This window comes from Chiloscyllium plagiosum, chromosome 45 (genome assembly GCF_004010195.1).
Source record: "Chiloscyllium plagiosum isolate BGI_BamShark_2017 chromosome 45, ASM401019v2, whole genome shotgun sequence".
In the NCBI taxonomy this organism is placed as follows: Eukaryota; Metazoa; Chordata; class Chondrichthyes; order Orectolobiformes; family Hemiscylliidae; genus Chiloscyllium; species Chiloscyllium plagiosum.
The window spans coordinates 9,717,993-9,771,232 of NC_057754.1; the positions used below are offsets into that span (position 1 = coordinate 9,717,993).

The window sequence follows — 53,240 nt, forward strand, 5'->3', positions numbered from 1 at the left end:
TCTGGACAGATGCATGAGTAGGTGGGGAGCAGAGGGATACAGATCCTTAGGAATTGGGCGATAGGTTTAGACAGTGGATTTGGATCAGCTCAGGCTTGGAGGACCGAAGGGCCTGTTCCTGGGCTGTACATTTTCTTTGTTCTTTTTCTTCTTTGAAACTATTCACCTCAACCCTTCGGAGTGGGAGTGGATTTCACTCCTCACCACCCTCCGAAGGAAGATGTTTCTCCCAAATTCCGGACCAGATTTCCTGGTGACCACCTTGTGTTGAAGATCTCTCTTTGTCTGCATCCCCACGAATGAAGATATTCTCTCTCTCTCTCTCTCTATCCCCCGTGTCAATACCTTACATTATTTCAAAGAACTCTAACAGGTCACTCCCTCAGCCTTCGATTTACAAGCAGAAAGGAGACCCAGATTGTTAACCACTTCCACATAAAGTTAAAAATCACACAACACTGGGTTATAGACCAACAGGTTCATTTGGAAGTACCAGCTTTCGGAGCTCTGCTCCTTCATCAGGTAGCTAGTGGGACAGGATCATAGGACACAGAATTTATAGAAAAAGATTAAAGTGGCGTACAACTGAGGCAATGTATTGAACTAATCTAGATGGCTGCTCAGTCTTTAATCACTTAGAATGGGACTGCAGGTTTCGATTAATTAATATGTAAATCTCAGAACTTCTTTGAATTCACATTCCTGAGATAATTTAAGGGTTTTTTTTAAAAGAAAAGGTGACATTACCACTCAGACAATGCATTCCAAGTATAAGGTTAGACTCTATCTGTATTCCAACCTTGAGTCAGACTGGTTCTATTTCCTAAGTAGGAATTTATAAAATGTCACGTGGACTGACTGCCTGCAGATTGTGTGCTTTTTGAACAAAATAGAATGTTTCTGCAAACACAAATCTGCAAATGCAAATTTATCCCACAGACTTGTATGTGTGTGTGTACGTGTGTGTGTTGTGTGTGTGTATGTGTGTGTGTGTGTGAGTGTGAGAGAGAGGGAGGGAGGGAGAGAGAGAGTGTGAGTCAGTGAGTGAGTGTGAAAAAGAGAGAGAGAGAGAGAAAAAAAAGGTGGTATCATGGGATGATACTGAGAGACATTACATATATGAAATGCAACCAGAACTTCTAACAAAACCTTCTAAATCCCAAACTTCCACCATTTGAACAGAATAAGGTATTGGGCTGTTGTGTGCACTATCGCATTCAAGTTCCCCTCCATTGTTCACTTTCCACTGTACTCCCGTTACTTTGGTTTAATCTGAGTACACATGACAATAAATCTGATTCTAATGTGAAATTGTTCTTGCTGATTTGGACTCATTATTATTCCTTCATTCTTTACTGTGTGAAACTCCTCACCTGACAGGCCTGTGGGAGTCCCTTCATTACATGGACTGCAATTCAAGATAGTCTCCATAGGCAGCTGGGGATTGAGGATATTTGCAAGATACCGAAGGGGGAATGGGAAGAGGACAAGCTGATTTGCCTCTTTTAGGGAACCAACACAGGCAAAACTGGCTAAATGACTTCCTTCTCTGTCAATCTGACATAGCACTGGGACACAGACAGACTTACACACCTATTGTTCAAAAACCACTGCTGTGTTGGGAATGTAATGTAAAAGTAGTTCTGGGATTTACATACCAAAGAACAGAAACCAGCATATCCTGTTTTAAAAGATGGAAGTTTAAATCTAAGATTGTTTACTGTATCACATCTCCCTGACACTGGGACTCCTTTGGCTATAAATTCTGTGAGTGTGATCTTAACCTCCACAACCACCTGATGAAGGAGCGACACTCCGAAAGCTAGTGTTTCCAAATAAACCTGTTGGACTATGACCTGGTGGTGTGTGTGATTTGTAACTCCTTCAGTCTTGGAATTACGCAATGATTTCACAAAAAGGGTTAATGAAGACAAACCTCTGTGAGTAACACCCACCTTGTCTCTAGACTCAGGCTTGGGAGCAACGCCTGCAAGAAAGTAACAGTAAGATATCTGCTACAAAATGAATAAACTCTGAAAATGTTCAGCAGGTCAAGCTGTATCTATGAAGAGAGAAACAGTTAATGTTAGCATGTATGCACAAGAATTTGAAAATTAAAAATTATGCCGATACTGAAGATCAATGTACAGTAATAGAAGATAAAATGGACTGGAGCACAGAAAAAAAATCAGTTGCTGACTATGGAAGGGTCTCTAGGGAGATAAAAGTTGATCAGTGAGTAGCACATGGTTGGGAATGGTTCAGACACATTAAGACATGGTCAGTGGAAGTTAACAGTGAAACAATGAACAGAAGTAAATATACCACTATCATTTATGGAGGCAGTTAGACAAATCGCAAAGAGGTGATTTTGGAGTATAGAGGCGAAACACACGAGTGGATACGGACAGAGTCAAGGACTCTCCCACAGATACGCGATCACAGCACCAAAGGTTCAAACTGTAGATGTATTGTCAAAAATACTCACCTTGGAAGCAACTTTTGTTTTCAAGTTAAAAATCTCCTGCTGGAACCCGAGGCTGGAACGTTATCATAAGAACTACTCAGTTCGGATGGTGAGGTTCCAGAACATGCTAAGATTAGTAAGTAGCAGCTTTAGCAGGCATAAAGATGCATAAACCCCCAGCAGCTGATGAGATTAATCCCAGGCTGCTTTGAGAGGCAAAGGAGGAGATTGCTGAGGTCCATGTGGAAACATTTATGTTGCTAGCCACAAATGAAGTCCCAGATAACTGGAAGATAGTTAACATGGTTCTTTGCTTGAGAACGACAGCAGGGATAGGCCAGGTTAGTCTGACTTCAGTGGTAGGGAAATTACCGGAAAAAATTCTGAGGGACAGGATTAATCAACATTAGCAAAGGTGGGATTGATCAGAGAAAGTGAGCATGGATTTGTTAGAGGGAGATCCTGCATGACTAATTTAATTACATTTTTTGAAAAGGTGACTAAATATAATGATGAGGTAGTTCAGTCAGTGTGGTTCACATGCACATCAGTAAGGTTTTGGCAAGGCCCCAAATGGAAGGATTGTCCAAAAGGTAAAGGCCCATTGGATCCAAGGTGAGTTAGCAAACTAGATCCAAGATTGGCCTGCAAATAGGAGGCAAAGGGTGAAGGGAGGTTTTTGTGATTGGAAGCCTGTGACGAGTGTTGTACCATAAGGATTGCTGCTGGGACCCTTGCTGTTTGCAACCTATATTAATGACTTGGATGTGAACACAGAAGGTATAAGTTTGTAAGTTTGCAGATTGCACAAAAATTAGTGTTGTTGACAGTGAGCAGGATGATCGCAGGCGACAATCTGATATTGAGCAACTGGTAAATTGAGCAGAGCAACAGCAGGTGGAATTTAATCCTGGTAAGTGCAAGGTGATGCATTGTGGAAGGTCTAATAAGGGAAGGATATGCACAAGGAATGGTAGGTCCCTGGGGAGTATTGAGGAACAAAGGGAATCTTAGCGTACAAGTCTGTAGATCCCTGAAAGTGTCAGTACAGGTAGGCAGGTTGGTGAAGGCGGCATACAGGATGCTTCCCTTCATGAGAAGAACCCCTCATCTTTTACCTCAGAACCCTCCAACCCCAGGGCATCAATGTGGATTTCACCAGTTTCCTCATTTCCCTTCCCCCACCTTACCCCAGTTTCCTCATTTCCCTTCCCCCACCTTACCCCAGTTCCAACCTTCCAGCTCAGCATTGCCCTCATGACCTGTCCCACCTGTCAATCCTCCTTCCCACCTATCCGCTCCACCCTCCTCTCCGACCTATCACCTTTACCCCTTCCTCCATCCACCTATTGCAGTCTCAACTACCTTCTCCCCAGCCCCCTCCCCCCATGTATCTCTCCACTCCCGAGGCTTCCAGTCTCATTCCTGATGAAGGGCTCCTGCCCGAAATGTCGATTCTCCTGCTCCTCAGGTGCTGCCTGACCTGCTGTACTTTTCCAGCGACTCACTCTAATCTTGACTCCCTTCATTAGCTCGAACGTAGAACATAAGAAAAAGAAAATCTGTTACAACTTGATAAAATATTGCTTAGACCACAGATGGAATTCTAGTTGCCACACTATCGGAAGGACATGATTGCACTGGAGAGGGTGCAGAGGAGATTCACCAGGATCTGGTTTGGGATGGAAAGTCTCAGTTACAGGGCAGCCTATATAGGCTGGGTTTGTTTTCCTTGTAGCAGAGGAGGCTGAGAGGGGATCTGATTGAGGTATAAAATTGTGAGACATATAGACAGGGTACATTGTGAGGTTCTCCCAATGGCAGACATGTCGAAGACCAAGGGGTACAATATTAAGCTGAGGCGTAAATGGCTAGAGGAGATCTGAGGAAAGAGTTTTTTTCACCCAGAAGATGTCGAAACATAGAACGTGTTGCCTGAGGTGGCAGAAACAATATTTAAGAAGAATCTGGATAAGCAGCTAAAATTCCAGAGCATGGTAAGCAATGGATTAAGTGCAGGGAAATGGAATTTGGTCTTTTTGGTCAGCATATACATGGTGGGGCAAAGGGCATGTTTTTATGCTGTATGACTGACTGGAGTCAGAAAAATAAAGTTGCACAATGGAGGCAGGTCATGACACCGTGCAATTCTGAAGGACTGAGGAGGGGTGTGGGGCTTCAAGTGCATGATTTCCATGGCAACACTAAGATTGTCTTCATCACAGCAAAGGAGACTGAGGGGCGATTTGATTGAGGTATACAACCTCATGGTATTTTAGACAAGATACAGGAAGCAAGTCTGGTCCCATTAGCTGCTGTAAAAAACACAATGGGCAAGAGATGGAAGGAGATGAGAACAGAGGGGAAAGACTGAAATCTGACTTCCAACAAAAAGTATCTTGCACCACTTAAACTCCAAGGCTGGTAACATCCAGGTTCTGGTAATTTGGGTCAGCTCAAAATCTGATATTTTACCTCATATTTCAAGTGAGTGGCATTGGTTAGCACTGCTGCCTCACTGCGCCAAGGACTGGGGTTTGATTTCAGCCTCGGGCGACTGCCTGTGTAAAGTATGCACATTCTCCCACTGTCTCTGTGGGTTTCTGCCTGGTGCTGTGGCTCCTCCCACTATCAAAAATGATGTGCAGGCTAGGTGGATTATCCATGCTAAATGCTGGGTAACGGGGACAGGATGAGCCATGGGTCTAGCTGGGATACCCTCCACTTGATGGGCTGAATGGCCTCTGACTGCACTGTAGGGATCCTATACTACATTTCCACCTGCAAAACCTCACATCATAGCCACTTGAAAAGAAGCTTCCAAAATGAACAAAAGCAAATAGTGTTATGGAGAATCCAAAGGGTTTTTTTCAAATACATGAAGGACAAAAGGGTAACATGGGAGAGAATAGGGCTCCTTAAAGATCAGCAAGGCTGCCTAATGTGCAGAACTGCAGGAGATTGGGGAGATGCTGAACAAATATTTTGTGTCAGTTCTTACTATGCAGAAGGAATGGAAGCTAGCGAACTCGGGAAGATAAATAGCAATATTTTGAAAAGTGCCCAAAATACAAACGAGGAGGTGCTGGATGGTTCAAAATACATAAGGATGGATAAGTTCCCAGGACTGGATCAGGTGTACCCTCGAACCTTATGGAAAGTTAGGGCCTCTGGCTGAGATATTTGTATCATCGATAGCAATGGATGAGGTGCCAGAAGAACGGAGGTCGTGTAATGTGGTGCCACTATTTAAGAAAGGTGGTATGGAAAAGCCAGGGAACTAAAGACTGCTGAGCCTGATATCATTGGTGGGCATGTTGTTGGAGCTGTTTCGGAGGGTCAGGATTTACATGCATTTGGAAAGGCAAGGGCTGATTAGGAATAGTCAGCATGGCTTTGAGTGTGGGAAATCATGCCTCATTGATCTGACTGAAGTTTTTGAAGTGACAAAGAGGGCTGATGAAGGCAGCGCCTTGAACATTGTCTAAATAAATTTCATTAAGGTGTATGACAAGGTTCCGCATGGTAGACTGGTTAACAAGGTTAGGTCACACGGAATTAAAGGGAGAACTAGCCATTTGGATACAAAATTAGCTAAAAGGTAGGAGACAGAGAGTGGTGGTGGAGGGCTGCTTTTTGGATTGGAGGCCTGTGACCAGCAGTGTGCCGCAAGCATCAGTGCTGGGTCCACTGCTTTTTGTCATTTATATAAATGATTTGGATATGAATGTAGGAGTTATGGTTGGTAAGTTTGCAGAAGACATCAAAATTGATAGAATAGTGATAACCAAGAAGGTTACCTCAGAGTACAATGGGACCTTGATCAGACGGGCAGAGGAGTGGCAGATGTTGTTTCATTTAGATAAACGTGAGCTGCTACATTTTGATCAGGCAAATCAGGGCAGGACATGCACTTAGTGGCAAGGTCTGGGGAGTGCAGGTTCATAGTTCCTTGAAAGTGGCTTTGCAGGTAGATAGGGTAATGAAGAAGTCATTTGGTATGCTTGCTTTTATTGGTCAGTGCATTTCAGTATAGGAGTTGGGAGGTCATGTTGCAGCTGTACAGGACATTGGTTTGGCTAATTTTGGAATACTGCATTCAGCTTTGGTCTCCCTGCTATAGGAAGGATGTTGTGAAATTTGAAAGTGTTCAGAAAAGATTTACAAAGATGTTGCCACAGTTGGACGGTTTGAGCTATAGCTGAGAACATGTATAGAGTATAAGCAGGTTGGGAAAGAGTCAAGTTCTGAGTTTTGTAAAACAAGAGGTTCAGCTGGGCACGGCCCAGATCAGATACGAACTTACAGTTAACAATGGGGCACTGGAGACAAGGGTTAACAAGGTGGAAAAGCATTCATTATGTACAGCCATTTAACAATATGGAAGCATTCAGTATGTAACGTCAGTTTAACAAGGTGATAAGTATTCATTATGTGAAGCCAGTTAAGATTAATTGTGTAATAGCAAATGACGTGATCTTTGCTATTGACACTCGCTGATTGTAACAATCACCCATTCAATCTGTATGTTGCCTTATCTGGATGCTCCTTCCTGTAAAATGACTATATAGTTCCAGTGTACATGGGTGATTGTTCTCTCTCCCTCCAGGGCCCAGAATAAAGGTGAAGGAGGTAAAACTTCCGGGGGGGGGGGGGGGGGGATGGGATGACAATATTGGAGTAGTCAGCAGGATCCAAACAGACAGTTATGGTCAGGGTGGCTAGGCCCACAAGGGAAGATTTTAAACCTTGGTACCTCTTGCTGTTCCTGTGCGCTGGAGACGGTTCCCTTGCTCCATCATTCTCTATTCTATGGATTCCTCGAATGGTAATAAGTTCAATCGAGAGACAAAATTTCGCAAGTGCACTGGCAGGCAGAGGTTCGAGTCCTCTGTGCTGCTTTGGGGGAAGGGGGGTATGATTGAGGTTCCGGTCCTCTGCACGGTATTGAGATTCAAGTCCCCTGGGGTGGGTGTAATTGAGGTTCGAGTCCCCTGGGGTGGGTGTGATTGAGGTTCGAGTCCCCTGGGGTGGGTGTGATTGAGGTTCGAGTCCTCTGCGCAGTACTGGTGTTTGATTTCCCTGGGGTGGGTGTAATTGAGGTTAGAGTCCTCTGCACGGTACTGGGGTTTGATTCCCCTGGGGTGGCTATAATTGAAGTTTGAGCCCCCAGGGTGGGTAATTGAGGGTTGAGTCCTCTGCACAGTATGGGGTGCGAGTCCCCTGGGGTGGCTGTAATTGAGGGTCAAGTCCTCTGCGCGGTACTGGGTTTTGATTTCCCCTGGGGTGGTTAATGAGGGTAGAGTCCTCTGAGCAGTACTGGGGTTCGAGTCCCCTGGGGTAGGTAATTGAGTTTCGAGTCTCCGCTCTGTGGTAAGGTTCGAGCCCTCTGCACGGCACTGGGGTTCAAGTCCCCCAGGGGTGGGTGTGATTGACGGTTGTGTCCTCTGCGCGGTACTTGGTTTTGCTCTCACCTGGGGTGGGTGTAATTTAGGTTTGAGTCCCTCGCTCTGTGGTAAGGTTCGAGCCCTCTGCATTTGAGCGAGGTTCGAGCCCCCGTGGGGAGTAAAGCGAGAAAGGGGTTAAAGTCCCCTAGTGGTGAAATTTGAGGCTCTGAGAGTCTTTGTTCTGGGGGCAAGAGTGAGGCTTGGATTGGTGCACCATGTGGTCCGTTGTGAGGGCTCTGGTTTTATAAATGTAATTTTAATGAGAGAATGCAAAACAAAATGAGAAATGCTGAAATTAAGGCTGTACTAATACCTGGGTTGAAAAGGAAAGTTTCAATGTGAATTTTGCCATGCTGTGTGTGTGTGATGTTTAAAAATTTTGGTTTGTTAAAAGCCTGGTTCAGAAAATCCTTTTAAGTAATTGTTTTGCCTTGTTTGAATTAGGATCTCAATTGAATGTGTTTTGTGGGTTATATAATGGGGCAGATTTTGTTTTTACATTAAAATTGTACAATTTTATGTCCTTTTTTAAAATAATCAAACTTGCAACCTTTAAAACAATTTGACTGAGTGCCTTGAGCCACTGATGTGTTTGAAATTCTACAATCACTGTTTAAAAAGGAACAGTTGGGTCAGTGGTCATGCTTTAGCCAGATGAGAGTACAGTGTATTGTATTAAAATATCTTCAATGACTAAAGCACAGGAAACATTTTGTTTTCTTGCTGTTCCAGACTTTTGAAATACTTATCCTGACAGCTTTCACATTAGCCAAGTATCAATTTGTTAAAGGAAAATTAGTTTTGAATAACCCTAGAGAATTTGATTTTAGGACCATTGATTGTTGTTTATAAATGACTGACTTGTTTAGGCAGGACAATTTACAAGTTTATGGATTGTATAAAACTTGATGATGTCATAACTAGTGAACAGAGTAACAGATTTCAAGAATTCAAAGAATGATGAAATAGGCAGACACAATTTAGCGTAGTTAAAACCACCTTAGCAAGGAAGGAATGAGAGAGGAAATGCAAAGATACTTTCAGCAGCTAACATTGTCTCTAGAGTTTCTCCATTCGCAGGTAAAACATGCCTTCTGCCCACCGCCCACCCTTCCACAGCCTGATCCAATGGATTCAATCAGCTCCCCAGTCATGGGCACAAAAAGTGAAGAAATTAACAACAATGAAGAAGAGGCTTTTTGTCAGTGGCCTTCCTATGGACATTAAACCATGTGCAATTACAACATTTAAAAGGCATCCAGAGGGTCATACGAATATGAAGGGCTTAGATATGAGCCAAATACTAGCAATGGGACTAGGTTCATTTAGGATGTCTAGTCGGCATGGACAAGTTGGATCAAAGGGGCTGATTCTCTGCTGTCCATCTCTATGACCCTGTGGGAATATATGAATTCGGTGCCACAATGGGCATGACCCTGCATTGTCTGATCCATCATTCGGTAAGATTGCAGCTGATCTGACTGTAACCTCAACTTCACATTCCCAGCTACTCTCCGTAACATTTCACTGCTTTGCTTATCAAAAGTCCATCTACCGCTACCTTAAAAATATTCAATTAATCGGCTTGCACTTCCATGTTTGATTCATGCATGGGATGTGGGTGCCACTGGTTCAGGCTGCTTTTGATTTGGAAGACCACTTGCAGTTGGCGGTGTTCGCATGCGTCTGCATCCATGGCGTTTTTAGGTTGCAGATGTTGCTGGTTTGGAAGGTTCTGTAAAAAGAATTTTGGTGAGATACTGTAGTGCATCTTGTAGATGGCAGTCATTATCACCACCATGTGCAAAGTTGCAGGGAGTGAACTTTGAAGATGGTGCATAGGTTGCTAATTGAGTGGACTGTGTTTTACTGGGTGATGCTTGTAGGTGATTATTAGCACTGGTGATAGGCATTTAAGAGTCCTACAGCACGGAGACAGGCCCTTTGGCCCAAACTGGTCCATGCTGACCAAAATGTCCATCCACGCTAACCCCATTTACCTGCATTTGGCCCATATTCATCTAAACCTTTCCTATCCATGGATTTGTCCAAATGCGTTTTGAATGTTGTTAATGTACCTGCCTCAACCACTTCCACTGGCAGCTCATTCCACCCTCTGTTTAAAAAAAGTTGCCCCTCAGGTTCCTTTTTATTCTTTCCCCTCTCACCTTAAACTGAGTTCAACCCTGTCAAGTGTGAGGTTGTCCATTTTGGAAGGTCAAATAAGAATGCGGAATACAGGGTTAACGGTAGGGTTCTTAGTAAGGTGGAGGAGCAGAGGGATCTTGGGGTCTATGTTCATAGCTCTTTGAAAGTTGCCACTCAGGTGGATAGAGCTTGTAAGAAGGCCTATGGTGTATTAGCGTTCATTAGCAGAGGGATTGAATTCAAGAGTCGTGAGGTGATGTGGCAACTGTACAGGACCTTGGTAAGGCCACATTTGGAGTACTGTGTGCAGTTCTGGTCACCTCATTTTAGGAAAGATGTGGTGGCTTTGGAGAGGGTACAGAGGAGATTTACCAGGATGTTGCCTGGAATGGAGAATAGGTCGTACGAGGATAGGTTGAGAGTGCTAGGCCTTTTCTCATTGGAACGGCGAAGGATGAGGGGTGACTTGATAGAGGTTTATAAGACGATCAGGGGAATAGATAGAGTGGACAGTCAGAGACTTTTTCCCCAGGTACAACAGAGTGTTACAAGGGGACATAAATTTAAGGTGAAGGGTGGAAGGTATGGGGGGGATGTCAGGGGTAGGTTCTTTACCCAGAGAGTGGTGGAATGCGCTGCCTGTGGGAGTGGCAGAGTCAGAATCATTGGTGACCTTTAAGCGGCAATTGGATAGGTACATGGATAGGTGCTTAAGCTAGATCAAATGTTCGGCACATCGTGGGCCGAAGGGCCTGTTCTGTGCTGTATTGTTCTATGTTCTGTGATGCCCTCCAGTCCTCGATTCCCCAACCCTGGGAAAACGACTGAGTGCATTCACCCTGTCCATGCCTCTCATGATCTTATACACTTCTATAAGATCCCACCTCAGCCTCCGCCACTCTAAAGAAAAGGTCCTAGTTTGTCCAATCTCTCCCTATAACTCAAACCTTTCAGTCCTGTCAACATCCTTGCAAATTTCTTCTGCGCTCTTTCGAGTTTAATAACATCCTTCCTGTAGCAAGGTGACCAAAACTGAACACAATATTCCAAATGAGGCCTCACCAACGTCCTGTACAACTGCAACATAGCTTCCCAACTTCTATACTCAATGCCCTGACTGATGATGGCCACTGTCTAGATTAGAGTGGTGCTGGAAAAGCACAGCAGGTCAGGCAGCATCCAAGGAGCAGGAAAATCGACGTTTCGGGCAAACGCCCTTCATCGGGAATGAAGGCCAGTGTGCCAAAAGCCGCCTTCACTGTCTACTTGAGAGTCCATTTTCAGACAACGGTGCACATGAACTCCCAGGTCCCTCTACTCTCCTTAAGGCCCTGCCATTCACCATGAAACTCCTATTTTGATTTGACTTCACAGGCCTCACAATTATCTACATTAAATTTCATTTACCATTTCTCAGCCCACTTCCCCGGCTGATCAAGGTCCCGCTGCAGTTTCTGATAATCTTCCTCACTGTCCATGATACTGCCTACGTTAGTGTCACCTGCAAACTCACTAATCATTGATATAGATAACAAACAGCAATGGACCCTGCACCGACCCCTGAGGCACTCCTTTAAGTCACAGGCCTCCAGTCCGACAAGCATCCTTCCACTATTACCCTCTGCTTCCTACCATCAAGCCAACTGTGTATCTAATTTGACAGCTCCCCCTGGATTCCATGCGACCTAACCTTCCAGAGCAGCCTACCATGTGGAAGCTTATCAAAGGACTTACTGATTTTACGTCTACCATCCTGCCCTCATCAACCTTCCTGGGCACTTCATCAAAGAACTCTAATAAATTTGTGAGACATGACCCCTCATGCATAAAGCCCTGCTGACTACTCCTAATCAAACACTGTCTTTCCAAATGCATGTGCATCATACCTCAATCTTCTCAAGCAACTTCCCCACCACAGATATTAAGCTTATTGGTCAATAGATCCCAGGCTTTTCTTTGCAGCTCTTCTTGAATAAAGGCACAATATTTGCTGTCCTCCAGTCTTCTGGGACCTCATCCTTGGCTAACGATGATGCAAAAATATCAGCCAGGGCATGTGCAATTTTTCTCTAGCCTCTTGGATATAGAGGAACTTACATTATCTAAAATGAGCTGGGCGGGCACTATTTTGTTCAGATAATTGATTATTCAATTAATTGAGCCCCAGAGGAAATCACAGCTTTCTGTGAAGTCTGCTCCCCATTCAAGAGACAAGGCAAAAGCACACTGTGTGCGAGACCCCGCACCCCACAACCCCATCCAACACCGCCCGACCCCCATCCACCCCCCCAACTCCAGTGCAGCCAGACTGTACACCAACAGTTAGACTGCTGCTGCCGCTTTTGTGGGATAAGTCTCCAAATAGCGCGCGCGTGCACACACACACACACAACTTTTTGACAAGTTCCCACTCTGCCCTGTAGAGGACAATGTTAGAGAGATTATCTAGGGAAGAGGGGGGGGGGGTGGTTAGGGTACATCCCTGTGTAGAACTCCAGGGAAAGTGTGGGGGGGGGGAAGAGAGAGAGGGCAGGAGATCAGTCATTTAGGGACGGTTCTTTGATGTAATATTTCTATCAGGACCTTGAGATCACCTTCGGATAATCTGATATTCAGATGATTGATATTCGGATAGTCGAGCTTTCTCTGTATCTGGTCAGGACTAGGAGATTTATTGACCTCTATACATTCTAATAAGTCCAACATCTCCTCTACTGTGATATGGACGGTCCCCAAGATAGGATCACTAACTTCCCCAAGTTACAAGTCTTCATGTCTTTCTCCTCCATGGTAAACAGAGGAGAAATATTCATTGAGGATCGCTTCCATCTCCTGTGATTCTACACATACATGTCCACTTTGATCCTTGAGGGGTCCTATACTCTCTCTAGTTATTTGTTTTTCTTTAATATACTTAAAGAACCTCTTTGGGTTCACCCTAATCTTCTCAGTCACAGAAGATGGCTATCTGGTGTCCCCCTTTTCACCATCCTGATTTCCTTCGTCTGTAAACTCTTCTACCCCCTATATACCTCCAACAGATTCCCTTGATCCCAGCTACCTGTACCTGAGCCATGCCTCCTCTTTTCTAGTCAAAGCCTCAATATCTCTTGTCATCCAGGGTTCCCTATTCCTGTCAACCTTGCCTTTCACCCTCACAGGAATATATAGACCTTGAACTCTAGCTATCTCACTTTTAAAGGCCTCCCATTTGCCGGAGGTCCCTTTGCCTGCAAACAAACTATTCCAATCAACTCCTGTAAGTTCCTTTCTAATTTCATCAAATTTCACCTTGCCCCAATTTAGAACTTGAACTTGCTGTGAACACACTTAAATTCCACCTCATCGAAGTCCTTAATGCTGTGGCAGTCCCAGTCTATGTTCAGAACATTTAAATCTTCTACTATATCAATCCTATTCCTCCTGCCCGTCTCTCTATTTCCAGCATATTTGTCCCTCTAATTCTTGTTGACTATTTGGGGGCCTATAGTACATCCCCAATAACTATCACCATCCCCTTATTTCTTAGCTCCATGCACAAAGCCATAAGCAAACAGTACAGAAACAGATGCTTCAGACTAACTAGTCCGTGCTGAATATAATCCCAAATCTAAACTAGTCTCACCTGCCTGCTCCTGGTTTATATCCTTCCAAACCTTTTCTATTCATGTACTTATCCAAATGTCTTTTAAATATTGTAATTTTACCCACATCCACCACTTCCTTAGGAAGTTGATTCCACACACAAATCCCCCTACGTGGGTTTAAAAAAAAAGTCCCCTTGGTGCTTTTCAAAAAAAATCTTTAACAATGTGTCCCAGAGTCTTGAAATCCCCCATTCGAAGGGAAGAAATCTACCACTAACTATCTATATCGTTCATTATTTTATAAACTTCAAGAAAGTCTCCCCCCCAACCTCCTGCACTCCAGTGCAAAGAAAATCCCAGCCTTTCTCTGTAACCGATATTTTCCAGATCTTGTTGCATTTGGATAAGGGCATGTTCCAATTCGTTTGTGCTGCTTTTATTGTGTCACCAACATTCAAAACAGACCAACTAACTCTCCTGATTCGAGTTGTGCGTGTGAAGACTCCCTCTCAAAGCTCATTGCAAAGGAGTTTGCAAAATTCAGACCAGTCTCCTTGCTGCTTCCTGCGCCAGGCTGGCTGCATTTGTGCCCTGGGGCATAGTGCCCCTATTAAACATGGCGGCCATGAATTGGGTCCAAGGCAGAGAGGATACCTCGCAGTTACCTTTCCTATTCGCTGCAATTGTGGAAGCAGCCGGTCCTTATTTGGTGATTGGAAGCCGCACGGAATATTTAGGAAGCTGTCTTACCTACCCAGCCCGTCCGCCCGAAAAGCCGCTCGTTGTCTTGATTGTAAATCTTACCGCGGGCAGGTCCGAGAGCTGACCGTCACACCGGCCCGTCGTCCAGAGTGCGCATGCGCCGGAACGTGGTCGCAGCGCGATTGACAGCGACGCAAGATAAAGAGGGGCGGGTCCGGAGGACGGGGCGGGTCCTCCAACCAATCGGATTGGAAGAAGCGCGGGATCGGGTGTTTTGTCCTCGCGCCCTCCTGCCCCTTCGGGAATTCCATTGTGAATTTCGTACCAAAGTTCGACTTTAGTAAACTTTGAGTTGCTGCTGAGAGTTCTCGAATTGCGAACAGAGATCATTGATGCTTTCAAATGGGTTCAGCACCGAATGTCCAACTCTAGCCCATAACCAGTATGACAAGCAGAATCAAATATTGTTACACTATTAACCCTCAGTGACGGAATGAAATGTTAAAGGATTGATTTGTTGTGCTGACATGTAAGAAACTGGATGTCTGGGGAGGCGGGGTGGGGTTCTGTTTTGCAGACAGGATGTGACAATCTAATCATACTGTTTTGAGAAATAACCTAATCTCACACTTGTTTCTGGAAATAATCTAATCACTTTGTTCGGGGTGGGGTTCTGTTTTGCAGACAGGATGTGACAATCTAATCATACTGTTTTGAGAAATAACCTAATCTCACACTTGTTTCTGGAAATAATCTAATCACTTTGTTTTTGGGCGGCTGGGTCTTGCGTGCACGACTGACTGTGATGTAAAACCCTGTATGATGGGAGGATGGTTCCCTTGCTCAGAGAGTCTCACTTGACAAGCTCTACAAGCATCACAAAGTGTTAAGTGATCCTCCAAAAGCTTGTACATGATGAAATAAATTGTGGCTGTGCACTGAAAAAAAACATTAATACTACATGTTAAGAAATATAATAGTAGTTCACGATTCCAGTTTCTGGAACCGTGCAAGTTCACTTCAGAGGCACTCACCTTCCTGACTTGGAAATGCATTGCCAATGTTGCTGGGTCAACAATCCCAGAATTACTTCTTCCAGCAGATGGACTACAGCGGTTCAAGAGGCAGCTAGAGACAGGCAATAAATGGGTCTGCATCCCATGATGAATAACAAAACAAAAACCTGAACTTGTTAAGGAGTGTAACAGGCAAAGCAGATGAGCTTAGAGCCTGGATTAGTCATAGAGTCATACAGAACAGTCCAACTCAGTTATGTTGGCCAGGATTCTCAAACTGAATTAGTCAAATTTTCCTCAAATCCCTCTAAATCTTGCAGATGCTGGAAATCAGATACAAAAACAGAAATTGCTGAAAAATCTCAGCAGGTCTGCCAGCATCTGTGGAGAGAAATCTAACGTTTTGGGTATAGTAACCCTTCAGAACTGATGGTAGCTAGGAAAAAGTTGAAAATGAAACAACACCAGGTTATAGCCCAACAGGTTTATTTGGAAGCACAAGCTTTCAGAGCACTGCTCCTTCATCTGGTGGTTGTGGAATATCAGATCGTAAGACAGCATTTATATCAAAAGTTTACAGTGTGATGTAACTCAAATGATATATTGAAAAAGACCTGGATTGTTAAGAAATCACCACATTCCACAACCACCTGACAAAGAAGCAGCGCTTTGAAAGCTAGTGCTTCCAAATAAACCTGTTGGACTATAACTTAGTGTTGTGTGATTTTTAAACTTTGTCCATCCCAGTCCAACACCGGCTCCTCTACATAAGGAAAAAGTTGTTTTTTATGCAGAAGGTAGGGTGGGGGTGGGGCAGGGGTCAGGAGGACATAAAGCCCAAAGAGAGAGAAGAACAGTTGGACAGACAAAGGAGTGGATTATGATCGGAATAGCTGCTAATGGGGACTATTAGTGGCTAACAATGTACCCATTGTGTAATAGCAAGCCATGGTGGTGTGGGGTTTGGGGTAAGGACATGGGAACGGTGCCTCAAGCCTTAAGTGTTGAACTTGAATGCAGAAGGCTGTAGAATTCCCAGGTGGAAAATGAATGCTGTTAGAATCATAGAATCCTTGCAGTGTTGAAACAGACCATTGGCCCAACAAGTCCACACCAACTCTTCGAGTATCCCACCCAGACCCATTCCCCTAACCTATTACTCGACATTTCCCATGACTAATGCATCTAACTTACACATCCCTGAACACTATGGGCAATTTAGCATGACCAATTCACCAAACCTGCACATCTTTGGATTGTAGGAGGAAACCGGAGCACTTGGAGGAAACCCACGCAGACATGGGGAGTTTGCACAAACTCCATACAGACAGTCGCCCGAGGCTGGAGTCAAACCTGGGTCCCTGACACTGAGGCAACAGGGCTAACTACTGAGCCACCATGTCGTTCAACTTGTGGCGAACTTTGCTGGAACACTGCAACAAGCCTGATATCCTACAGGTTCACATTATGTGACAAAGCAAAAGCACTCTGGAAGCTTGTGATTTCAAATAAACCTGTTGGACTATAACCTGGTGTTGTGTGACTTCCGACTATGTCCACCCCCGTCCTATACCATCACATCCACAACATTGTAGCAAGCTTGAGGCAGAGATATTGGCCAAGGAACAAGATGGTGTTGAAATGGCAGTCAACTGGAAGCTCAGTCTGCTTTATGGACAGAACATAGTGGTCACCCAGTCTATATTTAGTTTCCCCAATGTAGAGGAGGTGAAAGGGAGGACTGCAGATGCTGGAGATCTGAGTAAAGTCGAGACCTGAAATCTGCTGGAAAAGCACAGCAGGTCAGACAGCATCCAAGGAGCTGGAGAATCAATGTTTCAAGCGTAATCCCTTCATCAGGAATGAGGCCTGTGGGTCAGAGGGGCTGAGAGATAAATGGGAGGGGGATGGGTTTGGGGCTAAGATAGTTGAGAATGCGATAGGTAGATGAAGGTGAGGGAGAAGATGATAGGTCGGAGAGGGGGTGGGGCGGATAGATGGGAAAGGTGATCGACAGAGCAGGAGGGCGATGCCAAGTTGGAGGCTTGTGACTGGATAATGTGGGGAGAGAGGAAATGAGGAAGCTGTTGAAATCCACATTTATCCCGTGTGGTTGCACGGTCGCAAGGCGGAATATGAGGCGTTCCTCCTCCAGGCATTGGGTGGTTAGGGTTTGGCGATGGAGGAGGCCCAGGACCTGCATGTCCTTGATGGAGTGAGAGGGGGAGTTGAAGTGTTCAGCCATGGGGCAGTGGGATTGGTTAGTGTGGGTGTCCCAGAGATGTTCTCTGAAACGATCTGCAAGTTGCCGTCCTGTCTTCCGGACATAGAGGAGAACACACTGGGTGCAACAGATACAGTAGATGACATCGGTGGGAGAGGGGGATAGGACGGAGAGAGGGGTGGGGCGGAAAGATGGGAAAGGTGATCGACAGGGCAGGAGGGCGGTGCCGAGTTGGAGGCTTGTGACTGGATAATGTGGGGAGAGAGGAAATGAGGAAGCTGTTGAAATCCACATTTATCCCGTGTGGTTGCACGGTCGCAAGGTGGAATATGAGGCGTTCCTCCTCCAGGCATTGGGTGGTTAGGGTTTGGCGATGGAGGAGGCCCAGGACCTGCATGTCCTTGATGGAGTGAGAGGGGGAGTTGAAGTGTTCAGCCATGGGGCAGTGGGATTGGTTAGTGTGGGTGTCCCAGAGATGTTCTCTGAAACGATCTGCAAGTTGCCGTCCTGTCTTCCGGACATAGAGGAGAACACACTGGGTGCAACAGATACAGTAGATGACATCGGTGGAGGTACAGGTAAATTTCTGTCGAATGTGGAAGGATTCCATGGATCCTTGGACGGAGGTGAGGGGAATGATATGGATGCAGATTTTGGGTTGAGGGCTGGTGGGGGTCATGGACCTGATGAGGGAGTTGTGGAGGGAATGGTCTCTCCAGAACACTGATAGAGATGGGGAGTGATGAAAATCTCTGGTGGTGGGATCTGTTTGTAGGTGGCGGAAGTAGCAGAGGATGATGTGGAGGTTGGTGAGGTGGAAGGTGAAGACTGGGGGGGTTCTGTCCTTGTTGTGTTGGGAGGTTGGGGTTCAAGGGCAGTGGTGCAGCAAGTGGAGAGATGCGCTGGAGGGAAATTGTGATGTTGGAAGAAGGAGGCCATCTGCGATTTTCTAAGCTGGAATTGGTCATCCTGGGAATGATGCGGCAGAGGCGGAGGAATTGGGAAGAAGGGATGGCTTTTTATCGGAGGCAGGGTGGGATGAGGTGTAGCTGAAGTAGGTATGGGAGTCAGTGGGCTTGTAGTGGATGTCCGTGGTTAGTCGGTCGTCGGAGATGGAAATGGAGAGCTCCAGGAAGTGGAGGGAAATGCCTGAGATGGTCCAGGTGAATTTGAGGTCAGGGTGAAAGGTGTTTGTCAAACTGATGAACTGTTCAACCTCCTCATGGGAGCATGAGGTAGCACCAATATAGTCATTGATATAGCGGAGGAACAGGCAGGGGTTGGTGCCGGTGTAGCTGTGGAAGATGGACTGTTCCACTTCCTCCAGCGCATCTCCTCCACTTCCTGTACCACTGCCCATGAACCCCACCCCTCCCAACGACAGAACCCCCCGGTCCTCACCTTCCACCCCACCAACCTCTGCATACATCACATTATCCTCCGCCACTTCCGCCACCTACAAACAGACCCCACCACCAGAGATATACATCACTCCCCATCCCTATCAGTGTTCTGGAGAGACCATTCCCTCCGCAACTCTCTCGTCAGGTCCACGACACCCACCAGACCATACCCCACTCCCGGGCATCTTGCCCTGCCACCGCAGGAAGTACAAAACCTGCACCCACACCACTCCCCTCACCTCTATCCAAGGCTCCAAGGGATCCTTCCATATCCATCAGAAATTTACCTGTACCTCTACCAATGCTATCTACTGTATCAGTTGCACCCAATGTGGTGTCATCTACATCGGGGAGACAGGACGCCTACTTGCAGATCATTTCAGAGAACATCTCTAGGACAACTGCACAAACCAACCCCACCACTGAACACTTAAATTCCCCCTCCCACTCTGACAAGGACATGCAGGTCCTGGGCCTCCTCCATTCCCAAACTGTTACCAACCAATGCCTGGAGGAAGAAAGCCTCCTATTCTGCCTTAGGACCCAGGAACCACATGGGATAAATGTGGATTTTAACAGCTTTTTCATTTCCGCTCCCCCCACATTATCCCAGTCACAGGCCTCCAACTTAGCATCGCCCTCCTGCCCTGTCCATCACCTTTCCCATCTATCTGCTCCACCCTCTCTCCGATCTATCACCTTCTCCCTCACCTTCACCTACTTATCATATTCTCAGCTACCTTCATCCCATATTCACCGTCCCCCCTCCCATTTATCTCTCAACACCCCGGCCCACAAGCCTCATTCCTGGTGAAGGACTTATGCCCAAAATGTTGATTCTCCTGCTCCTCGGATGCTGCCTGACCTACTGTGCATTTCCAGCACCAATGTAGAGAAGACTATATTGCGAGCAGTGAATGCAGTCGATGAGATTGGATAAGGTACAGGTGTTTCACCTGGAAGCTGTGTTTGTGCCCTTGGATGGTGAGGAGGGAGGAAGTAAACGGGCAGGTGTTACACGGGGGATGTGCTGTGGGAGTGAAGGGGGAATGTACCAGGGAGCCCTGGAGGGAATGGCCCTTGTGGAAAGCTGACAAGAGAGAGGAGGGGAATATATGTGTCAGGTGGTAGCATCCCACTAAAGGTGGCAGAAATGGCAGCTATGATCCTCTAGATGTGGATGTTGGTGGGATGATAGGTGAGGACAATGGGGACCCTATCACTATTGTGGGAGGGAAGAGAGGTGTGAGGGCTGAAGTGTGGGAAATGGCCCTGTCAAATAAGATGCTGTGGAATCCTGGATTGAGGAAGGTGGTGGACATTTTGGAGGACTCCTTTTCAAAGTTGGCATCACAACAGATGCAATGGAGATGGGGGAACTGGAACAATAGAATAGAGTTTTTACAGGAATCATAGAATCCCTACAGTGTGGAAACAGGCCCTTTGGCCCAACATGTCCACACTGATCCCCCGAAGAGTAACCCACCCAGACCTATTCCTCTACCACTCTACATTTACCCCTGACTCAGACATCTAACCTACACATCCCTGAACACTATGGACAATTTAGCATGACCAATTCACTTCGCCTGCAGATCTTTGGAGGAACCCACCCGGAGGAACCCACACAGACACAGGAAATTGTGCAAACTCCACACAGACAGTTGCCCAAGGCGGGAATCGACCCCAGATCCCTGGTGCTGTGAGACAGCAGTGCTAACCACTGAGCCACCATGCCAAAATATGGTGTGAGGATGTATAATCAAGGTGACTGTTTAAACCTTACTTATCCATGTACCTGACCAAATGTCTTTTCAATGTACTACCTCTTAAACATTTCCTTCGGCACCTCGTTCCATACACACACCACCCTCTGTGTGAAAAAGCTACCCCTCAGGTTCCTTTTAAGTCTTTCCCCTTTCACCTTAAACCTACGCCCTCTAGTTTTGGACTCCCCTAAAGGGAAAAAACCTTGGCTATTCACTTAAGCTATGCCCCTCATGACTTTATAAACCTCTATAAGGTCTTCTATGCTCCAGGGAAAAAAGTCTAAAAATATGCAGGTGGCCCTCTACAATTCAAATCCTCTAGTCTCAGTAAAATTCTTGTAACTTTTTTTTGCACCCTTTCCAGTTTTATAACAATTTTTGCATAGGAGGGTGACCAGAATTGTATGCAGTACTCCAAATGTGGCCTTATCTTGGTACAGCAGTAATAATGATATCCTAACTCCTGTATTCAATGCTCTGACCAATGAAGAATTTGTCTTCATTATCTTGTCTACCTGACATGCCACTTTCAAGAAACTATGGACTTGCAACCCAAGGTCTCTCAGTTTGGACAACACTATCCAGGGCACTACCATTAACACCATGTCCAGCCCTGGTTTGACTTACTAAAATGCATCTACTCATATTTATCTAAATTAAACTCCGTCTGCCATTCCTTGGCCCACTGGCCCAATTGATCAAGATCCCAATAGACGTTTAAATAACCTTCTTCATTGTCCACTATAAACCAATTTGGTGTCACCTGCACACTTACTAACCATGCCTCCTTTCTGCTTATGGCAATTGTTTGTATAAATAATGAACAGCAGATTCAGCATCAATCCTGTGGTGGACCGCTGGTCACAGGCCTCCATTTCGAACAACAACCCTCTACCACTATCCTCTAGCTCCTACCATCAAGCCAATTTTGTATACAGTTGGCTAGCTGTCCCTGGATCCCATATGATCTAACCTTACTAATGCCAAACCTTGTCAAATGGCTTTACTAAAGTCCACCGCTCTGCCCTCACCAATTTTTGGTTACGTTCCCTAAAAACTCAATCACATAAGACATGATTTTCCATGCACAAAACCATACTGAGTATCCCTAATCAGCCTTTGCGATTCCAAATGCATGAAGATCCTGTCACTCAGAATCCTCTCCAACTACATACCTACCACTGACATCAGGCTGGAATTTCCCTGCTTTCTCTTACAGCCTTTCCCAAATAACAACACAATGTTAGCCACTCTCTAGTCTTCTGGCATCTCACCTGTGGCTGTCGATGAGTTTAATATTTCTGCTATGGGCCCTGTAATTTCTTCCCTAACTTCCTACAATGTCCTGCTTGATCAGGTCCCCAGGATTTATCTACCTTTATGCATTTTAAAACCTCCAGCACATCCTCTTTTCAAGACACCACTATTAATTTTCCGAGCTTCAATGTCATTCGCCACAGCTTTAGTACACAGAACTATGACGTTATAACCATTACTTGGTTGAGAAAAGGGCTAGACTGGCAGCACAGTGCTAGAAAAGGGATGTAAAACTGGTGTGGGAGTTGCATTACTGATTAAAGGTAATGTAATAACAGCACAAAGAGAGGACATAGAGTCATAGAGAAGTACAGCAGAGAAACAGACCCTTCGGTTCAACTCATTCATGCCAACTAGATATCCTAACCTAATCTAGTCCCATTTGCCAGCACTTGAACCATATCCATCGAAACCCTTCCAATTTATATACCCATCCAGATGCCTTTTAAATGTTGCAATTGTACCAGCCTCCATCACACCCTCTGGCACCACATTCCATACATGTACCACCCTCTGAGTGAAAAGGTTGCCCCTTAGGTCTCTTTTATATCTTTCCACTCTCACCCTGAACCTATGCCCTCTAGTTCTGGACTCCCTCACCCCAGGGAAAAGACTTTGTCTGTTTATCCTATCCATGCCCCTCATGATTTTATAAACCTCAGCCACCGATGCTCCAGAAAAAACAGCCCCAGTCTGTTCAGCCTCCCCCTGTAGCTCATGTTCTCCAACCCAGCAATATGCTTGCTAATCTTTTCTGAACCCTTTCAAGTTTCACAACATCCTTATAATAGGAAGGAGACCAGAATTGCACGCAATATTCCACTAGTGGCCTAACCAATGTCCTGTACAGCTGAAACACGACCTCCCAACTCCTATACTCAATGCTCTGACCAACAAAGGAATGCATACCAAACGCCTTCTTCACTATCACTTTCAAGGACCTATGAACCTGCACTCCAAGGTCTCTTGATTCAGCAACACTCCTTAGGACCTTACTATTAAATGTATAAGTCCTGCTCTGATTTGCTTTTCCAAAATGCACCTCGCATTTATCTAAAATAAATTCCATCTGCCACTCCTCAGCCCATTGGACCATCTGATCAACATCCCATTGTATTCTGAGGTAACCTTCTTCGCTGTTCACACCTCCAATTTTGGTATCACCTGCAAACTTACTAATTATATCTCCTATGTTCACATCCAAATCATTTATATAAATGATGAAAAGTAGTGGACCCACCAACGATCCTTGTGGCACTCCACTGGTCACAGGCCTCCAGTCTGAAAAATAACCCTGCACCACCACCCTTCTATCTTCTACCTTTGAGCCAGTTTTGTATCCAAATGGCTAGTTCTCTCTGTATTCCATGAGATCTAACCTTGCTAACCAGTCTCCCATGGGGAACCTTGTTGAACGCCTTACTGAAGTCCATATAGATCACGTCCACACCTTTGCCCTCATCAATCCTCTTCTTCAAAAAACTCAATAAAGTTTGTGAGACATGATTTCACATGCAAAAAGCTATGCTGACTATCCCTAATTGGTCCTTGCCTTTCCAAATATGTGTCAATCCTATCCCTCAGGATTCCTTCCAACAACTTGCCCACCACCAATGTCAGGCTCACTGGTCTATAGTTCCCTGGCTTTTCCTTACCACCTTTTTAAATAGTGGCACCACGTTAGCCAACCTCCAGTCACCGGTGACTATCGATGATACAAATATCTCAGGAAGGGGTCCAGCAATCACTTCCCTAGCTTCCCACAGAGTTCTAGGGTACACCTGATCACATCCTGGGGATTTATCCACTTTTATGCATTTCAAGACATCCAGCACCATCTCCTCTGTAATCTGGACATTCTTGGAGGGTTCATCCAATGAGGTCATAAGGTTAGAACTCAGGAATAAGAAAGGTGCAATCACAATGACAAGATTATATATACGCTTGCCAGATCTTGGAATAATACAGAAGTGTTTGTTGTAGTGGGTGATTTTAACTTTCCCAATATTGACTGGGACTCATTTAGGTTCTTGGGCTTTGATGGGGCAGAATTTGATAGGCAGGTTTGTTCAAGCAGTATGTAGACAGTCCAGCTGGGGAAGGGTCTATACAACACCTTGTATTGGGGAATGAGTCTGTCCAGGTGATTGAAGTTTTGGTGTGGGAGCATTTTGGAAACATAATACCCCGTGAGTTTTAAGATAGTTACAGATAAGGATAAGACTGGTCCTCATGTGAAAGCACTAAATTGCGGTAAGGGTAATTACAACAGTATTAGGGAGGAACTGGAGAAATTAGATTGAGGGCATATGCTGGAGGATAAATCCATAACTGTCATGTGGGAATCTTTTAGGGTGGCACAGTGGTTAGCACTGCAGTGTCACAGCGCCAGGACCGGGGTTTGATTCTAGTCTCGGGCAACCGTCTGTGTGGAGCTTGCACGTTCTCCCACTGTCTGCGTGGGTTCCCTCCGGGTGCTCCGGTTTCCTCCCACAGTCCAAAGATGTGCAGGTTAGGTGAATTGGCCATGCTCAATTGCCCATAGCATTCAGAGTTTGTAGGTTAGGTGCATTAGTCAAGGGTAAATGTAGGGGAATGGGTCTGGGTTGGTTACTCTTCAGAGGGTTGGTGTGGACTTGTTGGACCAAATGGCCTGTTTCCACACTGTAGGGATTCTATGTTATAGCCAGTTGACCAGAGTTCAGTACCAGCATATTCCAGGGAGGATGAAAGATATTGTAGCTGCATAAGACTTCAGTTAGGCCACATTTGGTGTATGTTCTGGTCGCCACATTACAGGAAGGATAGAGAGAGTGCAAAAGTGGTTTACCAAGATGTTATCTCGTTTGGGGTGTATTAGCTATAAGGCCATGTTGGGCAAGCTTGGATTGTTTTTGCTAGAGCATCGGAGGCCATGGGGTGACCTTAATAGAAGTACATAAAGTTATGAGGGGTATGGATTGGGTGGATAGTCAGTCTGTTTCCCAGGATGGAAACCAAATGTAGGTTTAAGGTGAGAGGGGGAAAGTTTAAAGGAGATGTGCAAAAATGTTTCTTTAACAGAGGGTGGTAGGTGGCTGGAATATGCTGAAACTTTATTGCTGGAACAGCACAGCAGGTCAGGCAGCATCCAGGGAACAGGAGATTCGACGTTTCGGGCACAGGCCCTTCTTCAGGAATGAGCAGAGAGTGTTCAGCAGGAGAAGATATCTTCTCCTGCTGAACACTCTCTGCTCATTCCTGAAGAAGGGCCTGTGCCCGAAACGTCGAATCTCCTGTTCCCTGGATGCTGCCTGACCTGCTGTGCTGTTCCAGCAATAAAGTTTCAACTTTGATCTCCAGCATCTGCAGACCTCACTTTCTCCCCGGCTGGAATATGCTGTCAGAGGGAGATGGTAGAAGCAGATACGATAGCAATGTTTAAGAGTCATTTAGACAGACACAAGGACAGGCAGAAAATGGAGGAATATGGACTACATGCATATTAGTTTGGAATGATGGTTGGTCGACGCAGACACAGTGAACTAAAGGCCTGTTCCTGTGATGTATTGTTCAATGATGACGCAGGAGGCTTCTTGACTTAGTGAATCTCTCCCTTCACAGCAGTAGAATTGCCTCTCCTCAGTTGAGAGCATTGCTGGATAAGTAGATTGAAAGACTTTGTGAATCCCTTCCCACACATGGAACAAGAGAACAGCGTCTCATGTATGAACTTGCTGCTATGTTTGAGGTTGGAATCCCACTCCACTCCAGGCGGATCTTTCCCCACGTGTGCGCTGGTGAGTAATGAGGTTGCATGGGTGCTTGAACCTCTTACCACGGACAGTGCAGCTGGCTTCTTCTTAACATGAATCCACTGCTGGCTCAACAAGGTGGGTCAAACTGTGAACCTGACCGTACACAGGGAAAGTTATTGACGAAACCGCTGAAGACGGATGCGCCTAGAACACACTTGGATTGTCACTTAGCTACTCCATTTCAATCATGGAGGGGACCTTCAACATAATGAAACATCCCTCAAACAAATTCAAAACCATAATCAGCCAATACAGATATCATGACTAGTGACCAGAGGATTGTAGCCTGATCCTACAGTCCGGTCAATGAAGTTTGAACTGTTGGAGGGAATTCACTGGTGGCAGGGAACAATGAGTTCCCAAAGAAACGTTATTCAGTTTATGAACTAAGGGAGTGAAATTGAAATCATTGCTTGTGAATAACATGTTCATTTTGCTGAAGAGGTAAGAGAGTGAAGCTCACCCACAGCCTCAGTCATCACTTTAGGACAAGCAGAGAAAGAATAGGACGTGGGCACTGAATCTGAAACCGAGTGGAGGAGGGGAGGACTGTGTGGGACAGGAGCCTTTATTTCTGGAATTGAAATGAGAAGAGATCAAAACTGAAATTGCCTGCTCTGAATATCTGTTTATCTTGTACGATCAGTGACTAAATTTGAAAACTCCTTTCACAGGATAGAAGCGAGAAACAATTTGCCAGAGAACTCTAGTGAAAAGTCTTGCTGTTATCTCTCACTACGGATTCTGCAATCATTGATCACAGTCCCCGGTGTGGTCATGACACAGGGCCTATAAGCTTTGAAGCATCGATGGTGGTTGTGCTGTGAGACTCAGCCGGGATCGAGGCTATAAGGCCCAATGTATTTCTGGTCTGTCAAGAGAACGAGGTCCAATGCCTAATCACTGCCTCCCTCAAAAATCTGAAGAACAAAACTATCCTGACCAACTGTACATCCACGCTGCTCTCAACTTTTATCCCCACTCCCAATTCCACCCCAACCCCTCCAACTCCTGGTAGTCAAAACTGAAACAAACTAGGGGCTCAGACCATAGCCAGGAGTGTTTGAAACAATATGACCCAGTGGGCTAGTGGCGAGGAGGGAAACAGCTGAATGGATTGTCTCAATCATAGCGACAAAGAAGCTCTGCTTGTTGTTACAGGTGAAGATGGAGAAGATAGGGGACAAGGGGGAGTCCTTTAAAAGGAACTAACTTGCATTAAAGCCATGAAAAAGATTCACCATACCACACTTAACACAGCTGATTTATTCGATTTTTTTATCCAGAATATTAACACCTATATCTGGGTTGGAGCTTCAGATATCAGTAGAAACAGACCCCAAATATTTAGTACTGGATGCAGAATCCAAACACAGTAGTTATTTGAGAAGTCACTGGTATCTCAGCTGGTTGGAGGAGAGAGTGAATGCCTTTCCACACCAGGAATAGATGAATGGCCTTTCCCCAGTGAGACAATTGTTTAAACCCAGTCCAACAATGAGAGCAACTGAATGGGTCTCTTTACAACGTGAACACACCAATGGTCATCAGGTCAAGATTGCGGCATGTGCTTTAAAAGTTCCTGGCAACGTTTTTTTTTCCAAAATTACTCATGGGGTAAGGATGCCGTTGGCTGGGCCAGCATTTAGGACAACTAAGGATGAGCAGTAAGTCTGGACTTTAAAAACTTCCATCAGTATGAACTCATTGTCTACAAATGAAGTTAGGTTGGGTCTTGAACACAGCAAGAACATCTGACTGGGCTCATGTCAATATGAACACATTAATGAGAACAGCAATGGTATCCCCTCAGTCTGGACAATTGAAAGATCTTGCATCAGTGTGAACTCGTTGGTGCCTTAACAAATGAGACAACCGAATGAATCCTTTCCCACAATTGGAGCAGGTGAACGGCCTCTCCCCAGAGTGAACTCGCTGGTGTGTCAGCAAGTTGGACAAACAAGTGAATCCCTTCCCACAATCAGTGCAGATGAATGGTCTCTCTCCAGAGTGCACGCGCTGGTGTGTCAGGAGGCTGGACAAACAGGTGAACCCTTTCCCACATTCAGAGCAGGTGAACGGCCTCTCCCCAGAGTGAACGCGCTGGTGTGTCAGCAGGTTGGATGAACAAGTAAATCCCTTCCCACACTCGGCACAGATGAACGGTCTCTCTCCAGTGTGACTGCGCCAATGAATTTCCAGATGGGATGGCGAAATAAATCCCTTCCCACAGTCCCAACATTTCCACGGTTTCTCTCTGGTGTGACTGCATTTATGTTTCCACAGGTTGGATGATCGGCTGAAGCTTCGTCCACACACAGGACATGTGTATGGCTTCTCCCCACTGTCAACTGTTCTTATTTGTTCCATGTCCAAAGCCTGATGATATTCTGGTCCTGCTGGGTCAGGTGTCATGATCAGATTTTCATGTGAGCATCCTGCTTGCAAATCCTCTCTTTCCAAAACCCTGTAAAATTAATTTACAAACAGAAAAATGTGACCATCAAAGCTGCTTGATTGTCATCAAAGCCCCATTAATCCACCAACGCCCTTCAGGGAAATGAACCAGAAGCTCCACAATACTCTGGCCTGTACAGATGGAGAGGGTGAGTTGCAGGAGGGGGGTCAAAGGAGATAGACTTCATCCATCCACAACTCAGTGGAAATTTTGTCAGAATAGTCAACCCCCCCCCACCACTAACAGATTCTTGGGAGAAGCTTCATCTCCCAGACATACAAAAGTAGTTTGCCTGTAGGCAGCATATTTTAACTGTAGACAGCGTATTCACCTGCTCTGTCTGAGAGAAGGGGTCTGATCTAACATCCAACTTTGAGCCATCAGTAAGTTCACCACATTCTGTAGAACTGAACCCTGTTCATGAAGAGATGGGCTTATTTTTGCTGATGTTAAAAATCCCCATCACTGGGGTAGAATTAATATTCAAGCAATCAACTTGCTTTATTTTGTTTCCTTCACTCATTGAATGAAGTATGTTTTGGATTGTTCTCTCAGTTTTGAGATGGAAACTGTACTTCCTGCTCACGAAGTGGTCTGCTCAACACTGGTAAAAAACAAACACAGATTGGGTGATCATTTTAGTTAGATCATTGGGTGATCGAACCTCTACTGAGATTAGAAGCTGCACAATTAGCTTCTGGGCATTCGTCATTTTAATTCTCCACTCCAATCTCATTCTTGACCTCTGCCCGGTTCCAATGAAACTCAATGGGCACTGCAGGAACAGCAACTCATCCTTAGATTTACCTTTGAGTTCAGCAGTTTCTATAATAACAGGGATTTGACAGCATGCAACGACCAAGTTGGCCTATATTCAATCTCAACAGACCTGCCTTTATCCCTTACTGGTGAATATCTTTAGTTAATACAATCTATCAACGTCAGGCATAAAATACCCATTGACCTAGCATCGACTGCTATTTATGGAAGGCAGTTGCAAACTTCTACTAACTTTAAAAGAAGAAGGGTTTTGTAATTCACTCCTGAAAAGAATAGCTTTAAGTGTTACACTGTGTCCTTTGCGCCGGATGCCCCAGCCCTTTAAAATATTTTCTCTGTCAACTCCAGTTAATATTGTGAAAACTTTTAACGCAATCAATTCTTAATTTTCTAAATTCTAAAAATAGAACTCTCACAGTGAGAAGGCAGAGAATGGAGAAGACAGAAATAATAGAGAGGCAATCTATACTTAGTGGGAGAGATCTAAAGAGTGTGCAGGGATTGAGGGACCTGGGTGTTCACACTGCAAGACATTTTGGAGGTGCAAGGTGTACAAGTGCAGTTAGGAAAAATGCATTCACTTTCTCGCCTCATGAATAGAAGTACTGAGTCTAACAAGAGGAAAAGATGCTGAACCTCAAGGCAACAACAATCTGCAGAAGGGGTTTGCCACATTGGTTCCAGGAAAGAATTTTAGCCACAGATTAGTTCCAGAAACGTAGATAAAACAAAAAACTGTGGATGCTGGAGATCTGAAACAAACAAAAACAGAAATATCTGGAGAAACGCAGCAGGTCTGGCAAAGAAAACAGCATTAACATTCACATCCAGTGACTCTTGTCCAGAATGGTTAGAGAAACTTAAGAATTTATTTTCTTGAAATAGAGGGTGGTATATTGGATAGAGGTGTGCAAGATTTTGACAGGCTTAGATAATGAAACAAAGAAGTTACTGTTTCTGACACAAGGATTCCGGGACATAAATACTAAGACTATGAATGTGAATTAAGAGGATATTGAAGGAAAAGTCTTTTTAAGACAGTGTGAGGTAATACTTAGCAGTCTATGCCTACAAGATATTTGAAAAAGCAACTGGAGAAGTGCTGGAGGGAAATAGTTTGGAAGGCTTTGGGCATTTAGTAGTGGAAAGACAAAGACTTGATTGCTCAAGAGAGAGCAACTAACCTGAGGATCCGTAATGCCTCTGTTGTGATTGTAATGAGGTCAGCCAGAGGTGTAAATAACAGGTGACAGCATACTGACCTCTGTAAAATTATTTCAGCCTCTTTCTCTGCTGTAATATTCATTTGTTTCACATCTTTTCAATCTAGGTATGAACAAGATAAATCTGTCCTGCATACTAACATCAATACTTTATAAATAACAACAAAAATTGCTGGAAAAACTCAGGAGGTCTGGCAGCACGCGTGGAGAAAAAGCAGAGTGATGTTGTGTCCAATGACCCTTCTTTAGAAGAGCTCCGCTTCTGAAGAAAGGTCATTAGTGTTGAAACTTTCACTCTGCATTCTCTCCAGATGTTGCCAGACTTGCTGAGTTTCTCCAGCAATTTCCATTTTTGTTTCATAGTTCCAGCAACGTCACAGACTTGGTAGAAGCCTATAAAATTATGAGATGCAAAGATAGGGTTGAGAGACAAATCTTTTTCCCCCCAGAGTTGAAATGTCTAATACATTTAAAAAGAGAGAGGGGAAAAGTTTAAAGGAGATGTGAGGGGCAAGTTTTATTTTAAACACAGAGTGGTAGAGGTTTGGAAGATCCTTCTATGAGTGGTGGTGGAGGCAGATACAATAGTGACCACAACTCAGTTATGTTTAATTTAGTGATGGAAAGGGATAGGTATATATCGCAGAGGAAGAGTTATGGCTGGTGTAAAGGCAACTACGATGCGATTAGGCAAGATTTAGTATTAAATGGAGGGGAAGGAAACTGCAGGGGATGGGCACAATTGAAATGTGAAGCATATTCAAGGAGCAGCTACTGCGAATCCTTGATAATTATGTACGTGTCAGGCAGGGAGGGGTGTTGTCGAGTGCAGGAGCCGTGGTTTACTAAGGAAGTTGAATCTCTTGTCAAGAGGAACAAGGAGGCTTATGTTAGAATGAGATGTGATGGCTCAGTTAGAGTTACAATTTAGCCAGAGAAGACCTAAAGAGAGAGCTAAGATGAGCCAGGAGAGGAATGAGAAGTTGTTGGTGGAGAGGACCAAGGAAAACCCTAAGGCTTTCTATAGGTATATCAGGAATAAAAGAATGATTAGTGTAAGATTAGGGCCAATCAAGGTTAGTAGTGGGAAATTGTTTTGGCGTCAGAGGAGATGGGGAAGTGAATATTTTTCGTTAATATTCATACCAGAAAAAGACAATGTTGTCAAGGAGAATACTGAGATACAGGCTACTAGCTGGATGGTTTTGAGTTTCACAAGAAGGAGGTGTTAGCAATTCTGGAAAGTTTAAAAATAGATAGGTCCCTTGGGCCAGATAGGATTCTCTGGGAAGCCAGGGAGGAGATTGCAGAGTCTTTGGCTTTGATCTTTATGTCGTTATTGTCAACAGGAATAGTGCCAGAAGATTGGAGGATAACAAATGTTGTTCCCTTATTCAAGAAGAGACAACCCTGGTAATTATTGACCAGCGAGCCTTACTTCGGCTGTGGGTAAAGTGTTGGAAAGGGTTATAAGAGATAATCATCCAGAAAGGAACAAGTTCATTAGGGATACGTTTGACACCAAGAACAGCCATGTAAGAATCCTATCCATTGACGACAGTTCAGCCTTCAACACTATTATCCCCTCGAGACTGATTACTAAACTTAGTGATCTCGGACTAAGCCCCACTCTCTGCAACCGGATCCTCAGTTTCCTGACCCACAGGCCACAATCAGTGAACACTGGGGACAATATTTCATCCTCACTAACACTCAACACTGGAGTCCCCCCAGGGATGCGTACTCAGCCCCCTACTGTACTCACTGTATACCCATGACTGCTTCGCCAAATACCAGACTAATGCCATTTACAAGTTCGCTGATGACACCACCATAGTTGGTCAAATCTCAGATGGCGATGAAACAGACCACAGACAGGAGGTGGATGACCTGGAAAAACGGTGCACTGAGAACAACCCAGCTCTCAATGCTGGCAAAACCAAGGAACTCATTATTGACTTCTGGCAGGATGTTATTCATGCCCCCCCTACACATAAACAGCACAGAGGTGGAACGAGTGGAGAGTGGCAAGCTCCTGGGACTGGTCATCAACAACAAGCTTTCTTGGACTCTTCATCTGGACGCACTGGTAACAAAGGCCCAACAACGTCTCTTCTTCCTCAGACAGCTGAGAAAATTTGACATGATGGCGAATACCCTTGCCAATTTTTATAGGTGCACCATCGAGAACATTCTGTCTGGATGTATCACTACCTGGTATAGCAACTGTACCATTCAAAATCTGAGACGGTTACGGAGAGTGGTGAACTCGGCCCGGACAATCACAAAGGCCAACAGCCCATCTGTGGAATCCATATAGATTAGATTCCCTACAGTGTGGAAACAGGCCCTTCGACCCTCTGAAGAGTAACCCACCCAGACCCATCTCCCTCTGACTAATGAACCTAACACTATGGGCAATTTAGCATAGCCAATTCACCTGACCTGGACGTCTTTGTGACGGTGGGAGGAAACCAGAGCACCCGGAGGAAACCCACGCAGACACGTGGAGAATGTGCAAACTCCACACAGTCAGTCACCCAAGGCTGGGATCGAACCTGGGACCACGGTGCTGTGAGGCAGCGGTGCTAACCACTGAGCCACAGTGCCGCCCCTTTTAAAGCAAACCGAGCCTGCTGTGTTGAGCGTAAATGCTTAACACACTGAAGTGCACATGGCGACTCGCACGTTTATACTGGGCCCGCTGTCAAGGAAAGGCCACCAGCATTCTCAAAGATCCATCCTACCCTGGCAATGTTTTTCTACAACCTCTACCATTGGGGAGAAGGTACAGAAGCCTGAACACACGCATCAGCTGGTTTCGAAACAATTTCTACCCTACTGTTGTTAGAGTACTGAATGGACTCACAAACGCTTAGCATTCGCCTGTACCTCTGTTTTTGTTTTGCTGCTGTTATCTATGCTATTTAACTAATTTAACTATGTGGTCTGCCTATATTGCTCGCAAGACAAAGCTTTTCACTGTGCCTTGGTACATGTGACAATAAATTCAATTCAATTCAAGGGTATATCGTGCCTCACAAACCTTATTGAGTTCTTTGAGAAGGTGACCAACCAGGTGGATAAGGGTGAAGCAGTTGATCTGTATATGGATTTCAGTAAGGCGTTTGATAAGGTTCCCTACGGTAGGCTATTGCACAAAATACAGAGGCACGGGATTGAGGATGACTTAGTGGTTTGGATGAGAAATTGGCTCGCTCAAAGAAGACAGAGGGTGGTGGTTGATGGGAAATGTTCATCCTGGAGTTCAGTTACTAGTGGTGTACTGCAAGGACCCGTTTTGGGGCCACTGCTGTTTGTCATTTTCATAAATTACCTGGATGAGGACATCGAAGGATGGGTTAGTAAATTTGTGAATAACACTTCGGTTGGTTGTGAATAGTGACAAAGGATGTTTTACGGTACACAGGGACATAGATAAGCTGCAGAGCTGGGCTGAGAGGTGGCAAATGGAGTTTAATGCAGAAAAGTGTGAGGTGATTCACTTTGAAAGGAGTAACAGGAATTCAGAGTAATGGCCTAATGGTAAGATTCTTGGAAGCGTAGATGTGCAGAGACGTCTCTGTGTCCAGGTATATAGATCCTTGAAAGTTGCCATCCAGGTTGATAGGGTTGTTAAGAAGGCATATGATGTGTTAGCTTTTATTGTTAGAGGGATTGAATTTCAGAACCATGAGGTCATGCTGCAGTTGTACAAAACTCTGGTGCAGCCACACCTGGAGAACTGCATACAGTTCTGGTCACCGTTTTAGCGGAAGAATGTTGAACTTTGGAAAGGGTTTAGAGGAGATTTACTTGATGTTGCCTGGTATGGAGGGAAGGCCTTACAAGGAAAGACTGAGGGACTTGAGGCTCTGTAGAGAAGGTTGAGAGATGACTTAATTGACACATAAGAGGGTTAAAAAAAGGTTGGACAGTGAGAGCCTTTTTCCTCAGATGGCAATGGCTAGCATGAGGAGACATAGCTTTAAATTGAGGGGTGATAGATATCGGACAGATGTCAGAGGTAATTTCTTTACTCAGAGTAGTAGGGTCATGGAATGCACTACCTGCAATAATAGTAGACTCGCCAACCTTTTGGGCATTGGATAGGCACTTGGATGAGGATGGATTAGTGTAGATTGGATGGGCTTCAGATTGATTTCACAGGTCGGCGCAACAGCGAGGGCCAAAGGGCCTGTACTGCTCTGTAATATTCTATGTTCTATGATAGGGGCACTTAAGGGACTTTTAGATAAGCATATAAATATGCAAGGAATGGAGGGTTATTGACCAAGGGCAGGCAGAAAGGAATAGTATAATTTGGTGTCATTTTGGCATAACACTTAATGCAACCTTGGAGTGCAGGTTCATAGTTCCTTGGAAGTGGAGTTGCAGGTAGAGTAGTGAAGAAAGCGTTTGGTACACTTGTCTTTATTGGTCAGTGCATTGAATACTGGAGTTGGGAGATCATGTTGCGGCTGTACAGGACATTGGTTAGGCCACTTTTGGAATATTGCGTGCAATTCTGGTCTCCTTCCTATTGGAAGGATGTTGTGAAACTTGAAAGGGGTTCAGAAAAGAGTTACAAGGATGTTGTCAGGTTTGGAGGATTTGAGCTATAGGGAGGGGTTGAATAGGCTGGGGCTGTTTTCCTTGGAGCGTCAAGAGCTGAGGGGTGACCTTTGTGAGGTTTTATAAAATCATGAGGGGCATGGATAGGGTAAATAGCCAAGGTCTTTTCCTAGGGTAGGGGAGTTCAAAACTAGTATACATAGGTGAGAGGGGAAAGACTTTAAAGGAACTGACGAGACAACTTTTTCACACAGAGGGTGGTGCATGTATGGAATGAGTTACCAGAGAAAGTGGTAGAAGCTGGTATAGTTACAACATTTCAAAGGCATCTGGATGGGTATATGAATAGGAAGGTTTTAGAGGGAGATGGGCCAAATGGGACTAAATTAATTTCGGATATGTAGTCAGCATGGGCAAGTTGGACTGAAGGGTCCATTTCCGTGCTGTATAGCTCTACGACTCTATAACATTGTGGGCTGAAGTGTCCGTTCCTGTGCTGTTCTGTTCTAAATACAATTCTTTGGTTTAATTGAATACTTTAGATGGGGTACCCAGAATTGAACACATACACTTGCTATATGATGAGGATTTTAAATGTTCTTGTGCTGAAATTGTTGTGTCTACCTCAGAACCATGAGGCCTGGATTCAAGTATCACCTGTTCCAGCGGTGTGTAATGACAAGTCTGAACAGGCAACTTAGAAAATAAAAACTGAAAGAATGGTGGATGCTAAATCAGAAACAAAAACAAAAGTTGCCAGAAATGCGCTGCAGACCTGGCAGCAGCTGTGGAGACAAATCAGAGTTAACATTTCGGGTTCAGAGACCCTTCCTCAGAAGCATTGCTTAGAAAATATCTATAATCAGGGTTTTGAATATCTTGGTGATTTTGCAGTCACATCAATATCCGAAATCTGCTCCAACAAAGCAACAGACAAACCTTTTCCCTTCCACACTCAAAGGACGCTGACTGTCATGTTCTGATGATTCAAGCGACTCTGTCACATCTTGATGTGATGCTTGGTTTGAGTTTCCCATCTTTATATTCTTTCCACTTAATACCCTGTCAAACGAGTTACAAAAAAAGTCATCACTATTGGTACAGGATAGAAGCTCAGAAAAAATACATCTGCTTGGATTTGCTGTCTACTTCCTCCCCTGGTAATTCAGACTGACCGCGCATGTGCGCTGCTACCCATTGTCCACATAAAGATGGCGGCCGTTACCTGGGCTCGAGACGACGGTTCAGGCTCGCAGCTGCTGACTAGTTTGGTACAAATACGTTTCCAATTTGAGTCTAGGGGCCTGCACCATGTGGTTTTTCAGCTTTTCCAATCGACAATCAGTCCATTTCTATCCTGCAGTCAGCCTGTTTATCTTCCTTGGCGGCCTCCAACCCCCCAGCAACGACCCACGCTTCCGTCAAATCACCAATGCGCCTGCGCGGAGACCTGAAGCGGTCATGTGACCTAACTAGTGTCCACCCACCATTCACTCCAATTGGTTGGCAGCCCAGCCTCAGTCTGACTGACGGAAACTGCTAGCCAATCAGTCGCGGCCCATTGCGAGATGAATGACATTAATGTGTTTCATCGCACACAGGTCGTATCCACCCCCTCAGGGCCTAGAAACACAGGTTCAAATCCCGCCTGTTCCAAAAATGTACAATTATATCTCTGAACAGGTTGATGCAAAAATGAAATGGGGCTAAGTATTCCACACCTTCATCATCACTGGTTCCAATCGCCGGTGGGCTGTGGCTGTTTGGGAACTTGGTGGGTTGCAGGTACCAGGAGCTGGATCCTGCCACAGAAATTGGCAAATAAAAGGTACCAGTGGTGAGAGTGGGGTGCTGGAATAGCACAGCTGGTCAGGCAGCACCCAGGAGCAGGAGAATCAACGGTTTGGGGCAAGAGCCCTTTATCACGAATGATTCCTGATAAACGGCTTATGCCCGACTGCCTGACCTACTGAGCTTTTCTAGAACCACGCTCTCAACTCTGATCTCCAGCATCTTCAGTCCTTTCTCCCAAATAAAAGGGACCAGTGGATTTCGAGCTCCTGGCCAATGCAAACCGTCACCTGGAAATCACAGTGCTCAGGCACAACACTGTGCCTCATTTGGAGGATACTCAGGGATCCCACCTGTATGTATTCCTGCTCCAATTTCATATCAGACCTAGTTTCCTGAACCTTGCTCAGGAGGCTGCACCCCACAATCTGAGTTGCCTTATGGGAATGCCCCCTCCCCACTATGTCCTTCCGCCTGAAGAAAAGTTTTTTTGTGCATGTGCTCCACTTCCTATTCCTTTGTTTGTTGCCCAGACATGCCTTGCATAGTTTTCTTTACTGCAAGACAGAGTCCCCAGTCAAGGGCTGTTTACCCAGGAGTCCTCCAACTTTCCATTGGGCACCTGGGGTGGAGGATGTTGTATAAAGCAATTCCATGTAACCACATACTGCAATGACTTATGGACTCCCAGACCAACTGTTTATTTTGCAGAGCTGTGGACCATGTATATATTGGTACAGGGTGATTTGTCTTTTTAGGTATTTGAAACATTACACCTTCTCCAGAGCTGTCGTAACATCTCTGAACAAATTGATTAGATAATATCCTTGCGGTGAGTCTCAGCGGAGGCTAATAAATTCTACATGTGGCCCTGGAGAGGAACTTGGTGCCAATTTCATGATTGCCACGCAAGGGTTGAAGCAGCGTAGACCTGAGCGATGCGGCAGGACCCTGTGGTAACACTCAGTGCCTGTCTGGGAAATTTAAGTCTGCAATTCCTTTGTGGTGATTGTAAACAGGTCAGCCAGGTAGACCTCAAAGAACATGGCTTCCCTGATTGGACGTGGTTTACAGCCCCAGTCAGGGAGCACAGATTGACAGATACAAACAAGAGTGTCAGGGATTCTGCTCACCCTGAGAACTGGCTCTGAGGAATCCAGACCAGTGTCAAGTATTATGCATGTGCAATGAAAGGTGACTTGGTGTTGGGATACCAGCCTCTGTGGAGTTATTTCAGTGGTGATGAGATTGGGATTAATGATGTAACCATGCAAAGCACCTGCTAGCTGAAGCCCAAATAGACTTCAAACAGACACTACAAAGGTTTAGAAGAACAAGTGCAGGGAAATGTGGATAGCACGGATGGACATTTTGTTCAGCATGGACCAAAGGGCCTGTTTCCGCGCTGTAGGACTCTATGACTCTAACTGGCTTTGTCATGAGAAAATACGACAAGTGGAGCATATGAGTTACACAGAGTGCTGATGGAAGTGGACACCCTTACCAGGCTGATGAAGCTTGGAGGACACCACTTGAGTGAAGACAATTGCATAGCCTCACTCAGGACATCATACCCTGGACAGAAGAACTCTGGGTCAACCCACAGCAAACTTCTGAAGCAAAGCCAAGCCTCGGCCAAACAGTTAACATTTTCTTCAGGATCCGGGGCAGCAAGCCATTGTAGATGCTGCAGGTATGCAGTTTTCATGATTTACAGTATGGAAACAGACCCTTTGGTCCAACTCATCCATGCTGACCAGATATCCCAAATTGAACTAAAGAACAAAGAAAATTTACAGCCCATGAACAGGCCCTTTAGTCCTCTAAGCCTGAGCTGATCCAAATCCACTGCCTAAACCTATCGGCCAAAGCCTAAGGATCTGTATCCCTCTGCTTCCCACCTACTCATGCATCTCTCCAGAATCACCTTAAGTGAATCTACTGTGCCTGCCTCTACATATAAAGTCCATGTATATGACATCTACAGCCCTTCCTTCATCTATCGACTTGGTCACTTCCTCAAAGAACTCTATTAAGTTGGTAAGGCACGGTCTGCCCTGCACAAAACCATGTTGCCTATCACGGATTAACCCATTCTTTTCCAAATATAAATAGATTCTATCCCTCAATACCTTCTCCAGCAACTTTCCCACAACTGACGTCAGGCTCACTGGTCTGTAGGTACCTGGAATATCCCGACTACCCTTCTTGTAAAGGGGGGAACATTAGCAACTCCCCCAGTCCTCTGGCACTTCATCTATGTTTAAGAATGCTACAAAGATATCTGTCAGGGCCCCAGCTATTTCTTCTCTCACCTCCCTCAGCAACCTGGGATAGATGCCATCTGGTCCTGGGGATTTGTCCACTTAATATCCTTTCGCCTACTCAACACATCTTCCCTCCTTATATCAACGTGATCCAGAGAAAACAAACTTCTATCTCTAATCCCAACATTCATCATGTCCCTCTCCTCAGTGAACACTGATGCAAAGTAATCTTTGAGAATCTCACCTATTTTCTCAGGTTTGACACACAAACTTCCTTCCTTATCCTCTAGTTACCCTCTTGCTTATTATATATGAATAAAAGGCCTTGGGATTCTTCTTAATTCTGCTCGCTGATTTCATGACCCCTTTGAGCCTGCTTGATTCCTCATTTACGATTGGTCTTACTGTCCCGATATTCCTCCAAGACCCGTTCTGTTCCCAGCTGCCTAGACCTTACATACACTTCATTTTTCCTCTTGGCTAGTCACACAATTTGTTAATAGTTAATCCCATTGGCCAGCTAAATGCTTCCTATTTATGTATCAATCCAGGTGTCTTTTAAATGTTGCAATTGTAGCAAGTCCTACACCTCCTCCAGCAGCTCATTCCACACACCCATCGCCCTCTTAGATGGTTCTCCTTTCACCTTAAACCTATACTTTCTAGTTTTGGACTCCTCCATCCTGGAGACATGGCCTTGCCTATTCACTGTATCCATGCCCCTCATGATTTTATAAACATCAAAGGTCAATTCTCAGCCTTCAGGCTAAATAGCCTCAGACTATTCAAACTCGATGCCTTTAGCACCTGAAGAGGATGAATTTCTTGTGCGATGCTCCGGGCGTAAGAGGCAGGCTGCAGTCTGGTGCACACCCCACTGTATCTGGGAACTGGATCCGGTGGCAAAACACCCCAAGAGAGGCTACAAGAAAAAGGTCAGATCAACGTCCTGCACCCCCATTAGTAGGGGAGAGATGCTGCGATTGGAATGAGGTCAGCCCAGGTGGATTTTCCTGATTGGTGCTGTTAACCTGGTTCAGGAGATTCAGAGTCTTCTCAATGTAGGGGACTGACTCTGTGCTGGCTGGGCCACAATCAGTGTGTTACTGTTAACCTGGGACAATCAGGAAAGCCCTGGCTGACTGATATAAACAGGAGATTTAGTTTCTCCTCAGTTTAGGGGACTGACTCTGTGCTGGCTGGGCCACAATCAGTATGTTACTGTTGGTTTCTGCTTTTTTTTGGAAGGGGAAACCTGATTTCTGAACTGGCTGAACTATTGAGCCAGTTTGTTAAGTGGTATTCCTTTAATGAGGACTGATTTCTAAACTCCTGATGCACATAATGTGTTTCGGGTTAACTCAATTCTCATTAGGGGATTGTTGTTTCACTGGCTGGTTACGGCCTGTGTGTTACTCTTTTCTCTTTCACGTTTGAGAAAAGGACAATGTTGATTTTGTGATAGGGCTTAGCCCTTGGACTCTAGTTTTCTTTGTTTTTTGTATGTGTCTTCACTGTTTTTTTGGTGTTTGGACTGAGCCCTTGTGAAGAAATACATCTTACCACAAGAGCTGTTCCTGTAGGGAGGCCTAGCCCTGAGACTGGGCCTCTGCAGATTGAACACGTGTGCATGTGCTGGGAGGTGAGCACTTGGTGTATCCTGGAGTTTGGGAGAAGACGTTTCCTTCAGGAGTGGACCAAACCCCTGTGAGTTAACAGCACCTTTACAATATATTGTGTTCCTGTGAGTGGGCCTGGTTTTCCAAGGATGGGCCAGGACTCCATGGAGATTGAATACCTGTCGGGTGTGCATTTGCTGGCCTCGATTGTGGACTCTGTTTTTAGCAACGGACTCTGCAGTTTGGAGTGGACTCCATTTCTGACAATGCACATTGTATACCAGAGTGGACTCTGTTCCTGGAAATGGACTCTACATTTTGAAGAGAACTTTCTATGCTAATGGACTCTATGTACCAGAAAGGACTCTGTTTGGTTGATAATTAACTCTGTCATGTGGTACGTTGGGTTTATCACCTGCACTGTCTTGTGTGTCCCTGGGTCTGGCAGGCCTTATCGTGAGCTGGGAGGCTCAAAGGTCATCCTGAAAGCTGTTACCCTGAGAGCCGGAGGTTGGATAGGCCATTCTGTGAACCTGAAGGTTGGTAGGCTGTCCCGAAAGCTGGAGGGTGGGTAGGCCACCCCATGCCAGTCACGCTGAGAGCCAGAAGGTGGGTAGGCCATTCTGGGCGCTGTCGTCCCGAGAAGGGGTAATCGGGACGGCCTGTCCTAGAGGTGGTTGGAAGGTGTCAGAGCAGCCGAGAGCCAGAAGGCGCGTAGGGGCAGGCTGAGATACGGAAGGCTTGTGAGCTACCCTGCGTGCTGTCATCCCTGGGGAAGGGGACGGACTGTCCTAGAGGAGGCTGGAAGGTGTGTCAGGGTAGTCCACAGGCCAGATGGCGCATCTGGGTGGGTAAGAGCCTAATGGTACGTAGGGCAGACCAAGAGCTGGAAGACAGGTAGGCCGTCCTCAGCGCTGTCACCCCGGGCGGGCACCGGGGCGGGCTGTCCTAGAGGTGTTCAAAAGGTGTGTTCAGGGTAGACCAAGAACTGGAAGATGGGTAAGGGCGGGCCGCCTTAGAGTGGCCGGAAGGTGGGAGGGGCTTGCTGGGTTTCTGTATTGTATACACTTTTTAATGTAATTGGACTGTCTTGTATGTACAAATGTCTTTGTTACTGTTTTGTGGTGATTGAAACTTGGATTTGGGGTTTGTCCTCATTTCCCTGAAAACTGGTTGAATGTTGGGGTTTGGGGCCTGGTTTTGCTGCCCCTCTCCCTTGTAAAATTACTGTTTCTCTGTAAACAGCTGTAAATTTTAACTGGTTTGTAAACTGTGAATTGCTTAATAAAATATTTTTTAAAACAGGCATTTTGATTTAATCCCTGCCCTCCCCTTCACTGTTTGATCACGCAGCATTGCTCTTTGATGTGAAGGGCACTGCTTGTCACTGGCCACTTGGGTGTGTCTTTTCTTCCTGGTAATGGAAATTGAATAAAGATTCGTGCACCTTGTGTCTCACACCTGCACGCACACAACATGGGTGTGGGGGGGAAATAAGCACTACCACAGTTAGGCGGTAGTTAAAGGGAGGAAAGAAAGAACAGAAAAAATCCCAAATTAAACAGGAGTGGAGGCTTAGATACCCTGTTCACTCAGTGCTGCCTCGGAGGGAGCTGGATCAGTGTTTGAAGGACTCTTCACTTTTCTGTGTTAAGAACGAGAGAAGACTGACTTCTGAACAGCCTAGAACCACACAGTCAGTGTATCTTATTTACTGCTGTAAACAAAAACAGGCATTTTGATTTAATCCCTGCCTTCTCCTTCACTTTTTATTTGATATCGCAGCATTGCCCTTTGATGTGAAGGGCACTGCTCGTCATTAGCCACTCAGGCATTTCCTTTCTTCCTGGTGGTGGAATACTAAAAAAAAACCAAACAGGCATGTAAGCAAAAAAAGAAAAAAAAAGACATGTCACAGCTGCCTCTCAGGAACTGGACCAGTGTCAAGTGTGCTATGCATGTGTAAATAAAGGGTGACTTGGTGACAGGGTACCAGCCTTTATAGAGTTATTTCATCCTGTATCTAGTTTTCTCTTCATTCTTCCAAAGGATGTGAATATTGCTGATAAAGCCACACACATTTCTCATCCGTCCTGAACTGTCCATAAACCAAGTGATTCGCTGAGCCATTTCAGATAGCAGTTACGGATCAACCACATTACATGTGACTCCAGAGTAAAGACTGTATAGTAAACTAAACCAGATGGCAGATTATAAATACAAACAGAAAATGCTAAACCAGATGGCAGATTATAAATACAAACAGAAAATGCTGAACAAATTCAGCAGGTCCAGCAGCATCTTTGGAGAGAGAAAAACAGCTAGTCTTTGGAGTCCAACGTGACTTGTTCAGAACTTGGGAATGGCAGATTTCCTTCCTGATAGTTCTTAGCGAGAGGCATTAGAAGTATAAAGCCATAGAGTTGTAAGCACGGAAACAGACGCTTTGATCCAACTCGTCCATGCCAACCAGACATCCTGAATTAATCTCGTCCCATTTGCCAGCAATTGGCCCATGTTCCTCGAAACCCTTTCTATTCAAATACACATCCAGATGCCTTTTAAATCTTTAATTGTACCAGTCTCCACCACTTCCTCTGGCAGCTCATGCCACACATGCACCACTCTGTGCATGAAGAAGTTGCCCCTCTTAAATCTCCCTCCTCTCACCTTACACCTATACCCTCTAGTTTTGGACTCCATTACCCCAGGGAAAGGACTTTTACTATTCACCCTGCCTATGCCTCCCATGATTTTATAAATGTTTATAAGGTCACCCCACAGTTTCCGATGCTCCAGGGAAAATAGCCCAAGCCTATTCAGCCTCTCCTTATCATTCAAACCCTCCAACCCTGGCACTATCCTTGTAAATCTTTTCTGAACCTTTTCAAGTTTCACAACATCCTTCCTATGGCAGGCAGACCAGAATTGCACGCAATATTCCGACAGTGGCCTAACCACTGTCCTGTACAGCTGCAACATGATCTCCCAACTCCTACACACAATGCACTGACCAATAAAAGCAAGCATATCAAATGCCTTCTTCACTATCCTATCTACCTGCGATTCCACTTTCACGAACTATGAATCTGCACTCCAAGGGTTTTTTCTGTTCAACAACACATCCCAGGAACTTATGGTTAAGTGTATAAGTCCTGCCCTGATTTGTCTTTGTAGATGGGCTTCTCATGATGAATGATGATGATTGTGGCACTGAAACTGTCATTACAACTGGCTTTCAAATCAGAATTCCACTGCCACGGCTGGATTGGAATCTATACACTGAATGATAATCAAGTGTAGATTATCGAGCTGGATAACACAAGGATCAGCAGCAGCTGTTCACAATATATATCAAAGTCGAACTGTATTATTCCCGATTTGGAGATGCCGGTGTTGGACTGGGGTGTACAAAGTTAACAATCACACAACACCAGGTTACAGTCCAACAGGTTTAATTGGAAGCACACTAGCTTTCGGAGCGACGCTCCTGTGTCACCTGATGAAGGAGCGTCGCTCCAAAAGCTGGTGTGCTTTCAATTAAACCTGTTGGACCAGAACCTGGTGTTCTGTGATTTTTAACTTTGTATTATTCCCAAACTTGCAAATGATACAAAGCTGAGCAGTAATGCGTGTTACAAGGTTAACGCAAAACATTTTCAGGGAGGTTTGGACATGCAGAGTGGTTGGGTAGGGACATGGCAAACAGAATATAATATGGGAAAATAAGAGGTCGTCCACTTTGGTAGGAAGAACAGAAGTGCCAAGTATTTCTTAAACTGAGAGAAGTTAAGAATGTGCGTAAAGAGACTCGGGCAGTCCGTGTCAATAAGTCACTGAGGGCTAACCTGCAGGTGCAGCATGTTATTCCGAAGGCTGATGGAATGTTAGGAGTACCATGTGCAGTCTTGGTTGCCTTATCTCAAGATAAATATTATTGCCATGGAGCGAACGCAATAAAAGATTCGCTGAACTTGTTCTGCCAACGACAGGACTGTCCTACGGAGAAAGATTGGGCAAACTCCGCTTGGATTCCCTAGAGCTTTGAAGAACGGGAGCTCTCTACCATTTTTAACTCGAGAATTATTTACTGATTACAGCCAAACCTTTCAGGAGTGAATGTTTGGTCCATGTTCCCTAGTGCTAGATCCACCAAGCAAAGAAAACCATTTCCAATCTACCTTACTGTTCCAATGATATCTCAAAAACATTGATCAAACTTTGTCTTTAACTTCCAAAATCCTTTTATATGTTTGTGGGATATGGGTGTTGCTGGCTAGACCAGTATTTATTGTTCATTCTTAGTTACCCTTGAGGAGGTGCTGATGAGTTGCCTTTTGAGCCCTTGGGGTTAAATACACTCTCAGCACTATGAGAAAATGACAGGGAAGATAAAGCTTAAGTCAAATCCGAAACAGGAAGTGGTAGAAAGTCCTTACAGGTTGGCCAGCATTAGCTGACAGAGAAACAGGGTAAACGTTTTGAGTTGAACATGGCTTTATGAAGACCTAACCTTACGGATGTAACAAGAATGTGGCTGAGGGAGAGTTTCGTCCTGTGGAATAAGGGTAGAACGCTGAACGAGCTGAGTGTAGAAAGGTAATACTGAAGCAGGAAGAACAAAGAATAATACAGCACAGGAACAGACCCTTCCGCCCTTCAAACCTGCTGCAACACATTCTGCCCTTCCATACTAAAACTGGCTTCACTTAGAGGACCCGTATCCCTCTATTCCCTTCCTATTTATGTATTTGTCCAGGTGAATGATGCTATTATGTCTGCTTCCACCACCTTCTCTGGCAGTGCGATCCAGGCACTCACCACACTTTGTGTGAAAAATCTGCCTCACACATCTCTTTTAAACTGCACCCCTGCACCTTGAACTACTAGCATGGCTAGTAATTGACCCCTCCATCCTGGGAAAAAGCCTCATACTTTTCATGCTATCCATGCCATTCACAAACTTATAAACTTTTATTATGTCGTCCCTCAACCTCTTGCGTTCCAGTGAAAATAAACCCAGTCTATCTAACCTTTCTTCATAGCTAAAATCTCCCATACCAGGCAACATCCTGGTAAGTATTTTCTGTGCCCTCTCCAAAACATCCATATTTTTCTGGCAGAGTGTTGACCAGAATTGTACACAATATTCCAAGTGTGGCCTAACCAAAGTTCTATAAAGCTGAAGCATAACTTGTCTATTCTTATACTCAATGTTCCTTCCAATGAAGGCAAACATGTCATAGGTCTTTTGTACTACCTTATCTACCTGTGCTATCACCTTCAGTGATCTGTAGACCTGCATACTCCGATCTCCCTGCCTAACAATATTCCGAAGGGTTCTGACATTCGCTGTATAATTTCCACCTGTACTTCACCTTCCAAAACGCATCACCTCACATTTGTCCGGATTAAACTCCACCTGCCATTTTCCTGCCTATCCCTTCAATGGATCTCTATCCTGCTGTATCCTCTAACAATCTTCTTCACTATCTGCAACTCCACTAATCTTTGTACCATCCACAAACTTGCAAATTAGACCAGCCACGTTCTCCTCCAAATCATTTGTGTAGATCATGAACAGCAGAGGTCCCAGCACTGACCCCTGTGGAACACCACTCTCCACCTTCTGTCTCCCATGACTAAGCCAGTTCTGTATTCATCTTGTCAGCTCACCCCTGCTACCATGTGACTTCACCTTTTGTACCAGTCTGCCATGGGGGACCCTGTCAAAAGCTTTACTGAAGTCCATGTAGACATCAACCACTTTTCCCTCAATTATCTTTGTCACCTCCTCAAAAAACTTGATCAAGATGGTGAGACATAACCTTCCCCACACAAAATCATGCTGTCTATCGCTTATAAGTCTATTTACTTCAAAATGCCTATCGATCTTGTCCCTGAGAATCTTTTCCAATAATTTCCTGACCACCAACATGAGACTCACAAGCCTGTAATTTCCTGGATTATTCCTGCTACCCTTCTTGAACAATGGGACAACATTGGCCACAGCTCCCTGAGGACTCAGAATAGCCAAAGAGGATACAAAGGTGTCTGTCATTGCTTCAGCAATTTGTTTTCTTGCTTCCCTCAATATTCCAGCATAGATCCCCTCAGGATCCAGGGACTTACCTACTTTAATATTTATTAAAATGCACAACACCTGTTCCTTTTTTAATAGGAACTTGGCTTAGAAATTCGACACTTCCTTCCACAAGATGATCCTCTACCAATTCCTTCTTTTTGGTGAATTTTAATTTTGGACCATACCTACCTTTTCAGGCCCAAAAATAGATTGCCTCCTTTTGGCCTTCAGTGGGCCAACTCTTCCCCTGGCTACTCTCTTGCTCTTTGCATGTGTATAAAAAGTCTTCGGATTCTCCTTAATCCAGTTTGCTAATGATTTTTCATGACCCCTTTTTGCTCTTCTCATTCCTTGTTTAAGTTATTTCCTACTTTCCTTATGAACATCAAGTGCTTAATCAGTTCCCATCCTCCTCAGCCTTACGTGTGCTTCCTTTTCCTTTTTGACCAAGGTCATAACATTCCTGATCATCCAAGATTCATGTAACTTGCCGTAGCCATCCGTCATTCTCACAGGAGCATGCCGCTCCTGAACTCTGTCTCACTGTCGTTTGAAAGACAGGAGTAATATCCCAACAACTAAGGAGAGGCAAGGAGCAGAGTTGAGTATGGTAGCCATTACAAAAGAGAAAGTGCTAGAAAAGCTAAAAGTTCGAAAAATTGATAGATCCCCTGGCCTCGAAGGACTATATCCTAGAGTTCTAAGGGAAGTGGCTGAGGAAATAGGGGAGGCATTGGTTGTGAATTTTCAAAAATCACTGGAATCAGGGAAAGTCCCAGATGATTGGAAAATCACGGTTGTAATCCCTTTGTTCAAGAAAGGATCAAGACTAAAGATGGAAAATTATAGGCTGATAAGCCTAACCTTGATTATTGGTAAAATTCTAGATTCCATCGTTAAGGATGAGATTTCCAAATTCTTGGAAGTGCAGGGTCGGATCAGAACAAGTCAGCATGGATTTAGTAAAGGGAGGTCGCGCCTGACAAACCTGTTAGAATTCTTTGAAAAGGTAACAAGTAGGTTAGACCAGGGAAACTCAGTTATCTATCCAGACTTCCAAAAGGTCTTTGATAAGGTACCTCACGGGAGGCTGCTGAGTAAGGTGAGGGCCCATGGTGTTCGAGGTGAGCTACTGGCATGGATTGAGGACTGGCTGTCTGACAGAAGGCAGAGAGTTGGGATAAAAGGTTATTTTTTGGAATGGCAGCTAGTGACAAGTGGTGTCCCGCAGGGTTCAGTGTTGGGCCGCAGCTGTTCACTTTGTATTTTAATGATCTAGATGAAGGGACTGCGGGCATTCTGGCAAAGTTTGCCAATGATACAAAGTTAGGTGGTCAAGAGGTAGTATTGAGGAGCTGGGAAGGTTGCAGAAAGATTTAGTCAGTTTAGGAAAGTAGTCCAGGAAATGGCTGATGAAATTCTACATGAGCAAATGAGAGATCTTGCACTTTGAAAAAAAAGGATACAGGCATGGACTATTTTTTAAACGGTGAGAAAATTAATAAAGCCAAAGTACAAAGGGATCTGGGAATGCTAGTCCAGGATTCTCTAAAGGTTAACTTGCAGATTGAGTCAGTGATTAAGAAAGCAAATGTAATGTTGTCATTTATCTCAAGAGGGTTAGAATATAAAAGCAGCAATGTGCTTCTGAGACTTTATAAACCTCGAGTTAGGCCCCATTTAGAATACTGTGTCCAGTTTTTGGGCCCCACACTTCAGGAAGGACATACCGGCACTGGAGGATGTCCAGCAGAGATTCACACGGATGATCCCTGGAATGGTAGGCCTAACATACGACGAAGAGCTGAGGATCCTGGGATTGTTTTCATTAGCGTTTAGAAGGTGGAGGGGAGATCTAATAGAAACTTATAAGATAATGAATGGCTTAGAAAGGGTGGACGCTGGAAAGTTGTTTCCATTAGACGGGGAGACTAGGACCCATGGGCACTGCCTTAGAATTAGAGGGGGTCAATTTAGAACAGAAATGATGAGACATTTCTTCAGCTAGAGAGTGGTGGGCCTGTGGAATTCATTGCCATGAAGCGCAGTGGAGGCTGGGACGTTAATGTCTTCAAGACAGTGATTGATAAATTCTTGATCTCACAAGGAATTAAGGGCTATGGGGAGAGTGCGGGTAAGTGGAGTTGAAATGCCTATCAGCCATGATTAAATGGCGGAGTGGACTTGATGGGCCGAATGGCCTTACTTCCATTCCTATGTCTTATGGTTTTATGGAAATACTCCCACATGTCTGATGTGGATTTACCCTCAAACAGTTGCCTCCAATAAAAATTCTCCAGTTCCTTCTTAATATTGTTGTAGTTCGCCTTTCCCCAATTTAACACCTTCCCATGAGGACTGCTGTTATCCCAATATGTGTGTATATTAAACTCACTGTATTATAGTTACGACTCCTGAAATCCTTCCCCACTGAAACTTCACTCATCTGGCTGGGCTCATTTCCCATAATCAGGTCAAGTGTAAACACAATGAGATGGTGCATTTTGGAAAAAGGAATAGAGAAAATAAATATATACTTAATGGTACAGTTCGAATGTGTGTGCAGGGTCAGAAGGATCTGGGTGTTGATGTGCACAGATCTGTGATTGTGACAGGACATGCTGACAGAGCATTTAGCAAAATATATAGGAACTTGGACTTCATAAAGGGAGTTATCGTGCATGCAAAAACAAACAGAAAATGCTCAAGTTTTTTTGCAAATCTCTAGCTGTTGGGTTTATGGCAGAACAACCATCCATTTCTGATCTTCACACCTTGTAAAGAGTCCTTGAAAGGAAACAGGGAATTTTGGCTCCAAGTTTGAAAAGCTACGATTGTTGTCCATAAATCAAAGGAATTGAGGGGAGTTTCAATAGCCATGTACAAAATTTTGATCAATTTAGAAAAGGTAGTCAAGGCAAAAGTTATTTCTATTAGGTTATGCTGCAAAGAGCAGGGGCACACGTGTACAGTTTTGGACAAGTAGGAAGGATGGGCAAGGACTTTGTTTATGCTGCCAGTGGTGATACACAAACTGAAGGTGGGGTGGGGGGTGGTTTGGAGATGATCAATTATCTCAAATTAGCCAAGAAAGGCACTTGATAGGGATAAACTTAGAGGGCTAGTAATGTTCCACAGAGACACTTTGGACTTTATGGGTTGACTGGCCTTAGTCTGCACTTCATCACCTCTCCTCATTATTTTCACTATTATTTAACCTCTGCTCATAATTTAACCCTTAGAGTTCAGGAATTATCCAGGTAAGTATGCATTATCCTCGAAGGACCAATACATTCTAGTTTTCTTCAAGTGTCATACCTGAAAGTGAGGATACACTTCACTTGTGGTGCAACTAAGATTTGGAGTTTAACTTCTTTACATTGATACTTGAAATATGTACCCACAAAAAGAACAAACCTTTGTCCTTCCGTTGTCAAAGACCAACAATATTCAGGTACTGGTGAATCAAAAGATTCATTCAAATCTTTCTGTGATGCTTGGGGTGGATTTCCTGTTTGCAAAGCCTTCATATTTAATATTCTGCAAAAGGAAAGTAGGGAAAAAAGCACAAGTCAATGACAGAAATTCAGAACAGGTAAACAGCTCACGTGACTCGAATTTACTCCTTCCATACTCACCACATAGAATCATAAAATCTCTACAGTGTGGGTACAGGCCATTAGGCCTAACAAGTCCACACCGACTCTCCAAAAAGCATCCCATTCAGACTCTCAGCCCTCTCACCCCCCCCCCAACCACCACCAAATCACTCTAACCCTGCATTTCCCATGGCTAATCCACCCAATTTACACATCCCTGGGCACTATGGGCAATTTAGCATAGCCAATCCACCTAACCTGCACCCAAACTTTTGGATTGTGGGAGGAAACCCACACAGGCACAGGGAGAACGTACAAACTCCACACTACAGATGACCCCACTACACTATATGCTTTCACACAAACACACATTTTCACACAGACCCTCTCTCATACATGTGCTCCCCCTCTGAGACACAATCCCCACACTCACACCCAAGCATGTGCTTATAGTCTGTCACACACATGCAAATATACACTGGCTCTCTCTCTCACACACACACACACACACCCTCTCTCTCTCCCTCTCATGCATGGACACAGACATATAAGTCTTTGGAGTAAATTTGCAATTGCAGAATTATGATTGCAGATTCATTCAAAAAGCACATAATCTGTATGCAGTCAATCCATGTTACATTTTATAAATTCCTACTTTGGCAATAGAACCAGTCTGACTCAAGATTGGGATATAGACAGACTCTAACCTCACACCTTTAATGTACTGTCTGAGCTGAGATATCACTTTTATTTATAAAACCTTGTTATCTTAACAATGTGATTTGAAAAAAGTTCTGGGATTTACAAACTAATAAACCAAAACCTGCAACCCATGATAGACAACAGCAATCTAGGTTTGTTCAATATATTGTATCAGTTGCATGACACTTTGATCTTTCACTATAAATTCTGTCTCATGATCCTGCTCCACTATCTACCTGATGAAGGAACAGCGCTCTGAAAGCTAGCACTTCCAAGTACACCTGTTAGACTATAACCTGGAGTGGAGTGATTTTTAACAAACTACACACAGTCACCCGAGGCTGGAATTGAACCCATGCCCCTGGCGCTGTGAGGCAGGAACGCTAACAACTGAGTCACCTCACAAAAATGGCAGGCTACGCATGCGCCCTACTCCATTTTTGCCCCCTATTAAAATGGAGGCCGTACATACGTCCCACTGAATATTACCCCCAATAAAAATGGCGACGGTTAATTTGGGCCGATTTGAGCGCAGAAGGACAGCAATCACTGCCCCAGCTTAGTGCAAACGAGTGATGGAAGCGTTTCCTTGCAGTCTTTATCACAAATCTCAGTCTTGCAGGATCACAATTTCCCTCCTTCACTTAACAACAGTTTAGCCTTTCTCGTTGTCTTCCATCTTCAACACGCAATATCCCTCTTACAGGCTCAACAAATCTACGCCTGCGCGGAAGCTCCAGGCGGGTGGTCATGCGCGAACCAACAAACCCCACCCACACTTCATTCCTATTGGTGATAAACCGTCGCACTTCCCTACCTTCTATTGGTTCATGCTGTCGTCGATCATCCGGGCCCGCCCCTTTCTGACCTGGGGCGGGCGCAGACAATGGTGAGCGTGAAACAAGCGCGACGTCAGCGAATCAAACCCACAGCGTGACTGCCGAACCTTTCTGAAGGAGAGTCACTGGACTGGAAATTTACTTTGCTTTCTCTCCACAGATGTTACCAGATGCAAAGTATTCATCTCTCTCAATGCATATTATGTCCCTCATTTGTTCTTGAGTGGAGCTACCCTCTTGCCCTTTCCTGCCTGTAAAATGCCTTGGGATTCTCCTTAATCCTTTTTACCAAGGACATTTCATGACCCCCATTTTAACCTTCCTAATTTCTTGCTTAAGTTCTTTTCTGCTTCTTTGAAACTTCTCAAGGATCTTGTCTGATTTGACTCTTATGATTTCAGTTTCCTAAACGTTATGCATGTCTTCCTTTCTTTTCTCATCTCTTGTCATCCAGAGTTCACCAAATTTGCTATCCTTATCTTTTGTCCTCACAGGAATGTGCTGGTCCTGAACTCTAATCTTCAGTTTCCCCCTAACACTTTTGTAATTAAGCCTTAAAGCTTACAGAATTATTATAATTGTTCCCAAAATGCTCCCCCATTGAAACTTTGTCGACCTGTTCAGGATCATCCCCCAGTACAAGGTGTAAGAAATGGGGAAGTGTGTTGTTTTTGCAGAAATAGAAAAGCAAGGGAGTGTATGTGCAGACAAGGAGTACAAGAAAAATATCAGCTAGGCAAGCATTAGGGAAATGTATCTATCTTTAATGAATAATTGTGGATAATTAAATACTAACTTTAGTGCAGAATTATTAAAGCAAATAATTCTTTTAAATAATAGTCTCAGCAAAATAGCTGAGACAGCTGAAACGCATAAACCAAGCATGAAAAGATACATTGTTAAAACGTATGTTCAAGAATGGAATGTACTTATGAACAATGGAAGATGTTACAAGCAAAGTAAAAGAACATCAAGATACAAGTTTAGCCTTATGTCAGCACTTAGAGGGAAAGGTTGCCAACTTGGAGAAAAGCGGGCAATAAGGGCGGAGCGCAGCTGGGTAGTGGTAGAATACAATAAGAAAGATTGGGTAATGTAAGAGATGAAAATGTCATGCTGGAAAAGCGCAGCAGGTCAGGCAGCATCTAAGGAGCAGGAGAATCGACGTTTCGGGCATGAGCACTTCAGGAATGAGGAAAGTGTCTCCGCCCCCATGCCCATCTCCGTCACCACGCCTAACCCCGCCCATATGCCGATCTCCGTTCCCGCCCCCATGCCCAACCCTGCCCCCACTCCCAGCTCCAGCCCCACACCAGGTCCTAGCTCCCAGCCCTGCCGTGTTTTCACCATCCCTCCAGAACTACCCCTCTCTGAAGATGAAAGATCAGTCCTCAGCAGAGGCCTCACCTTCATTCCCCTACGCTC

The 53,240-nt window shown here is 44.8% G+C and overlaps 2 protein-coding genes across 15 annotated transcripts in view; both read right to left on the minus strand.

Annotated features, from left to right (window-relative positions):
* Positions 1-14,741, minus strand: part of LOC122543919 (zinc finger protein 239-like) — a 16,132-nt gene extending 1,391 nt beyond the window's left edge. For 2 of the 14 annotated variants that reach the window (XM_043682840.1, XM_043682839.1), the window contains exons 1-2: positions 14,400-14,496; positions 1,956-2,062 (exon numbers count right to left, since the gene is read on the minus strand). Coding sequence is in view for 7 of the 14 variants with exons in the window: in XM_043682845.1 (XP_043538780.1) it covers positions 9,491-9,649; positions 14,454-14,741 (447 nt within the window). In the remaining 7 variants the exon portion in view is untranslated. Of the gene's footprint in view, positions 1-1,955; positions 2,063-2,488; positions 2,541-8,655; positions 9,650-14,399 lie in introns of those variants that run through there. The other 12 variants (XM_043682843.1, XM_043682842.1, XM_043682848.1 and 9 more) reach the window with 9 other exon arrangements.
* A 12,383-nt stretch (positions 14,742-27,124) lies between these two features.
* Positions 27,125-51,724, minus strand: LOC122543915 (gastrula zinc finger protein XlCGF7.1-like). Its single transcript, XM_043682824.1, has 4 exons — positions 51,681-51,724; positions 50,093-50,215; positions 35,853-35,975; positions 27,125-28,344 (listed from the first exon to the last, which is right to left on the minus strand). The coding sequence occupies exons 2-4, from the start codon at positions 50,203-50,205 to the stop codon at positions 27,687-27,689; spliced, it is 894 nt and encodes a 297-aa protein (XP_043538759.1). The 5' UTR covers positions 50,206-50,215; positions 51,681-51,724; the 3' UTR covers positions 27,125-27,686.
* Positions 51,725-53,240: the final 1,516 nt, after the last annotated feature.

What these genes read in the sequence shown, in the direction of transcription:
- LOC122543915 (XM_043682824.1), bottom strand. Translation starts at nt 50,205, where the DNA reads ATGAAGGCTTTGCAAACAGGAAATCCACCCCAAGCATCACAGAAAGAT. An exon ending in TTGACAACGGAAGGACAAAG is followed by an intron (nt 35,976 to 50,092) that starts GTTTGTTCTTTT and finishes CTCGTTTGACAG; the next exon opens with GGTATTAAGTGGAAAGAATA. An exon ending in TTGAGTGTGGAAGGGAAAAG is followed by an intron (nt 28,345 to 35,852) that starts GTTTGTCTGTTG and finishes TTAATTTTACAG; the next exon opens with GGTTTTGGAAAGAGAGGATT.